At 36.0% G+C, this 72089-nt stretch overlaps 1 protein-coding gene across 1 annotated transcript; it reads left to right on the forward strand.

The window, feature by feature from the left end:
- Positions 1-9701: 9701 nt before the first annotated feature.
- ANXA1 (annexin A1) lies at positions 9702-32624 on the forward strand. The gene is made up of 13 exons (XM_007528750.3): positions 9702-9831; positions 17259-17338; positions 17433-17541; positions 18051-18145; positions 21015-21128; positions 22255-22345; positions 23718-23797; positions 23952-24008; positions 26183-26276; positions 27001-27096; positions 29364-29422; positions 31269-31391; positions 32275-32624. Exons 2-13 carry the CDS (start codon positions 17273-17275, stop codon positions 32329-32331), a joined length of 1041 nt encoding a protein of 346 aa, XP_007528812.1. The 5' UTR covers positions 9702-9831; positions 17259-17272; the 3' UTR covers positions 32332-32624.
- The last annotated feature ends 39465 nt before the right edge of the window (positions 32625-72089 follow it).

Here is a 72089-nt window from a genome sequence, read left to right on the forward strand (position 1 = left end):
GGTGTGGGAGGCCAACCCTTCAGTTCCATTACCCTGGTTGGATCTTTTCTAGCTCATAGAATTCCTTAGTTCCATTTTGGGTGGTATACTTCCTAACAGAGCCACAGAACCTAGATATAGACCAGGGCCCAAGAGATAGAGCACATGTGCACATGTATCTATAAGTTAAGGGAAAATATATACCATAAAGTAAAAGTGCACACTAGTTTGCAGTGACTCAGTAAGTACAGCAAGCAAGCAAGTAGGAAGACATAAGCAAAGACACCATAAAGTAATTAATCAAATAGTTTCTACTTAGGCCTAGATACTTCCTATTTCACTTCCCTCAATCACTCCAAGGCTAAACTTGTCAGGCAAAGTCAGGACTACAAAAGCTGGATAAGGGCAAGAGACCAGCATACATTAATGGTGGCTCTTTTGGTCATTACTAGGCCACCTCATCTCCCGGGGCCCTAGTCAGGGAATCCTGAGGTTCCCACATAAATATATGGGCCTAAAACTCTTAACAGATTCCTCTCTCTACCATGAATGGTCATCTCCATCAGTAATCACTCTTGTGGGCCTCTATAGGACCTTGCCCTCAATTTGGAACAACAGTGTTAGGAGCTGACTCACACTCTGAAGGGAAGCTGGGTCAACATAATCTGCCACTCAGGGAAGACGGGTCCTGCAATGAGTGCAATCTAGAATGTTTCTTGCTATGACCACGGAATGCAAGCTCAGACCTACAGAGCTGAAGAGGTTGCATAGGCTCCTGTGCAGAATATGGGCCCTGGATTGGATCAATGGGGTTTATAGTTAACTGCATGTATATACATTTCCCATACTGGGGAGCTGTTGTAAATTAACTTAAAAAGAGGTATGGGAGTTGGGGCTGCTTGTGGCACATATAGAAGAATTCACAGTGGGAGCTAGGAACTGGTTTAATCAATACAAGGTTTATTAAGGTGAAACAGGTAAAAGGCAAAATAAGCAATTATCATCAAGGGTTAAGCGTACACTAGCTCTATAAAGTCTGAATATGGTTATAAAAGTTTAGTCCTATCAGATAAACAATTATAAGCTTTGGTAAAGGTTGCTCATGGCTGTAGAGGGGTCTAAAAGTTTACCGGCTAGCAGAGTCACACGTGCTCAGTTCCCAGGAGAAGCAGACATGGCAGATGGATGCCTGGGGCACCTCCACTGAGAGGCATCTGACTAGGAGAAGAAGCCAAAGAGCCCCAGAGTTCCGGCTGCTGTCTTTTAAGTCTATTCAGCCTACCCACAATGCTTTGCACACCAGCAGTCTGGATTCACCTACAGTCCTCCATGTGCCTGCGCAGATCACTGCACTGTCAGCCTTCTGTCGCCAAAACTGATGTCACCACTGTGTCAGGGCATATAGCGTCACCAAAGGGAGCTACTGTCTTCCCTGATTCAGTTTTCTGGTCCTATTTCCAACTCTGACACCATCTCCCCAGACAATACCTTTAGCCCACCTGCATGTTAGCTGTCAGGCTCAGGAAAGAAATTAGTAAATTCATGGGTCCCTTGGAATATACCTAAAATGGACTCCCTAGCTTTTTCCAAAATGGAGACCCCAAATCTCATCTGCTCTATTCTTACCATTAGTGTTGGTATGCTTCTAAATTCTGCTTCTAAGACCCCTTCTGTTTCATCGCTTGACACTGTAGTCTATTATAATCACTGTTTTACCTGGGTTCCGCCCTGCCTGCAGGGTATTGGTTTAATCCCCACTGGTTAGACGGAAGCTTTCTATGTTTTGTTCGATCTCTTTTTTGCTCCCCCCCACCCCCAGTCATTTTCCTTTCCCTAGCCACTTCCAGTGAAGAGATGCATAAAAGGCAATGTATCTGATTAATAAACGAGATACTGCTTCCTAGCTCAGCCATGAGTCCCTGGTTGTCTGTCTCCCTCCTGTGAAGCTAGACTGGCAACTGGTGCCCCGAACTGGGACCAGCAAATGGCTCCCTGAACAGGGACTGGCAATTAGGATCCTGACTATTAAACAATTTGTTCTGCTTTAAATGCCAACTGACTAGATAATTATTAAGATTGATAGTATATTTAAAATTAATGATATAGTCAGGATCAAATTGGGAAAGATTACTTTGATACTACAAGTTGCTAAATTTATGTAAGAATTTCTACAGTTAAGTGCACATAGTACTAAGTGCAAGGAACTGAGCAAGGATCATGGTCCCAGCCCTTGGCACCCCAACTGCGAGGGGATACTTCACTAGAGGCAAAACATGTCTGCAGGTGTTTATCTTTCTTCCTCTCTCTCTCTCCCACCCCCCTCTCAATTTCTCTCTGTCCTATTCAATAAAAATGGAGAAACTGGCAACCAGGAGTAACGGATTCATTGTGCCAGCTCCACCCCCAGAGATAACCCTGGAGGGGGAGAAAAAAAAAGAAAGAAAAAAAAAAAAAGAATATCTACTGAGTTTCTAAAGGTCACCTTTACTTTCATTCTGATGGTTTCAGTTTCTGGTGGCCCATTTACAAACAGGGAAATGCATTAAGGATCTCAGTTCAACCATGGAACTTAATGCAGATTTCTTGGAAGTCTCATTAAATCAACTTTTCTGTAATGTGCTTACCTATAGAGAATTGAGCATATTAGGCAGACTAGAGGCACCAGAGAAACTCTAGTCCTTGTCTTCCTCCCAGGACTGAGAATTTGAAACACTTCTTTAAAAATCAGTTAATTTGTACATGTGTTTGTGTGTAAATTTATTTAAATTTATTTATTTATATATCCTGTCTGTGAGCTTTATGTAGATACCCTAGACCATATGAATTGTTCACAGAACTCAATAAGGACCAGAAAAGTAAACCATTGGAAAAATAGCCCACAGATTTGAAATGACATTCCAAGAAAGACCTATTAAAATTCATGTTTAAAGATGCACACAATCATTAGTTACTGGAGAGGGACAAAGTAAAACTCCAAGTTGCTGCTGAAAAGGTGGGCCAGTGAGTAGAGCATAGCATTTTTATGAGCGAAGGTCACCAAGGTTTGATTTATCCTTGGCATCACATTTGGAGGAATACTACTCTGATTTCTTGTTCTCTATCATAAATCTTAAAAATAAATAAACAATAAAAATTCCCAGGCTAATACTACTTGACAATATCACAATTGTTAAAAATGAAAGACAGCATCAAATACTAACAAAGATGAAGAATAAATTATCATTTGGAACTTGTTAGTGGTGTTAAGCAAGTCAACTTAAAAAAATTGCATGGTAGTCTTATCTAAGGTTCAGTGAGACTATAATGAAAGTGTGAGAATAGAGAAAGTAGGAGAAACTGTGCAGCACAGTTTATAACAGCCAAAAATTGGGAATATTCCAATATTTGAGGAAAGGAAAACAGACAAAGGAATTTTAATGCCACTAATTGAGGAGAATAAAAGAAAAAAAAATATGTGCATACTAAAATAAACAAGAATGTTCCTTAATGTTGTGTTTTTTATTTTTTAAATATTTATTTATTTATTCCCTTTTGTTGTCCTTGTTGTTTTATCGTTGTCATTATTGTTGTTGGATAGAACAGAGAGAAATGGAGAGAGGAGGGAAAGACAGAGAGGGGGAGAGAAAGACACCTGCAGACCTGCTTCGCTGCTTGTGAAGCGACTTTCCTGCAGGTGGGGAGTCAGGGGCTTGAACAGGGATCTTTACTCCAGTCCTTGCATTTTGTGCCACCTTCGCTTAACCTGCTGAGCTACTGCCCAACTCCCAGTTTTATTTTTTTCTTTTATCACTAGTTTTTTTGTTTGTTTGCTTGTTTTTTAGGACCTCAGGTTTTCATAAGTCCACTGCTACTGAAAGAGTCTTTTAGTTTCTTTTCAGTATTTTCTTTTTTGCTGAGAGAGAGAGAGAGAGAGAGAGAGAATGTGTGTCTTTTTTCTGAGAGAGAGAGAGATTTTTTTTCAGAGAGAGAGAAAGAGGTGACATGTGTTAATGTTCCTTTCTTTCTGGGGCTAACCTGTATCTAAGGTGAAACTCTTTTACACTCATGTCATATATTATTTTGAATGTAAACAGTTTAAAATATGTACCAGTTGTCAGGTTAGTGTGTGTGGGGGTGCCTCTTCCTGGGCACATATTCTCTGGGTTGGAGAGAAATTGACTGGAGCTAGCCTGGGCTGCTACTCACTCAGCGACAGGGGAGAGATGACTCATGAACTTGTGGCGGAGTGGCAATGCAATGCCTTTATTGATCAGAGAGCCAACACTTTTAAACAGTAGACCCAGAAGTGGCAAGTCAGAAACAGAAATGACTAGGAAGTGGGTGGAGAAAGGCAAAAGTGGGCTGGAAAGGTAGGAACTTCCTTAGCAACTGTTGCAAGGGTTTTAACTGGTAGGATTAATATTACCCTGCATGCAGGGAGGGTAATGGGTGGGGATCTCTCAGGCAGAACAGTGATTATGTAGATAGGCCATATTATCAGGAATGCAGGGTGCTTTGTTAGGCTCCTCACAATTACCCAACAACCAGTGACTTAATTCAAGCATTTCACTTAGATCAAGAGATATACACTGAGTAGTGCAATTTGCATTGCCCTGAGCACTTCCAGGCCTCAGGTCCCAGCATCATCACATAAGATCACCATGGAGGAAGCTCAGAGACTGATGCTCTGGTGTTTAGACATCTTTCTCTGTCTCACTTTGAGAATGAAATATTAAATTCAGGAGTCATGAAGTAGAGTGTATATGAAATTCCAGCTCTGTAATAATAATAATAACAATAATAATTCTTATCTGTTGTATCCTTTTTACACTTTGACAATATTTTTTGGTCACTTTATTTTCAAGCTATTTTTATATTTATAAAAATGGTCATTCATTCATACAATGTAACTTTTATTTATTCTTTTAGTGATGGGTAATTGGGTTGTTTTAAATTTTCAAAAATACAGTTAATATATACATTTTTATATATATTAATAAATTGGCATATTACTCTTTATGACATAATGACATTATTTAGACCATATCATAGGGAAGACACAATATTTTCTACCCTCTTTGGAATCATTCATGTTAGTGATCATCATTAGTCATTTTTAAAACTTTTAAACAAAGCATTTAGCAGGAATATATTTATATATTTATGCCATCCACTCCTCCACTTGTAAAACAATATATATTACAATAGAAACCAAGATTCACAAAGTAATATTTAATTTGTAATATGTGAAACTTGCTAGCTTCCTTTTGATGTGTTTTATTCTATTCTGTTGTTTAAACACTGCATACTGAATAGTAAGTTTGCTTCATAATTGACCAACTATTTTGACCAAAGGATTGAAACATATTGCTCAGGATGAATATGGAACTTCAAAAATTAAATCATCAATGTTAAGATCCAATCTAATGAGAAATTATTTTTAAGTTGCTTGCTTTATCTTTTAAAAATAAATATTTTTTAAATTTATTTAATAGAGAGAGAACTCAAGGAAGAAAGGAAAAATGGGAATAGAGACAGAGAAATACCTACAGTACTTTTACCACTCATAAGCTAGGACTTGAACCCAGGTCCTTGTGCACTGTAACATGTGCACTCAACCAGGGTTGCCACTGCCTGGCACCACTAATGAGAAATTCCATGTTCATTCTAAAATCTCCATGAAAAAGAAATTTAATCTCACTATCCTAATAATGATTTGCTTTTTTTGGGGAATAGAGAAACAGAAACTTTTTGTACTTTCTTAATTAATTCATATCACAAAAGTGAGGTAATTTGGGGAAAAAATGATAAGCCGTTACACCCTCAACTGATTATATTACTACACTGATGAATGGAGAAGATAAAATTCCTTCCTTTAACTTGTTACACACAGTTGATTTTACCCCATGAAAATGCACCTCTCTTGCCTTCTTTTCTCTTTTGACCATTTTACTAACTTGAGAGGGGTAAATCTGAGAGAAAAAAAAATCCCTATTTAGTGAAATGTTGAAAATAACTGAGTCCTAGCAACAATAGCAACTATTATCCTAGTAACAGCTTGTGTTTTCAAGATGTGGGATGAATAGATTCAGTCAAGATACCTAGCAATAAAGAAAAAAAAAACTATATATGCTTTAATCTGTGAATATATTGGAAGTAAAAAACTTAAAATACTATTTTCATTGTTCGTACATTTTAAATATGAAGAAGCCTGGGAAGATTTAGGGAATTCTGTATAATGCTATTTTGGGTTATTTTGAATGTGACTTTTTCTTTAGTTGAAAGCACAGTTTAAACAGAGGCTAGCATGAAGGGAGTAAAAACACTTTATTAAAATCAGATGTTTTGTTAGGGTCACACAAAAATACTTTTGCTTTGCTAAAATATAACATGTGTGAGAGACTTTTCATAGTTCAGTGAAATTCATTATTTTGGCTCCTTTTTCCTATTAGCCTACACTAAAAGTATAGAAATATGCTATGGTAATGTAACATTTAATGATTGACTTGAACCAACTTTTTTTCTTTGTTTCTCTCTCTTCATTTTGGTTCTTATTCTCTGTAAATGGAGCTAATGAGTCATATAGAAACACCAAAAGTGTGAGTCATTTTCCTGGAGTGGTGCATCAACTCAATTAACTCCTGAATATCCTTTAGCTACTGATGTAACATGCTATGGTTTCTTTTTAGTTCCTCACATTAGCTGAATATTATAATTTTTTCAACAGATTATTTGATGAATATTTCTGTCATTAGTGAGTGACTTTCTTTTTACATTGGAGATTTTAACTCGCCATTAGAATTACAAATATAATTAGTTTGGGAAAATGGTTCTGCTACTTCTTTTGTTTTTAATTCTGCCACAAGTATAATATCTACTAATGTTATCATAAGTTTACTAATGCATTGTAAATCCAATTATATAAAACAATTTCTCAAAGTTTATGCTGTAAAAAGAAAAATAAAGTAGATTGTATTTTCCTTTTTAGTAGTTCTTTTTAAATATTTATTTATTTATTACTTTTTGTTGCCCTTGTTGTTTTATTGATGTCATTATTGTTGGATTAGACAGAGAGAAATGGAGAGAAGAGGGAAGACAGAGAAAGGGGAGAGAAAGACAGACACCTGCAGACCTGCTTCACCACCTGTGAAGTGACTACCCGAAAGGTGGGGAGCCAGGGACTCGAACCAGCATCCTTAGGCTGGTCCTCTTGCTTTGCGCTATGTGAGCTCAACCCGCTGTGCTACAGCCCGGCTCCCCCTTTTAAGTATTTTCATAAATGGTTCATGGCATCTTTTTCATTCCTTAAGAGTGTTACAGTGAAGAAATGTTCCATTATTTCTGTTATCAAAGTTAATGATACAGTTACAAATTGAAAAAGAATAGTGGAGCAGTCTTCTTTTTCTCCTCTTTGTCTTTGTCTCTCCCCCTATATCTAAAAGAAGAAAATGGAGTCAAGCAGTAGCAAATCCAGTTGAGTATACAAATTATAATGCATAAGGATGCTTTTTCAGACTTCCAGTCCCCACCTGTAGGAGGGAAGTTTCATGAGCTGAGAAGCAGTACTTCCTGGTCTCTTTGTTTCTCTCCCTCTCTCCCTCCCCCCTCCCCTCTCAGTTTCTCTTGGTCTCTATCCAAAATAAATAAATAAACAGAAGAAGAAAATGGAGAACTTTTACTGAGTCTGAGAAATAACCTTGATTTAAAAAAAAATCATATTGATTTTTTAAGTTTTATTAATATATATATATGAATACTTGTAATATTTATAAGGAAGACAAGAACAAACCACTAAATTGCACATAAACTGAACCATAATTCAGTGAGTACACACATCTATAACTGAGTGCAAGCACATTAGATTGTATTTTATGAGTTTTCATGATGAATAAATACAGCAACTATAGAAATTATCAGGACATTTCCTTTGCTTGTATAAGGTAAGACTTGACTTATGATACCTGGTCCATGGTAGCTGGTGCTCCACTAATCCTTTCAGTGTACCATTCTGATTTATTGTTTGAATACTTCTGAAGTCAAGGATCTCATTGTATCAAAATTTTACATAATTGAATCAGTGCTAAGTAACTAATATAGATAGGGCTTCTTAGAGTGCCAATTTTTTTATTATTATTTTTTGAGTGAGAGAACTGTAATAGGAAGTAGGTGAGGAGTGTATCTAAGTCTAAGTAGACACTATTTCATTAGGAACTTGATTCTGACTCACTACAGACTATTGTGTAGTTTTGCTTGCAGGTATATATTTTGCCCTAATTTATGGATACATGCAAACATATGCTCTATCTTACAGGACCTGGGCTATATCTAGGTTTTGGGACTTTGTTAGGAAGTGAACATCCTGGAATGGAATTAGAGACTACTACGAAAGGAAAGGTCTCACCTGGGTGATGAAGGTGAAGGGTTGGCATTGCGTACCTGACATCTCTGTACACAGTCTGAAGGGAAGCATGCTGATATGGTACTTGTTGCATTGATTAGTTTGGGATCTGCAGATGCAATATCATTTGGTATGAATTGAAAGAAGCATGCAGGAAAGTGAGCCCCAACCCAGAAGTTCCAGGATTGGGGGAAATATTATAAAGAAAAGTGGGAGGTTCCTGCTGTCTTAGGGTTTAAGAAGACAATAGATAGTTATTGCTATAATCACATTGTTTGGCCAGTGGGTTAACTTTGACAAATCCCCTTGTTAGGATTTGCTGTATCATACACACCATCACCATATTTCATGTCCTTTGACATTATTTGTATATAGCTATACCACCGGTTGCTTTTGTTCTCCCTGGACTAAGCTTTTAAGAGAGTCAACATATCAAAGACACAACCTATGTATTAAAAGACTCAGTCTGTGCTTTAAAAAGTTTGATACTCAGTTTTCCCCCTCTCATATGGCTTAAATAGTACTTTATATGACTACAAATTAATAGGACTGTACATAAACACCATTCCCACCAACAAAAGACTGTGTCTCATCCCATTCCCCCCCACCCCCCCCAACACATGAAGCTGAACATCCACCCTCACCTCACAATGTCATAAAAATTTTCAAATTTGAAGCATTAACCTTGCTTAAAATGTTGAGATAGTCTGGAGTTTTATTTCCTTTATGTTTTTATTATTATTTATTCTAATGAACTATATGTATGCACATATATTTTTATTTTGAAGTCAAGAAAATATTGGTGAGATGTACAGAGAAAATAATTCTGCATTGACAAACATCAACATTTGTAAAATAATTTATTTCTCTTTTGCTACAAAACTCTAGGTGTTATGCCTGCTTAATGTTATGGCAGTTTTACAAGGTAGAAACAAGTTTAGGGAATTTAAAATACCCCCAAAGTCACGTGGTATGAAGTGATGGGACTAGAGAGAGGGAGGGAGAGAGAGAAAGGGAGAGAGGGGGGATAGAGAGAGAGAGAGAGAGAGAGAGAGAGAGAGAGGTTGTGTTTTGAAGTGTATGCATTTCTAACTTTATGATCTGTTTAAATGAAAAACATATGTAACCATAAGTGGTTTCAGGATTGCAGTGGATAACACTGCATACTTGAAAATCTAATGCAAACTACCATTTCTGACAAAAAAAAAAAAAAAAGGATGACATCACTTCTGTTTCTTTTCCTCTGTGCTATCAGCCCTCAGTTGGTTAAGTGAGTAGTAGTTTCGTAAAACTTGTTTCACTTTGGGATGAGGCAGAGGCTAGTGCTTCAAACAGAAAGCAGGCTATAACTAACATCTGGTTGCTAGGTGTGGCCTCTTTTCAAACTATAAAAGCAAAGCCTGAGACTTCACTTCCAGTGTGAAACCCTTAGAGAAGCTGCTCTTCTGAGTTCTTTGGAGGAAGGAAGAAAATCTGTAAGTCCGTCTCTCTCTCTCTCTTTCTTTTCTTTTCTTTTAAGTTAGTTTTGAAAACTTTCCCCAACATGAGGTTAAATGTTCCAGGTCTACAAGGTTTATGACTAGTTGCAGACAGTATGTTTTCATAAACCTTTCTGCAGAGTTACATGGAGGTTTTATAGCTGGGGAATTACAGATTACAATGTTTTATTTTTACTGAGCTAAGAAATACAGTTTTAAAAATAATGGAAGTTTGATTATTACTGGCTTATTGTATTGTTGTTGGGGGGGTGGGAGTGGAAGGGGGTAGGAGAAGAATATGTGTTCTCTCTGAAAGTTAGAATTTCACAGCTGTTTCCCTGAGGGGGGAATGATAATGGATGGGGTGGGGAGTTTGTGGCCAGTTCAGAACTACATGCCACAAAGTGGGTTTTAAGAAACTGGTTAAGAATAGACTGACACATGTAATTTACTTTATTCTTTTGTATGGAAGATTTAATAGATTCAGACCTCACAGTGGTAATAATGTCTGTCTGTAGTAATTGCCGTTTTGGAATTAATGTTATGTTCACTCATGAAGCATAAATAGATGAGAGAATCCGCTTATTAACTTCTCATTTTGAGGAGGGTGTGGTCACATTCTCATTCCCGAGTTCATGTGTCACAGACAGGTTTTTCCAGTGTCCTTTGAAAACCTAAGGGAAGAAAATTGTTCCTGGGTGGTGTCTAATCAAGTTACCCTTTTGGAATGTCATCCTAACCCGATAGGAATATTCTTATTAGCATCTTAACTTTTGAATAAGCTAATGAGCATAAAACTTACTAGGAAAGCACAAAGCCTGTCTAAAGTGAAATTGGTTCTTTCTCTTCCTTCTCTTTCTTTTCTTTCTTCCTTTTTTCTTTTCTTTTCTTTCTTTCTTTCTTTCTTTCTTTCTTTCTTTCTTTCTTTCTTTCTTTCTTTCCTTTCTTCTCCAGAATATTGTTCAGCTCTGGATAATAGTGAGACCAGGGATTGTACTGAGACCTCAGAGTCTCAGGCATGAAAGTCTGTCATGTCACATAAACCACTATGCAATCCCCCATATCTAAGTGGTTTCCACTGGTATCAGTATATTTGCAAAAGTGGAAGGTTTTTAAGACAATTTTGATCTGTATTGATTTAAGTAGAAGTAGACCACAAAGGCCTTTCAAGTATTTTTTGTTTGTTTATTTTGAATGTTAAAATTAAGTGCCTTGCTATCTATTTCTCTCTCTCTCTCTCTCTCTCTCTTACCAGAGCATTGCTCAGTTCTGGTTTATGGTGGTACAGAGGATTGAACCTGAGACCTTAGAGCCTCAGGCATGAAAGTCTGTTTGAATAACCATTATGCTATCTAATTACCCCTGCCCTGCTATCTAATTTTTAATACTTGCTAATTAAGGAAGGTATGCTTTTCTTGCTTTACTTATATTTAAAGTTCTGTATGTTTTTTAAATAAAATATGTAATTCTTCCTTTTGCCCACTGAAATGAATTGAGGAACTACAAGAAATGCATGCACACTGGAAAAAATGATTAAAAGTGGTAAAATTATGAAAAGACTTCTTACCCAGACATTTTTGTAACCACCCTAGCCTCAGGCCCTGCCACATTTGGAAGATATTCAATTGTTGACTTATGGTGACATTCTAGTAAATTATAACATTATTAGGGAGCCAGACAGAGTTTCATGCTTATTAAATACTTTCTCAATTAAAGGTCTACCTAGATTAAGTTCTATATATGTGTTAGTTTGCTGAGTTTGTTGCTTTTAATCATAGCTCAAATGGTGAACCTATTCATTTTCACAAGCTTCAACCGCTTGAAGTGGAATTTAGACTGGCACTTCTCAGTTATAACAGATACTAAGTAGTATTTATTTCAGTACTTCATTATAAAAAAACAACAAAAAGTAAACCTTGCTTACCAAAGTTAAATATTTTCCTGAGGTCAGTTAATTAAGGAAAATTAAGCTAGAATTTAATTAAGATACAACTTATTTATTCTTACATTTATATTCTTATTTGGAAGTAAAAATTATTTGTTAAATTAGATATCTTTCACGGCCAAGATGTGGCATAGCCAGTTGAGCATACATGTTACAGTGCACAAGGACCCAGGTTCAAGACCCTGGTCCTCACCTGCAGAGGGAAAGCTACCCAAATGGGGGAGCAATTCTACAGGTCTCTCCCTGCCCCCCTTACTTTCTATTTTTCCTTTCCCTCTCAATTTCTCTTTGCCTATACCCAATAAAGAAATAAAATATTAAAATTTAGATGTTTCCAAAGTAGTTGATAATGTTACACTATTCATTGACTCAGTAATATTCATTAACATACTAAAAATCAGAGACTGGAGGGATAGAGTGAGGAGGGTTAACATTGCCCTCATGACAAGCTACTGGTAGAGGATCAGTATATAAAAAAGGCAGGATGCTTTGGGAGAACCTAGAAGGTCACCTACCCAGTGGTAAACCAATGAAGGTAAGGCATGAGTATAATTTTTCACTTACATTCTACAGTTAAGCAAAAAAGAAAAAGAGCACAAAGGAGGAAAGAACATTTCAGGCTAAGAGAACAGACTACACAAAGGCCTATAGTCAAAAAATTCCTGGGAGTCTGGTAGCCCAGCAGGTTAAGTGCATGTGGCACGAAGAGCAAGGGCCAGCATAAGGATCCCGTTTGAGCCCCCGGCTCCCCACCTGCAGGGGAGTCGCTTCACAGGCGGTGAAGCAGGTCTGCAGGTGTCTGTCTTTCTCTCCCCCCTCTGTCTTCCCCTCCTCTCTCTATTTCTCTCTGTCCTATCTAACAATGACATCAAAACAACAATAATAATAACTACAACAACAATGCAAAACAACAAGGCAACAAAAGGGAAAATAAATATAAAAAAAATAATTAAAAAAATTCCTGAGACTTCTTTTGATAATAAGGTTCTTAAAAGCTATGTCTTTGTATTATCAGATTACCTTCTTTCACAACTGTATGTGTTGGAACTGCTTGCGAAATACTTACTTGCAAAAGCACATAAGTCACAGCATTGCAAATTGAACACCCTAAAGCTAAGGTAAAATATGGCATAGTTGCCATGAATTAGCTGTTAGTGAATTTGATTTTTAAGTGTGAGCCATTAGACATGACATTCTCATCATCTTTTTCAGTCATTAACTGAAAAGTATATGCAACATTTTGAAGTTAGAAGGCATGGATTTGCATATTCTTCAATGCTTACTTCTACTAGAAAAAACTGCCTCAAAATTATACTGTTTTCCCAGATTTAAAAAAAAAATGGCAACAATGAAGGAATCCAAAAGCAAGGGTTATTACTGCTACGGCCACTATAGAAATTTGATCCTTCTAGCATGGAGCCAGAAGGGTGTGTTCGACCATGAAAATTGGCCTCATCCAGCACAAATTCCCATAGAAGTCTTTTATGAAACTGAGAGTGATAGAAACAGTGATATAAAATATATATATATATAAAGTTTTTAGTTTGAAATAATTCTTAACCCTTAGAAGAGTTTCATGAATATTGCACAGTGTGAACCACATACTCTACCCAGAGCCCCTAACAGTTAATATTTCATTATATTTGCTTAATAGACCTTCTCTTCCTGTCCTCTCTCTGCAATTGTTTTTTGTAACAATGCAAAGATGATTTCATAAAGCTATAAATACATTCCTCCACAAATTAATAAACAAGGACAGAACAATGGAGCAACTAAAAAAATTCAAATTCTTAAATTCTCAAGTTGATGTAATTACTAATGTAAGAAATATCTAGACTACCTTAATCTTGCAGCTTAGCATCTAGCATCATGACATTCTCTCTTTGTTGATCTCATGCTTTTAATTCCTTTGTACTTTTAATTTTACTTCCAGGGTTATTGCTAGGGGCTCGGTGCCAGCACAGTTCCTGGCATTTTTTTTTTTTTCTATTTTATTGGATAGGCCAGAAAGAAATTGAGAGAGGAGGGGGACATAAAAAAGGAAGAGAGAAATACGCCAGCAGACCTGCTTCACTGGTGGGGAGCGGAGGACTGGAACCAGTATCCTTGTTCTGGTCCTTGCTCTTAGTACTATGTTTGCTTAACCAGGTCCACCACCCAGTCCCCTAATTCCTTGCTACATAAGATGCAAAGCAGTCTTTTAGCTCATATAAAATATAGAAAATTTCAGACTCTTGGAATCTGCACATTTATACAGAGATAACCTAAAATGGAGAGAAAGATAAGTATCCACAAGTCATTATAAAAACTGTGACATATTGTTGACTTCCCTATAGATCAACCTCTGTATAAATGACCAGTTTCTTCTTTAAATTGCACATGATAAATATTGTCATAACTTGTTCCATAATTTAGTCACATCTGGGTTAACTATATAGTGAATCAAGTTAAGTCAGTTGATTCTTAATTGCCTATGTATGCTCCAAAGTTTTCAACTAAGAAGAAAGATTGTAAAAAAAGGCCTTGTGAACTCATTGGGCCATTTACATTATTTTATTGACTAGATAATTGTATTTCCTAGGCCAGGTAATTCTTTGAATTACATCTTACCTTGGTATAATGCATGGCTGTCTACAAAATAAATGCACATGCACTGTTTATTTTACTTAAGAAAATTCTTCCTTCAGTTTGGTTAATAGGTTTTAACAAATAAAAAATGTGATGTTTAATTCTGAAAAGAATAGGCATTGAACAGCTAGAATAGCTTTGCAAGATCACTAGAGTAAAATATTTTTGCTGAAGTCTTTATAAAGAATGTTTCAACTGCCAAGGGATTCCTGCTATACACAGTTGACTTGGGGCATATAACTATCAGGTCATGACAATATCTATTTCCTTTAGAGCACTTTCTCATATCTTGCCAGAACCCTTATATCTTTAAGTTTTACTCTGTGAAAGTGGAGGCAATTTGACTGAATTGAGATGCTTCTTCTTTTTACTTCTAACTGTATATTTGAGACAGCTTGCTATTCAATCTGACTTTTCCATATCATGTGCTTCGATTATTCAGATTACTTGGGACTAAAATCTAGGGATATAAAGGATATATTTTAAAGTGGTCTTTTCTGTGGTTATTATCTTGTCAAGCAAATTATACAAACCTCAATTCTTTGTTGCTTATATTATGTAGTTAGTAGAGAAATTATTTCTCAAGACTTTTTAAAAGAAATAAATTTATTTATATAAGCCTTTTTAGATACCAGGAACTGGAACTGAGTTATAGTCAAGTTTTCATGGTTTATTTTAATGTCATGAGGCTTATTAAAAATGTACATTAGACAGTAACTTTAACTTCTTACTTGATCTTTTTAAGTTGAAAAGAAAAAATATTGAAATACACTTTTTTTTTCTTTACTAGAGCATCACACTGTGGCTTATGGTTTTGCTGGGGTTTGAACCCAGAACTTTCAATGCCTCAGGCATGAAAGTCTTTTTACATAACCATTATGCTATCTCTCTATCCCTGGAATATACTATTTTTATAGGTCCTGAAAACAAATGTTTGATAAGTCCTAGCATAACTTATTTTGAGAATTCTACTTTTTGAGATGACAAAAAGGGAAATTTCAAAAACCTTGCAAAAAGTTGCTCAAAGTTTCAGATGTCTCTCTTTCAGCAACTAGATAGTGAAACCCCATGTACCAACAAGAATTGCACTGGTTTATTTCAGTAAATGGGAACTAAAACCAAATGCAAGCTGGACATCATGACTTTACCTTAGAGAATAGTTTCAAATTTGTTAATTACTGGCAGGGTATGTAAATTAAGTTTACAATATATTTTTTTGTTCTTATAGGTTATGGAACAATAATTGAATTAATCTCCACATTAATTAAATGGAGATAGATTCTTATTTGGATATTATTTTTCTCATGTATTTAATCTTATTATTTGGAACTGCAGTCATTTTCCAGTGTGTATGGATTATAATACTTTGTCTGAACATGTGATTAAAAAAAAAAGAGAGATTGCAGGCTTTATTACTTATGAGTCACTTAACTTCATACCAAAAAATGTTAAACTGCAGAGGCTGTTCTTCCAATACCCTCCATAAGCAACTAGCAGGGTTATCTCCCAGAGCATAAACACCATGTGTAGAGAGAGGCCATTGAAGAAGGTCCTTAGTAACACTTCCCCCAATAATGTGTATGACTGATAAGAATGCATCAACTGTGATAATACTTCATATTTTCAAACCAGCCTGGTTCAGTAAGTAAAAAGGTTGCTTAAACTTGAAAGCAATTCAAGAAATTTCCTTTGAGAAGTCTGTCAAAAGGAGTCATGAATTTTGCAATTTCACCCTAATACTTCCTGTCAGAGCAGAAGACCTGTTGTAAAATAATACTTCTCCCTTTGGGGGGTGGGGTGGGGAGGGGGGCTAGGGGGTTTGGGAGGTGCAAAGGGGTGGGGGGTGGGGGGTGGGGAGTCTAGAAAAAGTACTTGGGACAAAAAAAATGATAGCATAAATAGAAAAAGAGTGTTGAGAACAGCAATTAATTCAGGTAGTGAAATCATTTACTAGCCAGGAAAGGAGACAGGAACTGGATCATTCACTGGGGAGGCATATCATCTGAGTATAAATTTATAGATGAGTTTTTAATATTGAATCCATCTTTGCAGACTGTCACAGATTATTTTATTTTTTTCTCTAGCCATTAGTTTTCTTCAAGCACTTATTAATCTGACACAGATTATCAAAGATCGCTAAATGATCTCTAGTCTTCCATTTTAACCATCTCTGTCATTTCCCATGATATAAGATGAACTGTCTTTCTGAAGTATATGTGGAATCATGCTGCTTTCACTTTAAAACTCCATTAACATTCTTCAAAGCTTCAGGGATATATTAAAACTTCTCTGCTGGGGGTCTGGTGGTAACTCAGCTGGTTAAGCTCACATGGCACAAAGAGCAATGACCGCAAGGACTGGCGTAAGTATCCTGGTTCAAACCCCCGGTTCCCCACCTGCAGGGAGTCACTTCACAGGCAGTGAAGCAGGTCTGCAGGTGTCTATCTTTCTCTCCCCCTCTCTGTCTTCCCCTCCTCTCTCCATTTCTCTCTGTCCTATTCAACAACAAAAATAATAACCACAACAAGGCTACAACAACAAGGGCAACAAAAGGGGAAATAAGGTGGCCTCCAGAAGCAGTGGATTCATGGTGCAGGCACTGAGGCCCAGCAATAACCCTGGAGGCAAAAAAAAAATCTCTGTTTGGAGGTTCTGTAAACAATTTTCTTTCTCCTTTATTATTTTTTTCTTCTTCCACATTGAGCAGGTGGATATTCATGGAGTATTTCACTTCCACTCTGTATATTATAGTGGATAATGTGCTCTATGTCTTCTGTATGTAAGGTAGTGGCCTGGTATATACGTGCATAGGTTTGTGTTTTATAAATGAATCTATTTTTTTTCTTTCCAGATACTGAATTAAAAATGTCAATGGTACAGGAATTCCTCAAACAAGCCTGGTTCATTGAAAATGAAGAGCAGGAATATGTGGTAAGTCAAGTGACGGTAAAATCACTTAGCTACATGTAGCAGGGGAGTTTAGTATGAATCAATGTACATTTATGTGTTTCTCTTTCATTCATAGAAAACTGTGAAGGGATCCAAGGGGGGCCCAGGGTCAGCCGTGAGCCCCTATCCCAGCTTCAACCCATCCTCAGATGTCGAGGCTTTGCATAATGCAATAATGACTAAAGGTGATTATCTCTTCCCCAAATAGTCCCCTTCTGGATATCCCAGAATGGCCATTCAATGGAAATGGAGTAAGCACATGTAAGGGAAATATTATTTCATTTTCTAAATCAAACTATTTGTTTGCCAAAAGAAAATATATAGTATTTCTATAGTTTAGAGGATATTCTGGTCAAAACAGTAGAGTTCCTATAGGTATGACAGCTACCTATACCAGCTAAACTCTAGGAGAAAGTCAATGTTGAAATCAGCACCATAGAATTTCAACTAGATCCAAACACTATAGCACTGAGAGCAAAAGATAGTTTCCGTTTTATCTCCTTCCATTAGTAATTTGGATTCCAATGTAAACCACCTTGCATGCAGAGTCACGTCTATATTCTAGGCTGGTATAATTTTGTTTGTGAGTTTGCTAGAAAATTCATTAGGAAAATCTTGATAATGAGATGCTTTCCATCGATTACTGATGATGATGAATGCTGTTTTTAAAAGGCTTATGGCCCTTTACTTCCAGGTGTAGATGAAGCAACCATCATTGACATCCTGACTAAGAGAAACAACGCACAACGTCAACAGATCAAAGCAGCTTATCTCCAAGAAAAAGGAAAGGTAGGTAATAGATGTAATTTAAGGAGGCTGGATGAGGTACACCTGGTAAAGTGCACATATTACACAACCATCTGGATCCAATCCAGTCAGCCCCACCTGCAGGGTGGAAACTTCATGAGTGATGGATCAATGCTGCAGGTATTTATCTTCTCTGTCTCTGTGTCTCTCCCACTGTGCAAATTCCTAATTCTTAGCCTCTAGCATTCCTCTCAAAGAAAAGGAAAAAAAAAAAGGCTACCTAGAGTGATGGAGTTCTGCTGGCATAAAGTCACAGGATTACCCTAGTGGCAAAATAAAATAAAGTAAAATAAAAATAATTTATTTGAGTGTAGTCACATATATGTTGGATTTTGAAGTCCAGCTGCCTAATATTCCACCTACTTACTATTGCCTTGTTACCAAAAGAAAGTTTAGTGTTCTCTGCTAGAAAGGTCAGTTAATGAAGAAACATAAGTTTGTGCAAGCAAAACAGCCATTGATCAGGTTACTTGCTTAACCTGAGACAATGGCAAATTTATGTCAAAAAAAATCTTAGAGATCAGGGTTCTTATGGGTAAAAAGTGGGGATACTGGGTGTGGGGAGAGGCTACAATTGCAGTATAATAGTCACAGTTACCCCAGATTTCTGCTTAGTGAAAGAAGGAGGTGAAAGACACTGGATGGTTTTACTCACATGTGGACTATACAGTTGGAACACATAATTGCCAAATAAGTAATATAATAAAATAAAAAATGTTGGCAAACAGTCTCTAAGACTTGTTATTTTTTATTAGTGATTTAATATTGACTTACAAGACTGTAAGATAATAGGAGTATAAATCCATACAGTTCCCACCACCAGAGTTCTGTGTCCCATCCCCTCCAAAGGATGCTTCCCAATTGTTTAACCCTCTGGAAGGATGGGCCACATTTCTTTTTAGGGTATAGAAGATGGGAGTTCTGACTTCTATAATTGCTTCTGTGCTGGATATAGACATTGACAGGTTAATCCATATTCCCAGAACTGTTTCTATATTTCCCTAGTGGGATAAGGTTCTGGAGGTTAGATTCCAGGAAACACTGATAAGGTCATATGCCCAGAGGAGTTTGAACAAGATCATGACAGCATCTGCAACTTGGTGGCTGAAAGACAGTAAAGTGGAAAGCAGGATAAAATGGTGAATAAAGAGGAACCACAAAGGTGTAATATAATAGATGAAATTAGGGACTTTAGGATAGAAGAAAGCTATGAAGTCTATTTTAGGAATGTTCTTAAAATCCTATGGCTTAATAATTTCCTTCAGCTTGACAGTTAACATGGAGGTGGACCATAAATATTGTCTAGAAAAATAGTGTCAGAGTCAATAGTAGAATTTGGAAGCAGAATTAAGGCAGGTGGAGCTTTTTTTTTTTTTTTTTCATGTCTGTGGGTACCTAAATATCTTCTGTAGAAAACTGTCTTTTCAGATTCTTTGTCCAACCACATGTAGAAAAATGAAACTACACCACCATTTAACATAATAGAACAATATTAACTCAAAATGAATAATCTCTAAGACTTACTGAGTGGGAACTATGGTAATTATTTTTAGGGAACCGGGTGGGGCCACAGAATGTAGATGGTGGGTGTGGTGTGAAACTCTACCCCTGTGATCTCATAATCTTGTAACCCACTAATTAAATCACTAGTTAAAAAAAAAGAAGAAAGAAGATGAAGGTAGAATGATAGAGCTCAAAGGCTCACTCACTCTTTTTAAAGAAACCTTCAAAACTTTTTGAGATAAAGTTCTATTAGACAAAGTTGTTGTTTTTTGTGTTTCAACTCTGTTTTTGCTCTGGTTTACATAGACTCTTAGCAAATTGTCAGTATTCTCAGGGCAATACCTGGATACCATATCAATATGCTTTATGCTTCTTCCTAAAACTTGAGTAATTATATAGATTATACGTCAGTCAGTGTCTAATTATAGTAATTATTGAAGCAGTGCAAATTCCAAGATTGGGAAAAAGAAAACGATGGATGCATTTATCTTAAAGTATTATTATCTTCTTTTCTGTTAACCTACAGCTTGATAAGTCTTAATCTTCATGAATTTTCCCCCAATGTAGATGAATGGGAAAGTAGATTTTCAAGAAATTATTAATGAATTCAGTACATTTTATTCAGATCACACTATATCTGAAAGATTAAGATACTATTCTAAATTCGTGTTATACTTGTGTAGTTGAAATAAGAGACACCATTTTAGAAGACTTTGAATTCATGAATCATCAGCAAGGGGACCTGGTGGTGGCACACTGATTAAGCATATACTTTACCTCCCACAAGGACCCAGGCACAAAGCCCTGGTCCCTACCTGCAAGTGAAAGCTTCATGATTGGTGATACAGTGCTATAAGTGTCTCTTTTTATTTTTCCCTATCTCCTCTCTCTTTCTCAATTTCTCTCTGTCCTATTGAGTGAGTAAAAGAAAGAAGAGAAAAAAATAAGAAAAAATAAAATGGCTACTCGGAACAGCCAGTGATAATCAGGGAGGCAATAAAAACAAAGAAATAACATAAACAAACAAAAAAAGTAATGGCAGGAAGGTTACCTAAAAGGGTATTGCATCTGGTTGAGCACACACACTGCAGTGTGTAAACGTCTAAGCTCAAGCCCTGGTCCTCACATGCAAAGCACAAGCTTCATGAACACTGAAACAGTATTGCAGGTATCTCTTTCCCTCTCCATCTCTCTAAAACGCATCTCCCTCAACTTTTCTCTACTTCTATTTAAAATACTTAAATCAATATATTTTAAATAAAGATTACCTAAAGGTCCTTTTACCCACAGTGCTTTGTAACCAAACATGTTGCAACTCAAAAGCCTTGATTTTGTCCCTGTGTTACAGCCTCTGGATGAAACTCTGAAGAAAGCTCTAACAGGCCACCTGGAGGAGGTTGTCTTGGCTCTACTGAAAACACCAGCTCGTTTTGATGCTGATGAGCTCTATGGTGCCATGAAGGTAACTGACTCACTTGATTTAAATAAATCGCCTTTGTTCAAGAAAATGTGTAGGTTAGGTTCACTTAAGTCTACTATTATATCCTCAGCATCTAGTACAGAGCCTTCCCATTAGAAACAGAAAGAAAGAAAGGAAGGAAAAAACGAAGGAAGGAAGGAAGGAAGGAAGGAAGGAAGGAAGGAAGGAAGGAAGGAAGGGAGGGAGGAAGAAAGAAAAAGAATTAATTGATTTTTAAAAAATATTTGTTTATTCCCTTTTGTTGCCTTTGTTGTTTTATTGTTGTAGTTATTATTGTTGTTGATGTCATCATTGTTAGATAGGACAGAGAGAAATGGAGAGAGGAGGGGAAGACAGAGAGGGGGAGAGAAAGATAGATACCTGCAAACCTGCTTCACTACCTGTGAAGCGACTCCCCTGCAGTTGGGGAGTTGGGGGTTGGAACCAAGATCCTTAGGCCGGTCCTTGTGCTTTGTGCCACCTGTGCTTAACCCACTGCGCTACAGCCCGACTCCCAGAATTAATTGATTTTAATGGTAACAAATGAGTTACCTGTCCTCCTCAGTATTTCACTTTAGGAGCCATATATCTCTTTATGTCACTACCCATAATACTGATTTAAATCACATTTTGGCTTTAGGACAATGCAACAGATAAAGATTATTATTAGACTCAAATATCACGGGAGTCAGGCGGTAGCGCAGTGGGTTAAGCACAGGTGACACAAAGTGTAAGGACCAGCTTAAGGATCCCGGTTCAAGCCCTCAACTCCTCACCTGCAGGGGCGTCACTTCACAGGTGGTGAAGCAGGTTTGCAGGTGTCTATCTTTCTCTCCCCCCTCTGTCTTTGCCTCCTCTCTTCATTTCTCTTTGTCCTATCCAATAATAATGACATCAGTAACAACAACAATAATAACTACAACAAAAAAACTACAGGGGCAAAAAAACAATAAATAAATAAATATTTAAAAAGAATCAAATATCATGACTATGTCCTAAATATTTAGGAATTTTACTGAATGTAAGTCTTAAACACATTTTGGTCCAGCATGTAAGTCTTAAACACATTTTGGTCCAGCTCTGGAATTTTTCTACATTACTTCTTCATTGTTGTTATTGTTCAATGTAGGGTCTTGGAACTAATGAGGATACCCTGAATGAAATTTTGGCATCAAGAACTAATAGAGAAATCAGAGAAATCAACAGAGTCTACAGGGAAGGTAAGCTATCTGTATATTTTAATATGGGCAGCAGTTCATTGTCCCTTATGCAAGTTTTAGAGTTACAAATCAACGTGTACTTTAAATTCATCACGGAGTGATCATCTAAGTCCTCACCATTTATTTTTCTTCCTTGTCCTGATATACCTTTTTTTTTGGAAAGGAAATCTCCTATGCATTTTCTTAAAATTGAATGCTAAACATCTATGGGGACTTTGGAAAGTTTGCTTATTAAAATATTTCTTCACTGTTTGAACTATGTATACTAAAGATTATTTAGCTGACTGTTATCAGATAGCATTCAAATCAATGGTTGCTAACAAGTTCCACCCCTACTCCCACCCCCCCCCCCCACCTCTGGCCTCATCAAGATTACACTTAATAGAAAGTGGTCTCCTACAGAATGAGAAAACCCAGAGAGAAACCTGGACTGGGGGTTGTGTATTGCCCTAATGCAAGGAATTCTGGGGAAGGGCGGGGTGGAGAGGGCATTGGGGTTTGGTGCATGACGGCGAAAAATTACCTCAATTGGGATTGAGATTGTTCTACAGACACCTATCTCAGGGACATGAGGCATTGTATTCACATATCAAGAACTGAATTATACATCAATAATCCCCTTTCCCCAATAAAAGTATGGGTCTGTTAGACTAAAGCCTCCATTTCCTGCAACAGAAAACTTAATTCAAAGTACAGCTCTCTCTCTCTCTCTCTCTATATATATATATATATATATATATATGTATATATATATATGTAAATATATATTTGATAAAATTATGTCATATAGGGCATATAGATGTGCAACAAAATTGCAGCAGAAGTGCATTCCCGAGGTGACAGAGACCCCACGTGTATTCCCAGGCACCTCCATTTGCCAGACTGATCTCTGTCTCTTCTATGTCTCCCTTGCTTATGAAAGTAAATACACCTTGAATAAATTAGCAAGATTATACTTTTTAAAAATAATTTTCAAGTTAGTAAATAATCTGTGCTCAACAAAGTATTATGGTTCATGCTTTAAATAGCTTTTATTTACCTAATTTGTTCAAATTCTCACCTGCTTTATTTCAGAATTAATTAATTATGCATATTTAAACAATTTATATTTATTAGAAAAACCTCCATGGCTCTGTATTCACAGTATTATATAATTTATTTTCACTACCTTATATTAAATGGATTTAATGATTCCAAAGTTTATATGTGTTTCTAATTTTATTTTGAAAAGTGATATTTGAAATGAAATTCCATAAATAACTGGACAATAGACATTGCCCAAAGTCAGCAATATGGAAATGTTAGGTATTATTAGATCACTGTCATGATTTTTCACTAGTTTAATGCAAAAGACACTATTCTTATTTCTCAGAATTGAAAAGAGACCTGGCTAAAGACATTACCTCAGACACATCTGGAGACTATAGGAAGACTCTGCTTTCCCTTGCAAAGGTAATGTTCACATGTCTCAGGGAATGCCTATAATGTTGTAAAGAGGAAGGTCTTAAATGTGAACTCCCTTTAGAAATTAGCAATTGGCTTTCTTTATCAAATAATTTTCTTTTAATGCTTAACTAAACTAATAAGGAAATTAACTTTTTTTCAGGGGGACCGATCTGAGGATCTTGGCGTAAATGAAGAATTGGCTGATACAGATGCCAGGGTAAGAAAGTTCTTACACAGACATTTAGAGTTGACTTTCCCAAATCAAATTCTTCTACTTTAGGTGAGGTTTTCACAACACTGTCCCCAGGTGAATCTAAGATAATCTGATAGGCCAGTGGCATCTAGCGTTCGTTCCCTGAATGATGTGCAAAGTCCTGCTCTTGAGCAGTAAAGAAAGAAAAAGTTGGTCATACATTTTCTATTGATTCCATTAACCATAAAGTCAGAGAGGACTGAATGAGAGTGATGAATTAATTTGTCATTCCAAGGAGAAAATTCTGACCCTATATTTTGCATTATATTTTACCAGTGAATGCTTGAATAGTTTACAGATGTGAGTTTATATTATAATTAGTTATAAAATAAATTATGACACATAAATATTTAAAGCATATTTTACATATAGTTTCAGTATAGTGGCAAGTTGTTTATTTATTTTTTTGTAATTCTTTTTTCATGTTTTTATTTATTTTATTAAGGACAGATAATTATTTATATTTTTTAATTTTTATTTATAAAAAGAAAACACTGACAAAAACCATAGGATAAGAGGGGTTCAACTCCACACAATTCCCACCACCAAATCTCTGTATTTCATCCCCTCCCCTAATAATTTTCCTATTCTTTATCCTTCTGGGAGTATGGAACCAGGGCCATTAAGGGGTGCAGAAGGTGGAAGGTCTGGCTTCTGTAATTGCTTCCCCACTGAACCTGGGTATTGACAGGTCGATCCATACTCCCGCCTGTCTGACAGAGAGAAATTGAGAGGGGTGGGGAAGATAGAGAGGAAAAGACAGAGAGACACCTGCATCTCTGCTTCACCACTCATGAAGCTTTTCCACTGCAGATGGGGACCAGGGGCTTGAACCTGGAACTTGATTAACTGTAATGTGTGCGCTTAAGTAGGTATGCCCCTGCCTGGCCCTGAGGATTGCTTATTTATCAATTTATTGCAACAGAACATAACATGTGGCATTTTCCTGAAAGTTTCTTTTAAAAAAACAACAAGTGACAAATAATATTTTAATATTCTTTCATGTTGGTATTCTCTACAAATTAATCTCAGGAAATATAAAACTTATTGGTCCATAATCACCACTTCTGTACTTTGACAGGATATTTTTTTTCCCTTAATAGGCACTCAATCTTTTGTGTTTACGTGTTGTATCAGTTTGCTAAAAAGCCAAAAACTAACTCTTGTCCACTAAAAATTTGGTTATTTTAATAGAAATTGCACAAACAAGGCTGGGTGTGACACACCTGGTAAAGCACATATGTTACAGTGTGCAAGGAGACACATTGAAGCCCCTAGTCTCCAATTGCATATGGAGGAAGCTTCACAAGTGGCGAAGCAGTGCTTCATTTCTCTCTCTCTCTTTCTCTGGCCCCTTCCCATTTCAGTCTTTATCCAATAAATAAAGTATTTTAAAAGGAAATTTAAAAAGAATCTTTATAAACATATCAATTGATACATATCAGCATTTGAATCATTGGTCATAATAAAAAGGATCCTATTGTAACATTTCAGGATTACTATATAGCCAGTCAGTTGTATGTTTAATGCCGCTGCATAGATTGATAAGATTCAGAATGATGGTGACTAGCATTTCAGAGCTAACAGAGTATATACTTTTCCATAATAGGTGGAGCATCTTTTTCATTTACAAAAGAAAAAAAAATCTGTAGTCTCATAAAGTCAAAATATTTATCCAAGATTAGATAACTGCTAAGTTTCCACATTACAAGATGTGGCAGAATCAGAGTAAAAAGCCAGATTTCAAAAACAAAATTTAAGATCTACGTTGTTGTTGAAATATTGACTTTGTAACACTGTTGCACAACCATTGAACTAATAAGCAGAAGAAAATATTTAGAGTCTCATAAAGTTGTTCTCACAAAACACACAATTGTAATGCAAAATTATGAGTAGATCTTAGTTGAACAAGCACACGTTCAAAAATATATACTGTTTCTGATAGTTGCAGGCACCTGAGAGACCGTGGAAGATATTTGATAATATAAGATCACTATTTTTTAAGAAACTACACCTTAGTACTGAGTACTCTAATTATATTAGATACAAAGTGGCTGCCCAGAAAATCATTAAAGAGGCCTAATAACCTCCTGAGGATATGAAGCCAAAAGGTAGAAATTATTTGTGTTTCTTGACAGGCCTTATATGAAGCGGGAGAGAAAAGAAGAGGAACAGATGTGAATGTGTTCAATACTATTCTTACCACCAGGAGCTATCCCCATCTTCGCAGAAGTAAGGAAAAAAAAATGTTTTTCTGGAGTATGCTTTTGTTTTGGACAAATAATGGATGTAGTGTTCCTGAGCTCTTAATTTTATTTGTGTATTTCTAACTTTCTATAGTTAGTTACCATTTTATTGTGTTTAAAACACTGTGATTTTCATTTGTGGAACACCTTAGCATCTTCACTAATGCTTTACTCCAATTTGGAGTGTGACTAAATTGTACACATATTATGGGTCCAACAAATTGTTACGAAGAAAACAATTGAATGTGCGAAAGAAACAGAACTAAGTGAGAGAGAGGGAAAGAGATGTTCCAGAAGTAAAGATTCAGAAGTTCTCACCTTTGAGCGTATGATTTATCTGTACATTTTCAAGACATAGGTTGAGTCATGATGATTCGTCATCTGATGTAAAGTTAAGAGAAATTTACTACATATTTTCTCATATAAGGAAAGCTTTTTTACTTAGCTCTGATGTATGATAGTAAGGGATATGGTTGTCAGTCATGTTCCATTTGTTAAAAAATGTGAGAACTTGCAGACCCTCCCCCCAGATACATTAGAGCATCAAGACAGTCATTCTAGTTATTTTTTCTGAGATATATAAAAATTATGTCTGTTTGAAGTTCATTATTATACACAATATTTTTTATCAGTTGCCCTAATTTTGTTAGTTTTCTAAGAAAATATGTTTTGCATATATGTACATGTCTCAGTTTAAACTTAATATTCAGTGTTTCAGAAGTATAGTAAGTACAGCGATCATGACATGAATAAAGTTCTGAAGCTGGAGATGAAAGGTGATGCCGAGAAATGCTTCCAAACAATTGGTATGTACTATTAGAGAATTTTTAACTTGAAACTGTATTGTTAAGGCTGTTCTGAACTTGAATAATCAACAGAAGAGTCACATATAGTTTAACTGTTTCAGTAGCAGACAATATGTTTAGATAAAAGCTGTAAGTATTTAGCTAAGTGTATATAGTGACCTTAACAAAAATAGGTATTGCTTTTTTTTTTTTTTAAAGATGAGCAGATGACAAATGCTTAGTGATTCTTACTTATGCCAACAGCATGGGTCTACCATAGAGAAAAAATAGAATGATCAGTAAGAAGTCAGCTTTAGATACAGATCAGTGAAAATTCAGATCTCAGTCTATTTTTGCCTGTTAATTAAAAATGTGGGGGGAAGTTGAGAAAACTTGATTCAGTAATTCTCTGCTACTTTTTTATAAAGATCTTCAGAGAGGGTGAAACACATTAACATTCTATCTATTCAGGATAATAAGTCAAGGCTGAGGGTCTGTTCTAAAATAGTGCTTTTCAGATATTAATATATATATATATATATATGTAAAACTTTTGGAATCCTGTTGGAATACAGATTCAGACTTGATAGATTTGATTGGGATCTAGACATTTGCTCATTTTATTTTATTTTATTTTATTTTACTTTATTTATTTTTGGTCATTTCTATGGCTTCACTGCTCTGGGCTGTCTTTTCTTTCTTTTTCTCTGATAGAGAAACAGCAGAAAAAAAAAAGAGTAACACCAGAGTTCTCATCAATACTGTTGGGGACAGGGTTGAACCTGGATGCACACAAGGCAAAGTAGTGCACTATCCAAGTGAGCTATTTTGCCACACCTGATATCTGCATTTATAACAACCTGCTAGTGGATGAAAATTCTCTTTGATCATGGAACATATTACAAATAGCGAGACAGAGAGTATTAATAGCTAGCAAAGTAGTTCATGGCTAACTTGGAAGTTGCCTTATATTAAAAGCCCATCCTATTATATTAAAATAAATATTTTTTAAATATTTTATTTATGGGAGCCAGGCAGTGGCACAGTGGGTTAAGTGCATATGGTGTGAAGTGCAAGGACCCACATAAGGATCCCGGTTTGAGTCCCCAGCTCCCCACCTGCAGGGGGTTCGCTTCGCAGGCAGTGCAGCAGGTCTGCAGGTGTCTATCATTTTATCCCCCCTGTCTTCCCCTCCTCTATTTCTCTCTGTCCTACCCAACAACAATAAAAACAATAATAATAACAATGATAAACAACAAGGACAACAAAAGGGGAAAATAAATAAATAAAAATAAATCTTTAACAAAAATATTATTAGTTGGTTAGAGACAGAAAGAAATTGAGAAGGAAGGGAGAGGCAGAGAATAGAGAAAGAGAGACACTTGCTTCACCACCTGTGAAGCTTCCTCCCATAAGTGGGGAACAGGGACTTGAACCTGGGTCCTTATACACTGAGACATGCATTCTAAACTAAATGCACCACTACCTGCCCCCCTCTAAAAAGTTCTTATTACAGCATAAAACATGCATTTATTTATATCTACTTGTTCATTAGTACACACTTTTAAAAATTATTTATTTATTTATTCATTCATTCATTCGTTCATTCATGATAGGCGAAGGGAAAGAATCAGACATCACTCTGGTACATGTGCTGCTGGGGATCAAACTCAGGACCTCATGGTTGAGAATTCAATGCTATATCCACTGTGCCACCTCCCTGACCACAATACACATTGGTTTGCAATAGGAATATAAAAAGAAGGCTTAAGATAGCAGAGTAACTGAAGTTACTATTGGGTTAAATAAGACTATAGGAACTAGGTGATATTTTCATGGGGGGAAGACTGTCAGAAATCAACATCTAGAATGTCACAGGTAGTGACCAAAGAACTTATTCACTGGGAGGAGAACGTGACATGTGTGAAACTGAGCACAGAGCTCTAGTATGATAGGAGAGGGACCATGGCACTGGGGTCCTCTCTGAATCTCATTCCTTTTCTTCAAGTAAATGAAAAAGTTGCCAAGGACCAAGAAATCTCATTGTACAAAAGGTCCTATTTACACACACACACACACACACACACACACACACACACACACACACACACACACACACGACAGTTATCACAAACAGATCCTGTTAAGCTTAGTATCTTCTTTTGAAGTGCTGGGTGAAAAATATATGTGGAAAATTGAGTCTTTATGGTAAAACTTTATGTCTTTTTCTCGTGTATGTGTCTTATTTGGGGGTAAACTATGCCTATTGACATGTGTCTCTATTGTAGTAAAGTGTGCCTCAAGCAAGCCAGCTTTCTTTGCTGAGAGACTTCATAATGCCATGAAGGTAACTTGCTCACTATATCCTTTGCTTAAATGAAATTGTGCTGTTTGTGGAGAGAAGAAGACAAAAATATCATTTTGTCTTTAAATCAGACTTGTTTTGATATTTCATCACTGAAATAATCATTCTTCCAGCCAATTAAAAAGGCAATATCCTCCCTTTTTTTTTTTATAAATGGCTTTTCTTTTTTACATTTTTTAAATTATTCTTTAAATTTTATTTATTATTGGATAGAGACAGATAAATTGAGAAGAGAGGGGGACAGTGGGGGAGAAAGACAGAGACACCTGCAGGTCTGTTTCACCATTTGTGTAGCTTTCTCCCTGCAGGAGGGGACTGGGTGCTTGAATTGGGGTCCTTGTGTGCCGTAGTGTGTGCACTTAGCCAGCTGTGCCACCACGTGGACCCTATACTTCCTTATTAAGCAAAATTCTGTTGTTTGTATTGTCCTTCTTGTAGATAAGTTATCAGGTGAGCTTTTCTTACTTTAGCAGTTTATTAAAACTGTAACCATAGAAACGCATGATTTGTTTATAATATGCAGAGGAAGGTCTATATACGTTCTATTTTATTTATTTATCTATTTTCCCTTTTGTTGCCCCTTTCTTATTGTTGCTGTAGTTATTATTGTTGTTGTTACTGATATCGTCATTGTTGGATGGGACAGAGAGAAATGGAGATAGGAGGGGAAGACAGAGGGGGAAAGAAAGATAGATACCTACAGACCTGCTTCACTGCCTGTGAAGTGATTTCCCCTGCAGGTGGGGATCTGGGGGCTCTAACCCAGACTCCTTGCACTTCGCGCCATGTGTGCTTAACCTGCTGTGCTACTGCTGGACCCCTTACATTCTCTTTAAAGTCTAATTTCAGTAATTCCCTATATGAGTTAAAATGTCATTCTAAGAATGCAGAATGCCATTCTAAAATTGCTAAAGTTCAAGGCATTCTTAAGATGCATTTGAGATACCATTTCAGTGACTTCACTTTAACTGTTTCTCTAAATGTATCATATAACCATTTATGCACTTGCACTGTGTACCATTATGATGTTGCACATGGTTTGTTGTATCTCCCTAGTTCAAAAGCCCTTCAACAGTTCTCATTATTCAATTAATAGCAAAGAGACAACACAAACTAACATTGCACTACTATGTAGTGAGCCATACAGTTTCTGACCGGAAGCCTACTGTATGTATGTATATATATATATATATATATATATATATATATATATATATATATATATGGAAGGGTAATGATGAACTTACCACTGTAAATACAAATACAAATAAAGACCCTGTGCCACAGACTGGAAGTTAGTGAACTTGTCAGTTGAACTGAGACTCAATATTGAATAGTAATTAGCCAGATGAAAGCACGGGTGGAAGAGATAGATGATGGGAAAAAGGCTGGTCCAGGAAGAGAAGGCAGCATGACTGTTTCAGGATAATTCACATTATGATGCTGTATAATGAAGAAGAAGTTGTAGAATTAAACAGGTCATTGTAAACCCCCCCTAAAAATATATGCTTAATCTTAAAAATCAATAGATTATTGAAGGGTTCTAAATAAATCCTATGATCAGATTTCCAGTCTAAACTTTTTTGTTCCATTTGTAACTGAATAGTCTAGAACAAAGATAATAGCAGAAGTAAAGTTAGGATTGTAGAAGTTCACATATTGCTGATGTAGCACTTGGATTCTTGCCAGATTTTTAACACTTGTTTGCCTTTTAATGTGGAGATAGTTTATATGTAAAGTATATGAATGAACAAAAGAGCTCACAGAATCTATATTCTGCTTGGTTAAGAGTAAGTTCTGACTATGAGAGACATGCATTTTTGCACAGGGTGCTGGAACTCGTCATAAGGATCTGATCCGAATCATGGTTTCCCGTTCTGAAATTGACATGAATGACATCAAAGCATATTACCAGAGAATGTATGGTATCTCTCTTGGCCAAGCTATCCTGGTATGTTATGATTTTTATAATGTTGCTCCTTCAAATGGCAATTCTGTTTGCAAATTTATTTTTCAAAGAGAAAGACAGGCTTACCCTATCTGTAAATATTATATGTTAGATTAAATTATTGTCTTAGGATACATAATGTACAATTACATTGTATTTTTACATGTAACTCTACTAGTGGTTATGACACTGTAAAATCATGCAATATTTTCAAGCAGCTCATGGTTATTTAATCTCACACAGATAAATTAATTTAATAAACATATTAAATACTATCATTTATTTTATAGTACATATTTTTCCAGGATTAGAAATGTTTTACGTTAATTTTTTCCTTGATTTTCCATTTGTGACCTATAAAATATGTGACTAATTTATCTCATTAAAGTATTCAAATAGATAGGCAAAGTGTTATGAAATGAAAAGATAAGTGCTTGTTTAAGTTAGTTGCTTAAATTTTATAGTGGAAACATACTAAGAAAATGTGAAAATTACAAATGTATAGCTTTCTGATAAGTGTTTCAAATACTCCTCCTTGAAACACCAAATTTTCTTGTGTTATTACCTATCCACCTTCTGTTATATTTCATTCATGTAAAATAGTGACACTAATATATAACACAATTAATTCATAAACTATAACAACTTGAACCTTGTAATCTATTGGTTTTATGTAAAGATTAACAAATAACACATATCTAGAGGCATATAAGCTAAATAATTAAACATAATATCTTTATCAAATATTCTGCATAATTTCTGTGCTGTGACGCAAATTCTACATCTGCTTATATGTTAATACAATAACCTTTCTACAATTAAATTACCTTACCATGGCTATAATTTAAGGTATCATTAAATATACTCTATTTTTTCGAACCAACAGGATGAAACCAAGGGAGACTACGAAAAAATCCTTGTGGCTCTCTGTGGAGCAAATTAAACATTCCTTTGATGATCTACAGCCTTTTGATCTGAAGACTTCTTCATCATGTCTTTCTATTCCATATCATAATGTTAAATAGGACTGTTTTCTCTAGCAGGATCACAGTCTAGCTAAATGTTTCCTTAAAAAAGTATTACTCACAAATTGTTTTTATATCACAACTCTGATTAACAGAGGTATTTTTTTAAATGTATGCCCTAAACTGTACACACAGCAAACAGGTTAGGTTAAGTTGCATTGCCAGAGAAACAATTGTCTGTAGCTTATAATAAAGTTATGCTTAAAGAATACTGCTGTGTTACTGGTTTTTCCATTGTTACTTTCTTCATATGTAATTCACTATAGTGGTTTAATTTGATATCCATGAAATGGAACCCTAAATAATAATAACTAAAGAAAAATACTTTATATATTAAGATATTTAGTGAATTCATTTATTAAATTTTATCATCTGTGTACATAATATTGAAAAAGTGAATCTATATAATAACAGATTTATAGAGACTAGTTGGTGGCACACCCAGTAGAAAACACATGTTGCTCTGTAAAATGACATAAGTTTAAGCCTCTGGCTCCACCTGCTGGGGGAAAGCTTTACAGTGAAGCCATGCTGCAGGTTCCTCTCTTGTCTCCTTCACTTTCAATTTCTCTGTCTCTGTAAAAAGAAAGGAGGAAAACAAGAATAGAAGGAAGGGAGGAAGGATGAAGGAAGGAAGAAAGAAAGTGAAAAAGGCAGATAAGTAGGGAGGAAGGGAACTGCTTGCAAACTTTCACCCAGCTGAGAACTGAAGCCTGTATTCTGTATAGACCCTGCTAGCTAATATAAAATAAATTCTGCTTGTTCTTTGAGCACTCAGAAGAATTCAGTTTTCTCATGCTATTAATTTCCAGAGGCAAGATTACAGAATAAAAGATGACATTAAGAGCCTATATTGTCACCAGAGGCATGCAATTTGTCTGGAGACACACTGTAGAATCTCTCCCAATCCTCAACAAAAATCTGTACACAGGGAAATTCAGCACCAAAACCAAAGTGCCACCTACTGGCTTAACAATAGAAACTATGCTAAATGCACAAGTGTAGAGGAAACCAAGCCACTGAAGACAGAAAAAGACCAGAAGTACAGAGGACTGGGGCAAATATCAGAGATAAAATTTAGAATATTCATTATGAAGAATCTAAACTTTATGTTCATAAAACTTATTCAAGAATTGAGAGGTCATTCCATCAAATAATACTAAAGTATAGAAGTAACAAACTCTAAACATAATTTGCTGAAAATCATTTTAAAAAGACATTCTAAACAGTTATAGGATGTTAAGGACTCTTTGAATGCAGTTATGGCTCCATTAGCAGGCCTATGAAGTAGATTCAGTCTTGAGGAGTGAATATCAGGTCTAGAAGATGCAAAAACCAACAAACACTGTGTATCCAGAGATGCTGATTAGGAAGGATTTAGGAAAAAATTAATCAGTTCTCCTTTAAATAACAAACCTCATCAGAAAAGTTGGATATGAAAACTATTGAGATTCCTTAGGGAAAGATAAGCAGAGACCATGTCCAGGGAAATCCGATTAAGAAAAAATTTTATCTCACACGTGTGAAAATGGACTCCATCAAAAAAAAAAAAAAAAAGAAAGAAGAAGAAGATAAGATAAGTTTGGAGAGGATGAAGAGAGAGGGCAGGAGAGGAACTCTACTACACTGCTGGTGGGAGTATAAACTGGTACAACTACTACAGAGAACAGTATGGAGAATACTTAAACAAATACAAATGAAAATTCCATATTACCTAGCAATTTCACTACTAGGCATAAACCCAACAGATGTAATAGCATTGATCTGAAGTAATATGTGCACCCCCTGTTTTTAGCAGATTTATTCACAGTAGCAAAAATCTGGAAACAAGGGAGTCGGGCTGTTGCGCAGTGGGTTAAGCGCAGGTGGCGCAAAGCACAAGGACCGGCATAAGGATCCCGGTTCGAACCCTGGCTCCCCACCTGCAGCAGAGTTGCTTCACAGGCAGTGAAGCAGGTCTGCAGGTGTCTATCTTTCTCTCCTCCTCTCTGTCTTCCCCTCCTCTCTCCATTTCTCTCTGTCCTATCCAACGACGACGACAACAACAATAACTACAACAATAAAACAACAAGGGCAACAAAAGGGAATAAATAAATAAAATAAATATTTAAAAAAATCTGGAAACAACCAATATGCCCTTCAACAGATGACTGAATAAAAATATTATGGGACATATACTCAAATGTATCATGCAGCAGTAGACAGATGATATTGTATCCTTTGGGAAAAAGATGGATGGAATTGGAGAAGACTATGCTTAGTGAAGCAAGGAAGGAGGTGAAGGACAACTACATGTGGTTTCATTCATATGTGGAATCTAGACAAATGAATATACAAATGTGAAAAAGGAAAAGAAAAAGTCAGCATATTTTCAAGACTATGGGAGAACTATAGTGGTTATCTATGGGAGTGGGGATGGGGACACAGACCTAATTTACAGGGAAGGTGGTGGCAAGCTTAATTAAGTGCACATGTTCCAATACACAAGGAGCCAGATTTGAACCCCTGACCCCTACCTGTAGGTCAGGCAAGGTTGCAGGTGTCTCTCTGTCGCTCTTCCTCTCTATCTCCTCCTCTTCTATCAATTTCTGGATGTCTCTATCAAATAAATAATGATAACAACTAACTAATCATCTAAATAAATAAAAATTAAAAAATGTTCGTACCTGTGCAACATTCAAGGCACAGATATCTAGGAAGCTGAATGAACACCCGATTTCTTGAATTCAAATTAGCCTCCACCAAGAATATCATAGTGAAAACTAGAAAAAAGTAAGGACAAGGGAAAAATATTGCAGGCTTCTAGGGCAAAGAATAAATGTATACAGTGGTCCAGGAGGTGGCACAGTGGGTAAAGCATCGAACTCTCAAGCACGAGATCTTGACTTCTATCCCCGGCAGCACAAGTACCAGAATGACGTCTGGTTCTTTCTCTCTCTCTCCTCCTATATTTCTCAGTAATAAATAAAATGTTAAAAGGGAAATTTATACATAAATGCACCAGACTTTCATCAGATTTGTCATAACAAACCCTAGAGACAAGGAGGGAATAGGGTGATAAATTCAAATTATTAAAATATAAGAGTTGCCGTCCTCAAGTACCCTACCTTGTCAAATTCCCCTTAAAATATGGGAGAGATATAAAAGTTTTCTCAAACATATGGAAAGTAAAGTAATTTTCCATTGCCAATCCAACCATGAAAACTTTACTGAAAGTAATCATGCATGAGAAGCAGAAGCAAAGGAATTCAAATTCAAAGGTGAGGGATCAATAGTAGAACCAGGAACACAAACAGAAGCAAAAAGAAGAAACCCAAGTATTCAACATCAGATGAGTAGCTAAACAAGCTGTGATATATATATATATATACATATATATATGTATATATATACATATATATGTGTGTATATATATATATATATATACACACACACAATGGAAACTACTCAGCTATTAAAAATGGTGATTTCACGGTTTTCAACCCATCTTGAATGAAGCTTAAAGAAATCATGTTAAGTGAAATAAGTCAAAAACAGAAGGATGACTATGGGATTATCTCACTCAGATAGAAGCTGAAAAACAAGATCAGAAAGGAAAATACTAAGCAGAACTTGGACTGCAGTTGGTGTATTGAACCAAAATAAAAGACTTTGGGGGGAGTGGGGCTCAGGTCCTAGAATAGGTTGGGAGAGGACCTAGTGGGAATCATATTGTGTGGAAAACTGAGATATGTTATGCATGTACAAACTATTGCATTTACTTTCAACTGTAAAACATTAATCCCCCAATAAAGAAATTTTAAAAATAACAAAGAGAGAGGAAAGAGGTGGACAAAATGAACAATGATATGATAAATGTTGATGAATCAAGGCCAATTTACAATATAACCAAAGTAAATACATGATTATGAAAGATACCTACTGGATTGGTTTATTCATTTATTAAACATAGAGACTTGAAATACATGAACTTGCAAAAAAAAAACCCTATAATTTAAATACTTTTGTAGTCCTGTGGTTTTTAGTGTGTATGTTTCAAGGGGGAGGTTACAGATGGTGATGGTGTGGTATGGAACTATACCCCCGCATAGTTCTTGTGAATCATTTTTAAATCACTAAAATACAAATTACAGGAAAAAAAACATAAGAAAATAGAGATTCGGAGATTTCAGTAAGTTGTCCTCTGCCACACAGCAGACCCAGTTATGCCCAACTTTATTTTGTTATTTCCTTCCTTGGAATTTTGGCAAAAAAAGAACAGTGGAAAAAAATTCCTTTTTTGGTAGATTAAAATACCACAAATAAAATTAACGGATTAACAAAAATGAAAAGTTGAATTTAATGACATTTACATAATAGTAATCATGCATTCAGGTTTTTTCCTATAGGTCTTAGAAAATTTGTTTTTACTATCAATCACATTGATGTTTATTCCTAGATTAATTATATTTTGTTGCTGTTTTAAATTGACTATATGTCAAATTTTTCAAAGTACTATTCTCTAAAATATTTTTTTATTTATTATTGGATAAGACGGAGAGAATATGAGAATGGAGGAGGAAATAGAGAGGGAGAGAGACAGAGAGACACCTGCAGTATTGCTTCACCAGTCCTGAACCTTTCCCCCGGAAGGTGAGGACCAGGGGCTTGAATGTTGGGTCCTTACTCACTGTAATGTGTGTGCTGAACCAGATGTACCACAGCTGGTCCCTGCACAGATGTTTTCCACTTTATAATTCACCATATGAATTTTAGTTATCTACAGATGAATGTGTTTTTGTGGATCTATTTATTTTGCTTTTTTAAAAAAATTATCTTTATTTATTGGATAGAGACAACAAAAAACTGAGAGGGAAGTGGGAGATAGAGAGAGAGGAAGAGAGACAGACACCTACACACTGAAAAGACACTTGCTTTTTTCTTATATCATAAACAAAGTGCTTAAACTCTAATATGTAAGACCAGCATATTGCATAATTTACTTCCTACTTTTGTTAGGAGAGCTTAGTAGAATTAAACCTAGTAGTGTTAATAATGTCCTTGATAGTTAATGTCTTGAAACTAATATTATGCATACTTATGCAGGTTGCATAAATAAGATTATCCATTTATTAAATTTTTCATTTAAAAAGGATGTGATTACATCCTGATTCCTGTAGCCTCTTTATCCTAGACAGGCTGCATAGAGTCCTTTGAAAACCTAAAGTGAAAGGAGCTATTTCCTAGGTGGTGTCAGACAATGATCTCTTTTTAAAAATTTTTTTTACATTTATTGATTTATTTTCCCTTTTGTTGCCCGTTTTTTATTATTGTTGTAGTTATTATTGTTGTTGTTATTGATGTCATCATTGTTGGATAGGACAGAGAGAAATGGAGAGAGGAGGGGAAGACAGAGAGGGGGAGAGAAAGACACCTGTAGACCTGCTTCACCACCTGTGAAGCAACTCCCCTGCAGGTGGGGAGCCAGGGGCTCGAACCAGGATCCTTATGCGGGTCCTTGTGCTTCATGCCAGGTGTGCTTAACCTGCTGCGCTATCACCCGACTCCCCAATGATCTCTTCTGAATGTTATTATGGCCACATAAAAATCAACACGTACTAATATCTTGACAGATATATACAGTTGCCTCCAGGGTTATTGCTGGGGTTTGGTGCCTACACTACAAATCCACTGCTCCTGGTGTCCAGTTTTTCCCATTTTTGTTGCCCTTGTTGCCCGTGTTGCTGTTATTGCTGTTGTTGGATAGGATAGAGGGAAATTGAGAGAGAGTCAGTTAGAGAGGGGGAGAGAAAGACACCTAGAGGCCTGCTTCACTAATTGTGAAGTGACCCCCCCCCCCCTGCAGGTAGAAAGCTGAGGGCTCGAACTGGGATCTTTGCATGGGTCCTTGTGCTTAGCACCATGTGCACTTAACTCACTGTGCTATCACTTGGCCCCCTTGATATTTTTTAATGAACCTGTAGCCATGAAACTGCTTATGAAAGTATGAAGTGTATCTAAAATAGAAGTTAGTTTTGTTGTTAGTAGGACTTCACTACTCCAGATAGATGTTCTCAAAGAGGGAGAAAAGAGATAAAAATGAAAGAGGGGACAGGTGGTGGCACACCTTGCTAAGTGCACATGTTACAATGCACAGGACCAGGGTTCAAGACCCCAGGTCCCCACCTGAAGGTGGAAAGCTTTGCAAAAAGTAAAACAATGTTAGAGGTGTTTCTGTCTTTCTCCCTCTCTGTCACCCCTTCCCTCTCAATTTCTGGCTGTATCTATCCAATTAATATATGAATATAATTTAGAAAATAAAAAAGAAAGAGAGACCAAGTGAAGGCACCATAACACTGAAATTTCTCTCAGTGTGATGGGCTGGACTGGAACTTAGGTCATGTCCATGACAAAAAAAAAAACACTGTCCATGTATGTTATCTTCCCAGTGCTAAAATATACATTTTACTGGTGTTATATGTTTGCAAAAGTGAGAGATTTTGAATCAGTGTTCCTTCAAGAATTTATACTAGTCCATTTTAAATATTAAAATTAAGGTCCTAATAACATTTAATAATGTGTTTATTAAGAAATGAATTTATCTTATCTTTTTAGTATTTAAACGTTGTACAAATTATGATATTAATTTTCCCTACTGCTCACAGCAATATATTGAGTAAGGTTTGTTAAATGACAGATTGATTCACTGTATACAATTCAATGCAGTGGTTTGATTTTATATCAATGTATAGGAGACTGAGTCCTAAATAATAATAACTTAATGGAATAGATTTTGCATATTAAATAAAATATTTATCATTAGACTACAGATAATTGATAGAGTAAATCTGATGGGTTTAGGTGGTAATGCAACTGGTTGTGAATACAACTTGTGGTCCCCACTCACCGGTGGACAGCTTTTTACTGAATTCTCAAACAGGCAATCCTGAGATTAATTCCAGAATCACGTGTGTTCTAGTGACCTGACTCCCTCCCTCTCTCTCTCTTTCTTCCCTCCACCATCAATAGGGTTTACAGTTAACAGTACATATATAATTTTCCTTACTTGGGAGCTACTCTCTGCTCTGATCCAGCTCTCTGGTCCCATTTCCAACTCTGACACCATTTCCCCAGACAATACCTTTAGCCCACCTGCATGTTAGCTGTCAGGCTCAGACAAAATTTAGTCAAGTCATGGGCCCCTTGGAAAATAGCTAATATAGAATTCCTAGCTTTTTCCAAAATGGAGACCCCAAATCTTATCTACTTTATTCTTACCTTTAAGTTCCTGATTATTAAACAAATTGTTCTACTTTATATCTTAATGCTTTTCAGCCACCAAGGTGCAGATGTTAGCATGACGCCAGCCTGACTTCCCTGGGCACATGACCTCAGCAATGTATCCTAGAACCCCACCTCTCAGGCCCCTACGCCAAAAGGGAAAGATGGATATAGGCTGGGTTTATGGATCGACCTGCCAATGCCCAGGTCCAATGGAGAAGCAACTATAGAAGCCTGACCTCCTACGTTGTCATCCCATACAAAATTTTGGTCCTTAGTCCTAGAAGGATAAAGAATAAGGAAACTCCCAGTGGAGGGGAGGGTATAAGTAACTCTTTTAGTGGAAATTATATGGAATTGTAACATTCTTATCCCAAAATCTTGTCTATCATTATTAAGACACTAATAAAAATAGAAAAAGGGGATCCAGGTGGTGGCACATCAGGTTAAGCGCAATGGTACAAAGCTCAAGGACCAATGGCCTGGGTTCCCCACCTGCAGGGGGTCACTTCACAAGCAGTGAAGTAGGTCTGCAGGTATCTGTCTGTCCTTCTCTCTCCCTCTCTATCTCCCTGCCCTCTTTCAGTTTCCCTCTGTCCTGTTCAATAAAAAATATAAGTAAATAAATAAGTTCGCCAGAAACAGTGGATTTCTAGTGCTGGCACTAAACCCCATCAATAGCCATGGAGACACACACACACACACACACACACACACACACACACACACACACAGTATAGAAATTAAAATTAGAATACTTGAAGCATTTGTGGAATATCATTTGTTAGATAACTGAACTAATGCATTTATTATTAACATATCATTAAGAGTTATTAGAGATAGAGTAGAAAGATAGTGCAAAAGACTTTTGTGCCTGAAATTCCCGAAATAACCTTGAGCCAGAACTGAGTAGGGCTTTGATCACTCTATCCTATTAAATGTAATAATGATAATAATATATACATATATATACATACATGTGCATATATACATCCATACAACTAAAATCTGCCAGTAGATATTGCTAACTTGTAACTTCCTTTTGGTAAGTAAATGAGTTAATCTTCATTGTGATAATCAAGTTTTACTGTGTTATACTTTTCTTATATGTTATTTCATTGTTGAAAAACTGTAATATTAGTATACAACATAATCGATCCAGATAATAATACGATATGAGTTTGAATGTCATTGGTTTTATAAAAAGTTGGCATTTATCAGTTATAGGTTATATTAATTACATTAGGGAGATACTCTCTTCCCTGATCCAGCTTTCTGTCCTTTTCCAGCCATGACATCTCCTACCCAGACAATAACTTGGATCCACCTGCAGATTTCAGGCTCAGAGAAAAAAAAAAAAGCTAGTATAGCTACAGGCCCTTTGAAATATAACAAAAATATGCCTACTAGCTATCTACAAAATGGAGGACCCCCCCAACACTTCATCTGCACTATTCCAGCCTTTAGGTCCATGATTGTTGAACAATTTGTTTGGCTTTGTATGTTAACTCTCTTTTTAGCCACCAGGTTCCAGATGCTAACATGATGCCGACCAGACTTCCCTGGACTGACGACCCCACCAATGAGTCCTGGAGCTCCGCTTCCCCAGAGCCCCACCCTACTAGGGAAAGAGAGACAGGCTGGGAGTATGGATCCACCTGTCAAGGCCCATGTTCAGTGGGGAAGCAATTACAGAAGCCAGACCTTCCACCTTCTGCAACCCACAATGACCTTGGGTCCATATTCCCAGAGGGTTAAAGAGGAAGCTATCAGGAGAGGGGATGGAATATGGAGTTCTGGTGGTGGGAATTGTGTGGAGTTGTACCCCTCTTATCCTATGATTTTGTTAATGTCTCCTTTTCTAAATAAATTAAAAAGATATGATATCTTTATCAAATAGCACAAATAAGGTACTGAGATGCATATTTTATAAGTGTTAGTTTACTAATACAGTAACTCTCCTATAGTTATATATATACCTTGCTCTGGTTATTGTTTGAGGTATCCTTAAGTGCTTTTTATTTTCAGTCAACAGGACTAACCCAAGGGGAATAAACTAAACCTCCCTTTGTTAATATCGAACTTTTTTATTTGAAGCAATTTATCATGTCTATTCTTTCCAAATCATAATAGTAAATAGGGTTGTTTCTCAGCAGGATTTTTCAGTCTGAATAAATGCTTTCTGAAAAAAATGTTGCATATAAATCAATTGTATATCACAGCTTTGTTTAACAGAAATAAGCATCTTTATAAATTTACTCTGAAATTATGAACATTGTATATAGCTTGCTTTAGTTATATGACCTGAGAAAAGTTTCTGTAGCAGAAAATAAAGTTATATTAGAGTATTGCTGACATTGTTTTTATTTTCTTTTTAAAAATCAGTATTTATTGTGAGAAAGATAAAGATGGTGGAGGGGAGAGAGAAGAGAGAGAGGGAGAGGGAGAGGGAGAGGGAGGGGGAGGGGGAGGGAAGGGGGAGAGGGAGAGTCAGGATTGCCTGTTTGAGAATTCAAAGCTTGATCAACTTCGCCACCTCCTGGGCAACATGCCGATGTTTTTTCTCTTGTGACTTCTGTATTCAATTCAATGCAGTGGTTTGATTTTATATCAATGTATAGGAAACGGAGTCCTAAATAATAATAACTTAATGGGATAGATTTTACATATTAAATAAAATATTTACTGAATTATAAAAAAGACTCCTTAAATTTTATCATTGGACTACAGATAATTGATAGAGTAAATCTGATGGGTTTAGGTGGTAATGCACCTGGTTGTGCATACAACTTGTGGTCCTCACTCACCGGGGGACAGCTTCACAAGTGGGGAAGCAGTACTGCATGTACCTCTCCTTTCCTAGCTGTCTTTTACTCTTTTTAAAAACAAAAGCAACAACAAAAACAGGGTATATGGAGATCATTATGCAATGAGTTTCAGAGGTAACCTCTGGTGACAAACAAAACAGAAAAAGAAAAGGAAAGAAACCTGTAGAGTAATAATAACTTTGCTTTTTAGTAAGAACTGGATAGTCAATTATAACTCATGAATCAGTGTAAAATGAATTGATAACACTAATACAAATTCTCACAATATCATACATGGTATTTGTATTGTTTAATTGTCCAAGAAATTGCCACACTATCTCCAAAGTGACTCTACCATTTCACTTTGCCATATAAGTGACCAATTTCTCCACAAACCCCACAGATTTTGGAACTATCACTCTCTTGTACTTTGCCAATGTCTATTCTTCATTGATGGGTTTTGAGACTCTAATATATAATGTACAATACATATAAATTTTATTTGTATGTTTTATTTTTATGTCATGATATATATATATATATATATATATATATATATATATATATATATCATGTGCCAGTCCATTACTGAATGTAAGCTTTTAACAATATTTTATCTCAACTGATAGTTTGTCTTTCATCCTAAGAGTCTCATATCAAATAACATAATTTCACTTTTAATATCTATTTTTTGATATTAATTTACTTCACAGGACAAACAGATGTTGAAACACTGCTCTTTCCTGGCAGGAATTGATTCTGGGACCTTGGGAACTTTATGAACTCTTTATACTACCTATCTGGTCCGAGTGCTTCAAGATTTCATGAAACTTTATAAGGTCTGTTTTTTTTTTCTTTGCCTTTTTATTGCTCATACTTTTGGTATCATATATTCAGATTCTACCTCACCTGAGGTCCTAGAAAATTGGTGGTGGGAATAGTGTTTATGTACACTCCTAGTAAAATGTAGTCATATACATCACTAGTTAATTAATACGAGAGGGGGAAAATTAATTGTATGTCTCGAAGTTTTTCAAAACACAAACTGAATCTTTTCAATATATAGGATGTGTAATTGATATGCAGACTCTCTCAAAAGCCTAGACCAAGTAGATCAGAAGCAATCAATAGCACAGCTATATACAAGATACTGGGTACTGTACAGCAAACCCTAACAAAAGGACTTTTCAAAGTTAACCCAGTCACCAAATAATGTGATGATAACATTAACTATCGATTGTCTTTTTGAACCCTGAGACAGCGGGAACCTCACATCTCCACTATGGAGCCTCTACTTCCACCAGTTCTGGAACCATTGGATAGGGCCCACTTTCCCGTATACCTCTCCCAATCCATATCAAATAATATTGCATCTCCCGATCACAACCTAACCAACACAAGGATTGCCACCTCAACATGCTTCACTTCAGACTGTGTCCAGAGACTTCACGTGTGGAATGACAACCCTTCAACTTCATTACTCGGGTGAGACCTTTCCTTTCATAGTATACTCTAATTCCATCTCAGGTGGTTCACTTTCTAACAAAGTCCCCAAACCTAGATATACAACGGTTTTTGTGAGAGCATATGTTCACATGTATCCGTAAACAAGTGCAAAATATATGCCTGAAAGCAGAAGTGCACTCGAGTTTGCAGTGAGTACCCCCCTAACACTTCATCTCCTCTATTCCAAGCTTTGGGTCCATGATTGCTCAACAATTTGTTTGGGTTCGTATGTTAACTCTCTTTTCAGTCACCAGGTTCCAGATGTCATCAGGATGCCGGCCAGGCTTCCAGAGACTGAAGACCCCACCAATATGTCCTGGAGCTCAGCTTCCCCAGAGACACAGCCTACTAGGGAAAGAGAGAGGCAGACTGGGAGTATGGACCGACCAGTCAACGCCCATGTTCAGTGGGGAAGTAATTACAGAAGCCAGACCTTCTACCTTCTGCAACCCACAATGACCCTGGGTCCATGCTCCCAGAGGGATAGAGAATGGGAAAGCTATCAGGGGAGGAGGTGGGATATGGAGATTGGGTGGTGGGAATTGTGTGGAATTATACTCCTCCTACCCTATGGTTTTGTTAATTAATCCTTTCTTAAATAATAAAATAAAATAAATAAAAAAGTTTTGTATATATTTTTTGTTTTGCATTTTAAGATTGTGATTTGAGTTAATACATGTGTCTGAGACTTAAGTCAAAGCTTTTTTTTTTTTAACCTTCTCTTATTGAGCAATTATTTCTACACCACATTTCTAATTGCCTATCTATTCTCCATTGAATCACTTTTGCATTTTTGTTAAACATTTAGATCTTTTCCTCTGAGAACATCCTTACCATAAAATGTCGTATCTGTTGATCCAGTAAGTTGAGTATTGAAATTTCTTTTTTTTTTAATATTTATTTATTTACTTCTTTTTGTTGCCCTTCTTGTTTTATTATTGTTTTTGATTGTCGTTGTTGGATAGGAAAGAAATTGAGAGAAGCAAGGAAAACAGAGGGGGAGAGAAAGACACCTGCAGGCCTGCTTCACCGCCCTGTAGGAGGAGAGCTGGGGGTTTGAACTGGGATCCTTATGCCCGCCACGTGTGCTTAACCTGCTGCACTACCGCCCAACTCCCAGAGTATTGAAATTTCTATTAACAGCATTTTCTCTGACTGTAGCTGTCTCTACTCTGATCAGTGTCTTCACTTTCCTCTACATACACCTGTGCCATATATTCTATACAACTATCAAAATAGTCTTTAATGTAATGAAGGAATTTTATTTGTTTATTAGTAATTAAGTATCCATAAATTTAAAAGATACACTCATAAAATTCCACCTTAAGAAAATATGCATTGGAACAAGCTCCTCACTAAAATTCTACAGATGGCACATGAAAAAAACTCAGCATCGTGGGTCATTAGGGATTGAAAAATAATATCACAAGATGCCAATACACTCCTATGACAAAAGTCAGTCTCTGTTGCATGTAGAAAAACAATGGAAATTTTCACTTACCTTTCCTTGATATTAGAAATGATCAAATCGCTTTGCAAAATAGTTTGACAACTTCGCTTAAATCAATCTCTCTCTCTTTTTCTCTCCCTTTCTCATGTATACCAACAACTGTATTTACTGTAAAACATTAATCCTCCCCTCCAAAAAAAGAACCAACTACATATTGAAGTAAAGAGTATAGAAAACAAAATACCACATAGAATACAGTAAAAAAAAATTTTCTATTTATCAGAATGGAAATTATGTTTTGACTTTATGAATTAAATTTTAATGAATAATTCTTATTACTAGTTGCTATCAACCCCATAAGATGTTATTATACTCCATTCAATGTTACACTGTGCTGTGCTGTGATGTGATGTTATATCATATTGCATAATACAGACTGGTATAATATTGTAAACATAAAAGACTTCACATTTTACATACAAATAATGTTTTTCTATAAAATAAATGACTTTGATGGTTATAAATAAATAAATAAATAAATAAAACTTGATTTAAAATACCTATAGTATATAGCACACAGAAATTATTTAACTGTGTCCTACACCACCAGAGTGAATAATCCATGTTGTCTGAATAGGATTATGTTGTAGAGGAAAGTAAGTATATATGCACAGAACTGATGAGTTTAAATAAAGATATAATACAGTTACTAGATTTTATTGCAGATTTATTGGTCCAAATTGGGTAAGACCTGTGAATTGAATATCCATGTCTTTACCCCACTACCAAATTCATAGATTGAAGTCTTGAAGTCTTAACATTTATTCTGATGTCTATTTACTGATGTCTTAAAAATATCTATTTTTTTATGAAAAAGGGAGAGAAGGAATAGGAAAAGAACACTGCTCAGTTCTGGCATAAGAGCGTGCAGGGACTAAACTTGCATTCTCTGGCATGGGGTCTCAGGCATGTAGGTTCTGTGCTCAAACTGAAGGAGCTAATTTCTTGACCATGTGGGGAAAATGTGATGCTCATTCCTTTCTTTTTTCTTTTTCTTTTCTTTCTTTCTTTCTTCCTTCCTTCCTTTTTTTTTTTTTTTTTGCTTTTGCTTCTAGGGTTATTGCTGGGGCTCAGTGCCTCCACTGCTCCCGGAGGCTATTTTTTCCCATTTTATTGCTCTTGTTGTTATTGTTATTGTTGCCATTTATGTTGTTGAATATGACAGAGAGAAATCAAGAGAGAAGGGGAGCCAGAGAAAGAGACAGAAAGCTTTTCAACTTGATGTAGTCCCATTAATTTGTTTCTCCTTTAGTCTTCCTTGCAATTGAGTTTCTATCATCAAAGATGTCCTTTAGGTTTAGGTGGGAAAGTGTTCCACCAATGTTTTCCTCTAAGTATTTGATTGTTTCTGGTCTAACATCCAGGTCCTTTATCCATTTAGAGTTAATTTTTGCTTCTGGTGAGATAAAATGGTCCAGTTTCATTCTTCTTCATGTGAACATTTTCCCAGCACCATTTATTGAAGAGATCCTCCTTCTTCCATTTAATACTTTGGGCCCCTTTATCAAAGATTAGACATCCATAGGTATGGGGGTTTAGTTCTGAGCTTTCAATTCTGTTCCACTGGTCTGTGTGCCTATTTTTTTCCAGTACCAGACTGTTTTGGTGATGATGGCCTTATAATATAGTTTGAGATCTGAGAGTGTAATGCCTCCATTTCTTTTTATTTTCCTCAAGATACTTTTGGCAATTCTAGGTGTTTTCTGGTTCCAGATAAATAACTGTAGTTTTTGTTCTATTCTCTTAAAGAAGCTTGCCAGAACTTTGATGGGTATTGCATTAAATTTGTATATAGCTCAGGGTAGAATATTCATTGTTATTATATTAATTCTTCCAATCAATGAGCATGGAATGTCTTTCAATTTCTTGGTACGATTTTCTATTTTCTTGTGTAGTGACTCATATTATTTAGTATACAAGTCTTTCACATCTTTGGTCAAGTTTATTCCTAGGTGTTTTACTGATTTTGCTGCAAAAGTGAATGGGAGTGATTTCTGGATGTCTTCTTCTTCAGATTTAGTGTTTGCATAAAGAAATGCCACTGATTTTGTACATTGATTTTGTAGCCTGACACCTTGCTATATTGCCTAATAACTTCCAATAGTTTCCTGCTGGGTTCTTTAGGTTTCTATATGTATACTATGATATCATCTGCAAATAGTGAGAGCTTGACTTCTTCCTTCCAATCTTTATTCCTCTGATTTCTTTCTCTTGCCTGATTGCTATGTCAAGAACTTCCAATACTATGTTGATGAGTAATGGTGATAATGGACAGCCCTATCTAGTCCCCAAACTGAGGGGGAATGCTTTCAGCTTCTGTCTATTCAGTATGATGTTGGCTGTCAGTTTGCTATATATGGACTCCACTATCTTGAAAATTTCACGTTTTTTGTAGAGTTTTGAGTATGAATGAGGATTGGATTTTGTCAAAGGCTTTCTCTGCATCTATTGAGATAATCATGTGGTTTTTGGTTTTATTTTTATTCATATGGTGAATCATATTGATTGACTTATATATGTTGAACCAGCCTTGCATTCCTGGGATAAATCCGACTTGGTCTTGATGAACAATCTCTTTGGTATCCTTCTGTATCTGGATGGCCAGAATCTTGTTTAATATTTTGGCATCTATGTTCATCAGAGATATTGGTCTATACCTTTTCCCTTTTTGTTGTGTTCCTATCTGCTTTTGGTATCAGGGTGATGTTGGATTCATAGAATGTGGAAGGGACTGTTCCTCTTTCTTCGATCTTGTGGAAGTGCTCTAGAAGTATAGGTATTGGGGCCAGGAGGTGGCACACCTGGTTGAGCACATATGTTACAATGTGCAAGAAACGAGGTTTGATCCCCTGGTTCCCACCTGCAGGGGGAAAGCTTCACAAGTGGCGAAGTAGGGCTGCAAGTGTCTCTCTGTCTCTCCCCTCCTTGTCACCCCCTTCCCTCTCAATTTCTACCTGTCTCTATCCAATAAATAAATAAAAATAATAAATAAAATAAAACAATAAAAAAGGAAGTATATGTATTAACTGTTTCCTGAAGGTTTTGTAGAATTCATTTGTAAAGCCATCTGATCCAGGACTAGTCTTATGGGTTTTTCCCTGTATGTGACTTTTTCTTTTTCTCTTGCAGCCTTAGGATCCTTTCTTTATCCTTACTTCTTTTTATTGTAGCAATGATGTATCATTGTGGCTTCAGGTATGGGTTGATTCTGCTTGGGACTCTCGAGGCCTCTTGCATCTTAATGTCCTTTCTGTTGTTTAGGTCTAGGAAGTTTTCTTCTATAATTTCCTCTAGAATGTTTCCTTCCCCTTCCTCTCTTTCTTCCTCTGGTAGGCCAATTATACAAATGTTACATCTTTTGATATCATCCCATATGTATTTGTTGTTGTTTTCAGTATTTCTCAATCTCTTTTTGAGCTCTTTTACCTCCTTCTTAGTTTTCTCTAGCTCACCGTCTGGATAATTCTGTTTTCTGTTTTTGCTAGTCTGCTTTCCCTTCCCTCAGCTCTTTTTTTTCAGTTTAGTTATAGTGTTATCTTGTTCTGCTACTTGGACTTTTAGCTCAACTATTTCAGCTTTCATTTCTCTAATTACCTCAAGGAAGCTAGTATTTCCCTTGAGGGTCTCATCTGTTGTTTCCCTAATTCTGGTAGCCCTTTCTTCCGTAGTTGTCTTCATTTCTGTGATTATTAGTTTTACTATTGTTTGCATACTTTTCTTATCTATGGTTACTTCTGACTGATTTAGATTTTCTTCTGGCCTCCTGTCCTGATTCATTGTGGTAGCAGTTTTATTTGCTCTTTATTTACCATTTTTTTATTGATGTGGTTTTTCTTTTTCTGTTCTGTCATTCTTAAGTTGTGTTTTGAGTACAAGCCATACTATACTAAAGTCCTTTTACAAATGCATTCAGAAACCTCAGAAATTACAATAGCAAAACAGCACCACCAATCCAAGAAAAAACAGCAACCAAAACCAAAATAAAAAGAAAGAGAAAGAAAAAAGGGAGAGAAGATATAGACAATTATGCAAATCTACTATTCACTATAAATTCTAGGGTAGCAAGAAGAGAAAGTAAACACACAGAGAGTCCACTCCGAGTCATCTTTCTTCCACAGAATAATTCCCAAACTAGTATCAGTGAATTCAGAAAGCAAAAGAAGGAAGAAAAGAAAAAAAGTGAGCTGTGAAAGGAAAGCATTTTTTTGTTTGTTTGTTTGTTTTTGTTTTTAATTAGCTAGGAGGATAGAAAAAGGAATGTGGAGGGAAGAGGGAGAAAAATAAGTTTCTCTCACATGGATAGAAAACAATGACAGTTGATTTTTGTTCAACCTGAACAAGGAGGAGGGAAAAGGGACACATGCATATAATAATAGTAATAGTAATAATAATAATAATAATAATAATAATAATAATAATAATAAAATAGAGCAAAAACTCCTAACAATCCGTTTGCTGCTTGGACTGCTCCAGATTTGCTGCAGGTAGCCTGAGTAAAGACAGTCAATTATAAGAAGTATCTAAAAAAACCCAAAAACTTCCATGTAGACTTTCCCAGACAGGGCTGAGGCTCTAAATGTTCAGGTATTTTGTCACTCAAATAGAGCTCCAGCCACCTTAAAAAAAAAAAAAAGGAGGAGGAAAACAAAAACAAAAAGAAAAAGGCTTGGAATGAAAACTCCTGTTGAGCCAGGAATTTTGGTAAAGAAAATAGCTCAGGGTGAAGCCTGCTACAAGCAGCTGCCCAGCCCTTGGGGGCTGTTTCTGGGGTGGAGGGAGGGGTGAAGTCAGAAATAATCAAGCCAGAAAGATTTAACTTTGTTTGTCCTTTTGGCCTCTGTTTGCCAGTCCAAGAGTGGATTATAGGACTCTTTGGTGTCACTTTGTCCAACCCTTGTTCACCCTCCTACAGTTATCCTAGTATCCTACCCTAACCGAGAAAATCCCAAGTTGTAAACTGCTTCTGTTTGGAGCTCATGACAGCTGCTGTTTCCAAGTCACCATCTTGGCTCCATCTCATCATGATAAGTTTGTATATGGCTCTGGGGAGAATATTAATTCTTTGATATTAATTCTTCCAATCCATGAGCAAGCATGGGATGTCATTCCATTTCTTGGTATCATTTTCTATTTCTTTGAATAGTAACTCATAGTTTTCAGTATACAAGTAGTCTTTTACATCTTTGGTCAGGTTTATTCCTAGGTATTTTATTGATTTTGCTGCAACAGTGAGTGGGTGTGAATTCCTTTCTAGCCCTTTTTCCAGCCATGACATCATCTTCCCAGACAATAACATGGGTCCACCAGCAGCATATCAGATGTCAGGCTAAGGAAAAAAAACTAGTATAGTCATGGGCCCTTTGAAATATAACTAAAATAGGCCTACTATCTACAAAACAGAGACCCCCAAATCTTCAGCTGCAATATTCTAGCTTTTAGGTTCATGATTAGTAAACAATTTGCTTGGCTTTATATGTTAACTCTTCTTTCAGCCACCAGGTTCCAGATGTTCCTATGATGCCAACTAGACTTTCCTGGACAGACAACTGCACCAGTGTGTCCTGGAGCCCTACTTACACAAAGCCCTGTCCCACTAGGGAAACAGAGACAGGCTGAGAGTATGAGTTGGCCTGCCAATGCCCCCCCATGTTCAGTGGGGTAGCAATTACAAAAGCCAGACCTTCCACCTTCTGCACCCCATAATGAATCTTGGTTCTATACTCCCAGAGGGATAAAGAATAAGAAAGGTATCAGGGGAGGGTATGGGATAAGGAGTTCTGGTGGTGGAAATTGTGTGGAGTTGTACCCCTCTTATACTATGTTTTTGTCAGTATTTCCTTTTTATAAATAAAAATTTATTTTACCCCTTCTGAACAGTGTTTATTGTTTTTAAATCATGTTAGTCTCCATTTAAAAATATATTAATATTTTAATAATTTTAAGTTTTTCATACATCCTATTGATTTTTTCTTTCAATCAACATTATGCTTTCAAGATGTTTTGATGTTTATGAAAGCATTAGCTCATTGTTCCTCTAAAATATTTTTGTACATACCTCCATTATAGGGTAATTGTACATGATCCTTTTTCTATAGCTATATTCTCTGTGTACACAAGAAGATACATGTTTCCTACCTTGCTTTTGAATTTGCATTAGTGGCCATATCAGTTATTTTTGTAACTCATAAAGACAGCTTTCAGATAAAATATATTGATATCTTTACACAGTGCACTCTCCCAAACATATCACACATATTACAATAAAAGCCAAGCTCAGTAGTGGGGGTTAAAGCATTTTGTGGAAAGCTGAGAAATTTTACACATGTACAAATGACTGTATTTTACTGTTGACTATAAACCGTTAATCCTCCAATAAAGAAAAAAATCAAGCTCAGAAGGCCAGAGACTGGGTACCAGAAGGAGGACTCACATCACCTGAGGTAGACCTAGGCTGAGCTTCCAGCACCACATAGGAGGACCTGCATAAGACGTCTTCACAAGTGGAGGATCAGTGATCTGTGCTCTCTATGTCTGTTTCCCTGTCTCTTTTCCTATTTCCTAAAAGAGTAAAAGAAAGAAAGGAGTCCATCCAGAGCTATGAGGTCAAACAGACATAGAGATCCTACAGTAACCCTGCAGGCAGCAGTAAAAGTCCATTAAATAACCATCTATATAGTAAGCAAATCACTGATTGCTTCTATACTGTTACAGCTTATTCTGTTATATTCTTATCTTCACAATCAGAAATTATTTTTGTTTTACTTACAGGTTGTAACATGTTACTAAACTACCAAACAAGTCAAATCAAGTCAAACCAAGTCAAACCAACTCAAAAGAAACCAAGGAAAAGTAAACAAAACCAAATAAAAAATATAGCTATCTTTGCATTCCTGGGATAGACCTGCCTGATCATGTTGCATAATCTTCTTAATGTACCATTGTATGCTGCATGCAGTTGGCTAGAATTTTGTTGAATATCTTAGTATCTATGTTCATTGGGAATATTGGTCTGTAGTTTTACTTTGATTTATTTCTGTCTGCTTTTGCTATTAGAGTGACATTGGCTTCATAAAAGGTATTAAGGAGAATTCCTGTGGTTTCAGTATTTTAGAAGAATTTGAGGAGCATTGGTAGTAGCTCTTTTTTAAAGGTTTTATATGATTTGTTTGTAAAATATATATATATGTGCCTGGACTCTTATTGTGGGAAAATTTTGATTACTGTTTCAATTTCTTTGGCTTTAATTAGTCTATTTGTGTTTTGCATTTCCTCTTGGTTTAGTCTTGGCATGGTGTATGTTTATGAAATATATCAGTCTACTCCAAATTTTCTAGTTTTGTGGCATTTAGTTGTTCATAGAAGTTTCCTATGATGCTTTGGACCTCTGGGGTGTCAGTTGTGACCTCTTCCCTTTTATGCATTATTCAATTTATTTGGATCTTCTATCTTGTTTTTTAGTGAGTCTGGCCAGGGGTTTGTCACTTTGTTTGCCTTTTAAAGAACCGGTTCTTATCTTCATTGATCTTTTGTATGGTTCTTTTGTTTTTGCTGTTAATTTCTGTTCTAATTTTTGTTACTTCACTACTTCTGCTTGTTTTGTATTTCTTATATTCTTTTTGTAACTACTGTATGTGTGTAGTCAAATTGCTTATTTGAGTGAGTTCTTGTTGTTATTTTGTTTCCTTATGTTTGCCTGTATGCCTATGAATTCCCTCTGACTACTGCTTTAACCGTGTCTCAAATATTCTGATAATTTGTATCTATATTTTTATTTGTTACCAGGAACATATTAATTTCCCTTCAATATCCTCTTCCACCAATAATAATTGCTCTGCTACCGAGTTTCCATATTTGGATATTTTTCTGTAACATTTTGTTTGCTGCTGAATGTTAGTTCAACCCACTGTGATCTGAGAAGATGCCTTGGATGGTTTTGAATGTATTGGTGTCCTTGTGGCCTAGCATATAATCTATTCCTAAGAATAGCCCATGTGTATTTTAGAAGAATGTATATTGTATCTGGGGGTAGGGTAATGAAGAGCTCTGAATATATCTAGGAGGTCTAATCTATCCATGTCTTCATTTAATTTTTTCTGTTTTCTTATTGAATTTCTTCCTGGCTGATCTATCTGCTTGAAAGTGGAGAGCTGAAATTCCCAACTATCATTGTATTGATATGGATGCACTATTTCAGGTGTTTCAACAGCCGATTGATATACTTTGATGCCTTTTCATTTGGAGCATAGATACTGATTGATTGTGAGCTCCTCTTGGTAGACTGATCCCCTGATTCTTTTGTGGTGTCCTTCATTATCTTTTATTGTATTGATTATTTTGAAATTCACTGTGTCAGATATATGTATGTCTGTCTCTGCTTTTTTAATTTAATAAAAATCTCCTTAGAACTTCTTATAGAGTTGGTTTATTTGTAATAGATTAATTTTTAAAAAATATTTATTTATTTATTCCTTTTCTTTGCCCTTGTTGTTTTATTGTTGTAGTTATTATTGTTGCCGTTGTTGGTGGATAGGAAAGAGAGAAATGGAGAGAGGAGGGGAAGACAGAGAGGCTGGAGAGAAAGACAGACACCTGCAGACCTGCTTCACTGCCTGTGAAGCAACTCCCCTGCAGGTGGGGAGCCGGGGGCTCCAACCCTGATCCTTAAGGCAGGTCCTTGCACTTTGCGCCACCTATGCTTAACCTGCTGCGCTACAGCCCGACCCCCAATATATTATTATTATTTTTTGAGAATGTATTTATTCTCAAATTCACTTTGAATTAAAGTCTGGTGGGCTAGAGTATTCTTGGTTGGAAGTTTCTCTCATTTACCACTCTGTAGCTATCATGCCATTCTGTCCTGGCTTTTAGGGTTTCTGTTGAGAAATCTGCCGATAACCTAACATGTAAATTCTATTTCACTATGTTATTATGTGACTCACTCTCCTGCCCACTGATATAAAATAAGATCACTATGTAAAATAATATACAAAAGAATTTAACAAGGAAAAACAAGAGATATTTAGATTGCTTTCATATTTAGGGTGTAGTCAATAGGGAAGTGAAGAATAAATAAGATACTACACTAAAAGCAAAGAGATGAAATTCTGTCTTTTGAAACAAAATGGCTGGATATGAAGGTGATTGTGCTTACTGAAGTTAATAATGTGGTAAAGGACATTTACTGGATGTTTCACTCTTGCTTGAATATCGATGACTGAAACAAGTGAACTAGGAAAAAAAAATAATACATTGTCTCTTGGACTTTGTGTGAGAATTATTCCAGTTATGGAGAAGGCACGGAACTTTGGTAGAAGATTTGAAATTTAAAAGTTCTATATGTTGTGTAAAACTGGAACCACCTCTGAAATCTGGTAATTTTTTAAAGCTCTGTAGAATCACTAACAAAAAGAAAAAAAAAAAAGAAAAATATACAACATAAGTGAAACACAATAATCTTAAAAGCTTTTATTTCATATGTGTATACTTTTCAAGTGATTTTCAACCTGTTTAGCTGGCTTATTTTTTCCACTGGTATATTTAAAAAAAAACTTACTCTGTTATACTGTGTTATGATATAAACTCATTTTTAGGCAGGGTTTTGAGAAAATAGTGAGCTTAGAAGGCAATCCTGCTGAAGTAGTAGCCCTATTCAAAGTAATGATATAGATTAAAACATAATGAAAATGCCTTTTGATCAAAAATCTTGAGATAAGCAAAAGCTTGTTTAGTTTCTTTCACAGAGAGCAAGCATGATTGTTTGATAATCTCCTCTGATTTTATTCTGTGGCGTAAGAAAAAAATAGAATGTTCTTAATGATATTTGAAATTATAATCATACAAGACATTTTTAATTGCAAAGGTTATTGAATTAGTAGACTAACAGTTGTATAATATTTGGCACAATGGATAAATAATATATAAATTTTGATATGTTTATCATATACTTAATTAAGTCATTTTATTAATATAGTAGATAACTGATATTTGTTCCTGGTAATATAGAATTGACAACCTTGCAGATTCAGATTATAAACTGCTCAAAATTGAATATGTTGTATTTTAATGTTATTTTCCAGGAATTAAATACCATGTAAACTGAATAAGACACAATATAATCTGATATTACTGAGGAGTAATTGACTAACCAAACAGCTTTTATGTTTTTAATTTCCATATTTTTCATAGTCATTAGTTATCCAAGTTAACAAATTGTATGAATAGTTATCTATTTTTCAATAAAATCAGACATGTTGACCTCTCTATAAACATATGAGGGGAGTCGGGCTGTAGCGCAGCGGTTTAAGCGCAGGTGGTGCAAAGCACAAGGACCGGCATAAGGATCCCTGTCTGAACCCCAGCTCCCCACCTGCAGGGGAGTCGCTTCATAGGCGGTGAAGCAGGTCTGCAGGTGTCTATCTTTCTCTCCCCCTCTCTGTCTTCCCCTCCTCTCTCCGTTTCTCTCTGTCCTATCCAACAACGACAACAACAATAATAACTACAACAATAAAACAACAAGGGCAACAAAAGGGAATAAATAAATAAAATAAAATATTTTTAAAAAATAAAATAAAACATATGAGACAGCACAATCATATGATTTATATACTACAAAGGGATGGATAGAATCATGAATTTCTAGTAATCTTATCAATATTCATTGCAACATGTAAAGCTATATCTCAGCATAAATATATTGATATCTTAGTTTATATATGGATCATGACAGTTGAAAAAAATGTAGTGTCCAGTACAGAGTCTGGTAGATCTGGTAGTGAGATTTAATTATACATTCTAATATAATATAATTTAATTTGTTTCATTTTTTTGTCATTAGACTTCATAACTCTGAGTATTTCACACATAGAGGACACTAAACAGAGAAAGGGGGAGAGAGAGAGAGAGATGCAGAGAGAGAGAGAGAGAGTGAAAGAGGAAGGAAGTACAGCACCCAAACTTGCTTAATTTCAAAACTGGGCTGTATGCATGACAAGGCAGACACACTACATAGGTGAGTGCTCACTCATGAAGACCATCTTATGTAACTATTTAAACTACCTACATATTACACTGACAGCAATAGTAAGACAAACTGCTTTTGAAAAATCTGCAAAACAGATTGGCATTTTACGAGTAGTATTATGAAAATAACTACATACCAAGATTTCTTGGTAGAGAGAGATTTGATAGACTGACTTATAAAATAGTTTGATTTCATTCAAGTCTTTTTCAGAACGGGAAATTGTAACTCGAGTCAGTGTCTGAGAATGAGCTTTCTTCCACTGTACAAAATAAAGCATGGTAAACTTCTCTCATATTCACTCATGATTAATCTTTACAAAGCAGAATGTAAGTGTAAACGAGACTCTCTTTGTTAAATTATATATTCATACTTCTTGTTGAGAGAAATTGTGAATGAGCACTGCAGAAGTGGTCATAAGGGTTTACAGTTAACAATATTTATACCCCTTTCCCACATTTTGAAGCTACTCTTTTCTCTGATCCAGCTCTCTGTCCTTTTCCCAGCCATGACATCATCTCCCCAGACAATAATTAAATAATTAGGATTCACCTGTATATCAGATTTCAGGCTCAGGCAAAAAAAAAAAAAAAAAGTATAGCTACAGGTCCTTTAAAATGTCACTAAAATATGCCTACTAGCTATCTACAAAATGGAGGACCCCCCCCAACACTTCATCTGCACTATTCCAGCCTTTAGGTCCATGATTGGTCAACAATTTGTTTGGCTTTGTAAGTTAACTCTCTTTTCAGCCACCAGGTTCCAGATGCGAAAAGGATATGACCAGACTTCCCTGGACAAACAATCCCACCAATGTGCCTTGGATCTCAGCTTCTCCAGAGCCCTTCTCCACTAGAGAAAGAGAGAAACAGGCTGGGAGTATGAATCCACCTGTCAAGGCCCATGTTCAGCGGGGAAGCAATTACAGAAACCAGACCTTCCACCTTTTGCATCCCACAAAAACCTTGGGTCCATACTCCCAGAGGGTTAAAGAATAGGAAACTATCAGGGGAGGTGATGGTATACGGAGTTCTGGTGGTGGGAATTGTGTGAAGTTGTACTCCTCTTATCCTATGGTTTTGTCAATGTTTCCTTTTTATAAATAAAAAATTTTCAAAAAAGAAGTGGTCATAAATTGACATGAATTCAACCGCAAAATCAGCAGAATGCGAGATGCTAAAGCATATAATTAGACTTGATTATCTGAATTTTTCTATGTAATTTGTTTAGTTACAACTAAAAACACTTTGAATTTCCAAATATGTTGATCTAGTTAATTTACATAAAATCCTTTGTAGTCTTCAATTACTTTAAGGAAAAAAAAAGCAACCAATGTTTCTGGGCTCACAATGCCTTGCTGAGCCCACAGACTCCTCATTTACCATCCTGACTGGCTCATGCTGTCTCTACCTCCTGACTCAACTTCCCTCCCTCCACCTCTCTACCCAGGTCCCCTCTATCTCATTCTTATTCACTACCAGGTCTTAGATAAGATGACAGTAAAAACACACTAATTCCCAAGGTATGGGGCAAAGGCTCCTCTTTTTCTCTCTTCAACATGACATTCACTGTGGCCCTGCTGATCACCCCAACTAGATCACAGCAGGCTGGGCTCAGGGACTGTATTCTCACTGTACAATGGCTCAAAGGGCCTCGTTGCTATTAACTGAATCACTGGATCTCTCTGTCTGTAGACTCCCTTATTTTCAAATTGTAAGAGAATAAATACGACTTTTCCCAATGCAAACACACAGAGGGTTTCCTATACAATATGAAACATGCTAGGGGAACAGTTGAAGTGACTGAGATCATATCTCAAGTGCAACTGAATAACATCTTCAGCCTCGGAAAACTTAAAAATAATATTTAAAAATATCAGAATGACACTTGATGTGTGTGATGGAAGAAATAATAATTAAAATGCCAAACTTGGGTATGATTGTAAAATCCACAGTCCTGATTGAAAATAGGTCAATGAAATTGCACATCTCACTTGGGTTTGTATACATTTCCTGCTGCTGCATCAACTTAAATGCACATCACAAGTAGCCTGACGATTCCATACTGCGTCAGCATTAAATTAGTAACGAGTACTAGTTCACTTTATTCTCAACTATAAAAATATAACAAACTTAACAGAATTTCATTCTATAAAGGAAATGTATTGTCATTTGCAATGGGTCAATCATTGACTGTAATGATAAGATTTAAATACAAGGTTTTCACACAATGTGAGGTTCTCTGCTCTATCAAGAAATAATGCTTTATTTTTAGGCAAATTATATATAGAAAATGTTATCTTCAGGGCAAAGTGAAGTACCTCAGCAAAGAAGCCTGGTTTGCTTACTGCACAGTTTGCTGCAGGAGAGACACAGCTTAATTACCAAGGATAATAGACGTTTTAAGATGCATGTAGAGTTGTGTGGTGAATGCAGCTTCAAGCCCCCCAACCCCACCTGCAGGGAGGAAGTTCACTAGTGATGAAGCAGTCCAGCACATGTCTCTGTTCATCTATCTCCTCCTCCTCCTCCTCAATTTCTCTCTGATGCTATCAAACAAAATAAAGTTATTATTTTCTAAAGAAGATACATGTGTAAGGAACTGGAAGGAAATGTTGCCAGAAATTTAATATTTATTTAATTTCATTCATCCACATCAACTTTGAGATGATTAACTTAAAATGAATTTCCCCTTTGTCTCTCTTCCTTCCTTAATTTGATTATTATTATTTTTCGTAGTGGTGGGGATCAGAGTGTTCCATATGCTTGATTTTACTGTCCTTGGGCTAATTTTCATCTATATAGGAATAATGTTCAGGACTGGCTTTCCTTCACACAGAGACACTGAGAGACAGGGAGAACCTGATCTCTCCCCCAGCTGATCCTGGGATTGCACAGGCACGACAAGTGCGCTACTGCTCAACTTCCTTCCTATCCGTTTGTGTCACTTTGTCTAGATTGTGGCTTTTAATCCTGTCCCCTGAAAAATCCCCTATCAGCTACAGTCTTAAATTCATCCCAGAGCAATTTTAGTAACTCTGCTAGATTCATTATACATTTTTCTTTCTACTACAACCAGCCTGTATTAGGTGCATACAGATAAACAATTTGTACTTTTTCATTTGTAATACAATTAGTAAAATAAAGTAGCATAGGATTTGAATGTATATCAAATGCTGCTGGACTAGCTTCGCGGGCGGGAGACAGAGGACCAGGGACTCATGGCTGAGTGGTACGCAGATCAGTCTTTATTCATGCAGAACACAGCACAATCTAAGCCAAGCTAAGCTAAACTAAACTAAACTAGAAACTAAATATAATCACAATACTGTCCTTATATATACTTTCCAAGTAGGGTGTAAATAGGATGTGACGTAGAGAGGGTGGAGCAAAAAGAGATTGGTGAAAATCAGGGTGTGACAAGGCGAGAATTCTACCACTGAAACCACCAATGCCCTGGAGGGAGGGTGGTGCTTAGTTAACAGTGGTTTATGTAAATAGACCTCAGCTTTAAGTGGGATCAAACCAATGCCATGCAGGCATGCCCGTGCTTAGTTAACAGTGGCTATGTAAATAGAATACAGTGTTAAGCAGGGGGGATTAAACCAAATGAAACAGAAGGGGTTTTTAGAAGCAGAATTAGAAGCATACCAACAAATTGCTACATAAAATATGAGCAGCGTTGCCAACTAGTAATATTCTCTATCTTGATATTTAAAATATGAACTCTGAACCTAAATGATTGACACTCACTAGGAGATTACAATAAATCCAGGTTTCTGGGAAACATTCAGGTCTTCTAAATCTGCATTTCTACAACAATTTCTAGGACTAGAACATGCATCAATGTCTTTGAAGCACTCATTTAGAACTAATTTAGTTGAATTAGAACTTTTCAATCTCCAGTTGCCTTCTGAATGATATAGGTGAGATTTAAACCTTTTCTACTCTGAGGATCTTTTCAGAAAGTAGCAGATTTACAGACCCAAGCTCTCTGTACTTCACAGGCTTTTTCAAGCAATACACCTGGATAGAACTTTTTATTTACCTAATTTTATTTTATTATTTGTTTATTTATTTTTAATATTTATTTATTCCCTTTTGTTGCCCTTGTTTTATTGTTGTAGTTATTTTTGTTGATGTCGTTGTTACTGGATAGGACAGAGAGAAATGGAGAGAGGAGGGGAGTACAGAGAGGATGAGAGAAAGATAGACACTTGCAGACCTGCTTCACTTCCTGTGAAGCAACTCCCCGGCAGGTGGGGAGCCCTGGGGCTTGAACCGGGATCTTTATGCCCCTTGCACTTGGTGCCACATGCACTTAAACCACTGCACTACCGCCCGACTCCCTATTGACCTAATTTTAAATCAGACCATATTAATGATCATTAGACTTTTCTTTACAGTGGGCTCAGTTGTTCACAACAACTGGAGTATTATTCCCTGTTGTTTATTTTGAAGAGAGGAATGGCATTTAGTTTTATTTTTGGTAGGGCATTGTATACCTCTAGCTAAATGTTCATAATCACTCTCTTACATGTTGCATCTATCATAAGTAGATTAAGTATATATGTAGACATCTAATGTCAGACTTTCTTTTTACTTATCAAAGTGCATTGACATAACTTCAAGTTAGTAAATTCTGTCCTCTCCAGGACTACATACCAATAGCTTGGAACAGTTCTTCAATGTCACCTTTCATCACAAGTTGTAGAGCATCACTTATTTCATGTACACTGTAATGTCTGTACCACCGAAACATTAAATAATACATTAAAAAAAATATATATATATCCATCTGGAGAACATCCTTTTTAGCAAACATGCAAATTAGGAAAACAGATGGGAAACATTCCTTGGAAAATCAAAACCTGCACAACTACTTATGAACTGACTGTGTTTTGATACAAATTCTCCAAGGAAAAATAACCGACATGACTATATCTTTGTCCCCAAATACTCGAGGGACATATTTACAACTGCTCATTTTTGTTAAAAACAACATATGATTTTAACCATAATATTGCTTTGGAGCTAAATGTCAGAGCAAATAGATGGTCCTGTATGTTAAGTTTAATACTTGAAAAGAAGGATGAATACAGGACACCTTCATTCATTGGCAGGACCTAGGAAGCCAGACCTTCGACAGCTTTCAAGGAAGGGGAGGGGAGGAGGGGAGGGATACAGAAGTCTGGTGATGGGAATTGTGTGGAATTGTACACCTCTTATCCTATGGTCTTGTTGATATATATTTTTTAATTTTTTATCTTATAAATACATTTTTAAAAAAGAAACAAAGCAAAGGATGACACAGGGTGAACCCTCATTGGACTGTGATCTTCTGCAGGAGATCAAATAAGTCTGGATTTCAAAATCTCCTGGAGGTGGGGAAGGGAGTAGGATGTTTGGGATCCAGTACCTTAAGGATAAGGAAGAGAATGGTGTTTCAGTGAATACTAAGAAGAGGCAGCACACACCTTGGGGACATGTATAAATGAACTTTTGTGACAAGGACCATCTAAACCTATGCATTCTCAGTGAAGTAATAAAGATAACTAATTACCATAAGCACTATAGAACTTGTTCTTGTCCTTTGACTCCAGGATGTACAGAGCAGAAAATTATGCTGAAAGGGCAGAATTCATTTTTGGTTTTTGCTTCCAGAGCCTCTACATGCTTTTTGCTCCATATACCCTATTTTTTAAAAAAAAAAATTTCTTGCAATTATAATTTTCCTATTCTCAGTTTAGATTTTGTCAAATGCCTAGTTTTTTTATAAAGTAATAATAAAATTCACTTCACATACAAAAAATGGTAACCGTTTATACATCAAGTAAATATACAGACAGAAGTCACATGTTAAGAACAATACATCTATTTGGTACAAAAACAGGGAAGATTAAGACTCTTTTTATTTTCTTATTTTCTTAAAAAATGCATCTTCTGCAAACAAGCTCCAGAAAACAATTTTCCATCTTACCTTTGTGTAGATGGGAATAGTTTCTTGTAGTAAAAATGGTGATGAACACTTCCATATCTACGTTTCTTAGTTTTCTTTCTCCTGCTTCATATATGGCCTGTCAAGTATCCCCAAATAAACACTACTTTCTCTCTATTCACTTCATATGCTCAGAAGAATGTTAGATATCCTCAAAGATTTTCTTATTTATTTATTTATTAATTCATTTAAATTGTTCTCAGCTGTCTTCTTTGTAAAATCAAGGGGATTCTCATTCTCCTTTTCTTTATAAAAATTATGCAAGTAATTAATGACTCAGGGTACTTACAGCAAGTAAAATAGATTGTGATATCTGTTGTCAGAAATTCTACATTTAAATTCTGATACTGCTACAAAACCTGACCTTGCAGGATAGTGACTATTTAATCTTGGATAAATATATTGAACCAGATACAATATAGATTTCAGGTGTTTTTTTTTTAGTGAAGACGATATCTCCCTTATAGACCCAGACATGTTCTGCTCACTTTGAAATGCTAAGTACCATTATTCTCTCAGATCACACAGATGTATACCAACCTTTGCTATGTATAAGAACCCAAATGTAATAACTTGTCATATTTTGAAATCTCACAAACAACTCTTTTCTGTTGAGAATAAAGTCAACAATTTAAATGCTAACATTCATGATACTGGTATAAGTTCTATGAATATGACCAAAAGTACAATGGAAATAACTTATTTTTACCTTCAAAATAAAAGGATATGATATGTATGCACAAACAATTAAATTCTATCATGGAAATGACAATGAGCTATACAGTGCAGAAGTGGATATGAAAAATTAAGCTGTCTTTATGCCTCATAAAAATGACTTTGTAGGTAGTATCAGTTTAAGAGGAAGACAGTGTACTTGTCACATACTTGCTTTTTCCAGGGAAATTGCAATTCCTAATAGGGATCATTTTGGTATAAGTGGTCAGCAAATTAACTAAAACTACATGTGAAGTATACATAAACATATCTGAGAGTTATAATACATTTTATATTTATAGTATCATTACCTTATTATTTAGCAAGGTAAACTCACATTTGTAAACCATTTCATTTTGGCTTTTAACAAATTTGTTGTGTTAATATTAACTGTGCATTTTTATAAAGGTTAGAGACAGAGATAAAGAGAGACAGAAGGAGGAGAAAGATCAGTAGCTCTGCTCCACAGATAGTGAGCCTGTCCCCTGCAGGTGGGGACCTAGGTCATCACACTTGGTTAAAGTCTTAACTCTGTCAGGTGCTCCACCAGCTGGACTCCTGCTCCCACTATCCACCTTAATACAAAAGTGCATCTGTTTGTCTCTTTTTTAAACCAGATAAAATCGATATTCTAGGTTTTATCAGCTGAACAGTTCTTGGGGTTGGCAAATCTGTCTCCTTGCCATTTTCCAGTTGTCTCTGAATCTACAGAATGACATCTACCAAAAAAAAAAAAAAAAAAGAATAAATAAATAAATAAACATTTCTAGGACTGGCCAGAAAAGGAAGAAGTACAACATTCAAGGACTGTATATGAGGTGCCATTGTCCCCTTAGAGCATTTTAGAAATCTTTCTTGTGGGGCAGTGATCACCTCACCTAAGGTGGGAACTACTTGAAGTAAGAAAGTTCACTCTGAAATTATATTAAGCTCCTTGCACCACTTTCAGCCAAGCTCTCATCCACAACATCATCCTCAGGTCTGTCACCCTGTAAAAATCCCATTCTTTTTTAAGTGTCTTAGCATAAGCTCACATGGTTTACTTATTTCAATTCTAAACAGGAAGCAAAGATTTTTATTGTTGAAAGGAGAGTTGACTGCTTATTTCTAAAGAGATCAAATTTGAAGTTTTCTTCTTTAAAGCAAGAGACATATCCTGATGCATGTGAATTGTACCTTAGCAAGAGAAAGAACCTTCTGATAATCTCCAGATGTATTTTTGGTGATGTATTTAAACAGGTCTTTATTCAGTTCTTTGAAACAAGATTAGTACATCTTTATTAAAATATTGTTAGATGATGACAATGATACAGTAATAACACCTGACATCTTTATTTAGCATTTGCTAAGAACTGTGATATGTGTCCCTTGGGCACCCAAGCAGCATGAGTACTATCTATAGAGTGTGTACTCAAATAGCATTAGTACTGTCTGTATAGTGTGTATTCAAACAGCATGAGTACTGTCTGTACAGTGTATACTCAGTGTGAGTACTGTCTGTACAGTGTGCACTCAAACGGTGTGAGTACTATCTGTACAGTGTGTACTCAGACAGCGTGAGTACTGTCTGTACAGTGTGTACTCAGACAGCGTGAGTACTGTCTGTACAGTGTGTACTCAGACAGCGTGAGTACTGTCTGTACAGTGTGTACTCAAGCAGCGTGAGTACTGTCTGTACAGTGTGTATTCAAACAGCGTGAGATCAGGCAGACAAATAAAAATCATTGATTCTAACCTTCCAGTCCCCAGTGAAATAAAATTAAATAGCTCAGGTCTTCAAACCCCAGTGTTTGCAGAAATGTAGTGTTGTATAAATTAGCACCTCTAAGTCTGGGCTATTTTATTATTTTACATTCCTTTTACATCATAAAAAATAAAACACTATTTTCCCTACCCTTTAGTGTTAGTCCTTTAATTTTTAACTAATTTTATTACTATAGGTTAGTTGTTATAATACCCCCAAACTTATCCCACTTAACTTGGTACATGTCTAAGTTTAGTACTTGAATTATTTTAATAAAAAGCCTGTTGACACTCTGATTAATGTGTGACCTCCTTTCAAACAATATAAAAGAGGAGTCCTAACTTCCCTAGTGTGAACATTTCAGAGAAGAATCATTATACTTCTTTGGAAGCAGGTGGAAAATCAGGTAAGAATTCAATTTCTTACCTGGAATCTGTTTTTATTGTAAAGAAATAAGGAAAATTATTCAGTCTTGCAAAGCAAAGCTTTTCCTTTGAGACAAAACACTGAAATATAGTTCTGACTTTTTCTTGGTTAGCTAACAAGAGGACAATTCTGTATCGTCTTATTTTCATGGAGTATGTTTTAGTGTATAATAAGACCATGCCTGCTCTATATCATATGCAAATAAGGTGGTGCATGAGTGTGGTGGGATTGTGCTTTGTCAGTCAATGTTCCTATTCTCCTTACAGGCACTTCTTGAAAGATGGCACTAGCATCAGACATCATCAAGCAGGCTCAGTTTACTCAAAATGAAGACGAGCAGGTATACATTGTAAATGTTATTGTGGCAATAAAATAAATAAGTGACTTAGAAACTAAGTTATGAATGAGTGTGCATTAATTTCTCTCCCATTCACAGAAAGCAGTGCAAGAATACAAAATTGGTTCTGGGCCTGATGTGAAGACTCATCCTGATTTTGACCCTTTCACAGATGCTGAAACCTTGCATAAAGCAATAATGACTGAAGGTGATTATTTTTCCTCTCCTGGTCCCATCTGGGACCTTCAGGAATGGTTACTCCATGGAAATGGGAAATAAAAGATCTGTAATGGAAATAGACATTTTCATGATAGAGATTAAAAAAAATATTTTTAAGTAAAGTGAACATGTCCTTCCTTTCTCAGAATTTAAGAATTTTGTGTCAGTCATTACTTGCTTGTTAAGTGTTAGTGGAAAGGTTGTTTACATTAGCATCTCAGTTTCCATATAATTTCAACTAGATTCAAGCACCACCATTCTGAGACCTAGGAATACTTTTCCTTTTCTTTCCATTTCCTTTCTATGAAATACAATCCAAAGTGCTACCTTTGATGTTGAGTGTCACATCTACATCCCATGATGATACGATTTGTATTTCTTTGTTAAGGCCTTCACTGGGAGAATCTTGGTAAGGAATATGTCCTATCCAGTATTGATTATGAAGAAAAGTTTATTGTAAAGTTCTCACCTGTGCCTTTCCAGGTGTGGATGAAGCCACCATCACTGATGTTCTAACTATGAGAAGTAATGCCCAGCGTCAGCATATCTCCAGCAAACAGGAGTGGTGGGTTACAGTATTAAAACGGAACATTTCATTTCAATCACATGTTTGCATGTTGGAAAACATTTACATCCTTCCTTAGTTTATTTTGTTGTTTGTTTATTTATTTATTGGCCTCTAGGTTTATTGCTGTGGCTCCGCGCAACACTAGTGCTATGTCAATTGTTCTTCACGGTCATTTTTTTCCCCCATTTTATTGGATAGGATGGGGAGAAATTGAGAGAGGTAGGGAGACAGAAAAAGAGAGATAATGATAGATACTTCTGAAGCATCCCTTTCTTTGCACTTCACGTGGGGAGTGAAGCTTGAACCAGGACCCTTGCCCGGGTCCTTGTGATTACTACTGCGTCTGCTTAAGTGGCTGCACCACTACCTGGCCCCATTTTTGTAATATGACAGCTGTGTTTGAAATGGCAATATATTTTCCTTTTCTTGTGGTAGCAGCTGAATCAATTACAACAAAGTATATGGCATAACATTTTGGTCATTTGTTTAACATCTTTGTATTTGTGGTATTCTGTATTTCAGAGTCAAGCCTGTGACTTGAATGTCAATACCAGAATTATTATTGGTAGTAACATATATCTTCTATTTAAAAAGTGTCTCCCACCAAAATTCGAATTCATGTGTTTAAATTTAATTGTGATGCTCAGTTGGATAGTATGCTGATTGGTCATGTGTATGGGCCAGTGTAAAGCTTTGTCCCTACTTTACTGAAGGAAGCTCCAATACTGGGGTCTCCGTTCTATTTGCAGATATCTAAAAAAAAAAAAAGCAAAATGAATTTGATATTTTAATGAAAAACTTCTAGTTATTTTAACATCAGCAGGATACTAACACACAACAGTCTGATAGTGTTTATTTGAGCAGTACAAATAAAGATTAGAAAATTCATGAAGACATTATAATTCATATAGTATTCTTCCCTTTTCTGTTCATGCACATCCTCCGTGCTTTGAGCTTTATTATTCTGACTTGAAAATCATTTTGGATTATGTATTATAAAATACATCAGTAATTTTTATTCAGACACCTCTATACTTAAAAAGTAAAATAATACTCTAAATATATTTTGCATACAAATAAAAATCCTAAAGTTTAGGTAATAGTACATTCCTCCATAACTTTCATGTTGATTTCCCGAAGCCTTGACTCTCATCTCTTTTTTTAAGTTGATGTCACATTATTTATCTATTTTTTCATTTTAATTAGTGACTTAATAATTATTTAAAAGATTGTAATATAACAGAGGAACAACTCCATGTAGTTCACACCACCAGAGTTCTGTGTCCCATCCCTTCCACTGGAGAGCTCCCTATTTTTTATCCTCTGGGAGTATGGACCAAAGATCTTTATGAGGTGCATAAGGTGGGAGGTCTGGCTTCTGCAATTGTTTCTACGCTGGACCTGGACAGTTTATTCATACCCCCAGCCTGTTTCTATCATTCCCTGGTGGGGTAGGGCTCTGGAGATATTTTTAATTGTTATTATTGAATTAGCCATTGCTACTGAAGATCTTTTCTGCATGGTGATTGTACAGTATTCCAGGAGTAGTGTAAACAGAGCTGCTGTCACTGAACTCTCTTTCTAGGAGAACAGTGCTGTTGCGTAATTGACTCTCATTTTTTTTACACAGCCCCTGGATGAAGCTATGAAAACAGCTCTTAGGGGTCACTTTGAACAAGTAGTTTTGAGTCTACTGAAAACACCAGCTCGGTTTGATGCTGATGAGCTCCGTGCTGCCATGAAGGTAACTCATAGGATTTCAACAATCTCCTTCCCTTCAGAGAACATAAAAGCTATGTTCCCTTAAGTCTTTAGAGAGAGCATATATTACACAATATTGTGGGTATTTACACACTATTTAGGAAATTCACTAAACACCAACCTTCACTTATGTGAGAATGGAAAAGCTACTTATGAGCTTGAAGACAAATTTGTTTGTTTGTCCTCCTAAAGAACTGTATTTCTTTTAACATCTATTTAAGGGTTAGTGGTTTACAATACAGTTGCAGACACACCATAAAATTTCTCATTCCTGATGATAGATGTGTGTAAAACAGTTTCACCGTCAATGTAACTTATTTTTCACCATCATGCACCAGCATCCCAAAGCACCCACCACACCTTTCCTTTACCCGCTTTACACTGTCATTGGTTTTAGTGTAATATACCAGTCCCAGACCAAGATTCTTTCTGTATTTCCATTTTTCTACGTCTCTTGATTTTTATTTTTAACTTGAGATCATCCAGACATCATCTTTTTCTGTGTGACTTACTTAACATGAACTCTTCAAGTTCCATCCAAGTTGAGGCAAATGAAATAAATTCATCATTTTATATAACTGAGGAATATATTATATATTATTATACATTAACAATGAATAATTATTGATATAATTATACAATACATTAATAATTAGCAATATAATTATACATTGTATTAATAATTAACATATTAATTATTTTATATTAATAATATGTATTATTCCCATTCATGCAGGGTCTGGGCATGAGTGAAGACATTGTGAATGAAATTTTAACATCAAGAAGTAATTCTGAAATCAGAGAAATTAACAGAGTTTGTAAAGAAGGTATCTTGTATAAATGCCGTTTAATTGGGGTGATTTTGCACTAGAAATCATACATGCTTTAGTTATGCATATTAAATATGAATATGGAGGTGCACTATAATAACTTCAGAATTGAATTCCCACTTCTGACCTTCACTATGGAGTTGATCTCTTGTCTTCATTTATTTGCCCTCCTCCCCCTGAGGTATGGTAAATTTTGACATTCAAAAGGGCAAGATTCTTATCTAGAAGTGGAATATAGATACTAAGATAGGGTCTATGGATAGTTTGCCTGTGAGAATATGTCTTCCAAATTTAAGTTTGTCCACTGAGCACACACTGCAAGACAACACTCATGCTGACAGGATGCTCACAAGGGGCATCATTCACAGTCCTTCACAAATAGCAATTAAAGATGCCAGGTCAGGCTGGGAGTGTGGATTGACCTGTCAATGCCCATGTTCAGCAGGGAAGCAATTACAGAAGCCAGACCTTCAACCTTCTGAATCCTACAATGACCTTGGGGCCATACTCCCAGAGAGTTAAAGAATAGGAAAGCTATCAGGGGAGGGGATGGGATACAGAGTTCTGGTGGTGGGAATTGTATGAAGCTGTCCCCCTCTTATCCTATGGCTTAGTCAATGTTTCCCTTTTATAAATAAAAATTTTTAAAAGATGCCAAGTGTTGTTACTATATAATATTCACCATTTATCAATATTTTAATAAAGATTTGTTATTCTTATTTCACAGAATTGAACAGAGACCTGATTAAAGACATCAAAAGACACATCTGGAGATTATCAGAAGGCTGTGCTTTCTCTTGCAAAGGTACAGTTCACATGCTTCAGAAAAAGTCTCTTTCTTGGAAAACTTCAAGTCTGAACTCTATTTAGAAATAAGGAATTAAATATCCTTTCCCCACCCCCGCAAAAAATAAAAATAAAACATTGTCTTTCTGTTTGCATAACCACTATGCTATCTCCCCAATCAGTCTTTCTGTTTATATTGAAATAACTAACCATGTCATTGCATGCTCAAACACATATAAGACAATAAGATTTTTACAGGGTGACAGATCTGAGGATGATGTTGTGGATGAAATTTTGGCCGACAGTGATGCAAGGGTAAGTGCTTAGTACAGTTTCATAGTGAATGTTCCCATTAAAAAAAAAAAAGAAATGACTTTGCATGAAGTGATAATTTACTGCCTCCATATGTAAGCAATTCTAAGATTCTCTTAGAGGATAATGTCAGCTAATTTCCATTCCCTTAATAATGCACTTTTTTCCTCTTCTGACTAGTGCTAGAGAAAAAAAAAATACAGTCTAGACACTTTCATTAGATGCCATTCTGTAGATTCAGAGACAACTGGAAAACTATTAATAGAAATTGATTTGTCAATCTCCAATATTATTTAGTTCACAAAACTGTATATTTTATGTGTTTTAAGCAAAGGGAAAGCAGTTTTATACTGAGGTGGAAATTTCTTTTAACAAAGAACTTGTAAGCATGGTTATAGCTGGTGGAACACCTGATAGAGCCAAGTTGTTAGTAAGTGTGATGCCTAGGTAAGAGCCCCTGGTCTCCAGCATCAGTGAGGAGACTCATGAACTGTGAAGCAGTGCTACACATGTCTTTCTTCTCCATCTCTCTCTCCCTCCCTTTCTATTTCTTCCTTTCTCTTACCACTTTAAAAATAAAGAAAGAAAACAAGAAGTGTAAGGACACTAGCAGGCTATTGTTTAATTTTTATTTATAAAGGGAAATGTGAAAACATGTATAATAGGGAGGGAATGAGAGGGAGAAGAAGAGGGAGAGGGAGAGAGGGACAGGGAAACAGAGGGAGAGGGAGAGAGGGAGAGAGAGAGAGGGAAGGAGAGAGGGAGAGGAAGAGGGAAGGGGGGAGAGAGGGAGAGGGAGAGGGAGAGGGAGAGGGAGAGGGAGAGGGAGAGGGAGAGGAAGAGGGAGGGAGAGAGAGAGAGAGCCAAGCAGTGTGTGTGTGTGTGTGTGTGTGTGTGTGTGTGTGTGTGTGTGTGTGTGTGTGAGAGAGAGAGAGAGAGAGAGAGAGAGAGAGAGAGAGAGAGACTTGCTACTCCACCCCAGGACTTGAAGACAAAGGAAAGGAAGGAGGGTTTCTGAAAATGGCAATATGTATACTCTAGCTACTTTCAGTTGCAACATAAATAAGATGTTAATAGATAGTGAACACTGAAATGATTTATAGGGGTCACCATGTTATGAAATTTTATAATTTTCATAATTATAAAGTATAACATAAAGATTTTAAATATGCTTCATATATAGTTTCAGTAAATGTGCTGCTTACAACAAATATATTCTATATTAGAACTTTGTTATTTATTTGGAAAAAACAAACATCTGACAAATGTACTGTATTCCTATTAAACTGACACTACCTATAATACAAATTCTTTATAGTGAAACACTAAGGGAGGTTAATTGTCCATATACTCTTCTGGACAGTCACAGGACATTATCCTGCCCAGAATACCATTCAATCTTTAGTGCTTACATGTCATTTTGTTTGTTTAAAGAAAAAACAATGTTATGTTCATTGTAACTTTGGCCCTTTATGTAGTACTTGTGTAACTATATCAAGTGATTTATATTAGTATATCAATCAGTTCCTCTATTAGAAAGGATATGTCTGTGAGATTTCATAATTTGCCATTTTAAAAAGTGTCTGGTATCTTAAGCAGGTATATATATTTGTGTGATCTGAGGAATGTTGATATTTATCATTTCAAAGTGTTCGGGTCATGCCTGGGACTACAAAGAAGCAATTGTCTTCTCCATTAAACAGGAATAAGGCAATCTATAGTTTATCATGCTCAATATATCTATACAAAATTAGATAATTTGCAGAGTCATAATTGTAGCAGTATCAGAATTGAAATCTAGTATTTTTGACAAGAACATTCACTGTCTAATTTTGGTCTTAACACCATTAATTGATAATCACTTGGATAATAAAGAGAATTA

This window comes from Erinaceus europaeus, chromosome 10 (genome assembly GCF_950295315.1).
Source record: "Erinaceus europaeus chromosome 10, mEriEur2.1, whole genome shotgun sequence".
Taxonomy (NCBI): Eukaryota; Metazoa; Chordata; class Mammalia; order Eulipotyphla; family Erinaceidae; genus Erinaceus; species Erinaceus europaeus.

Bases quoted from the DNA above. Each gene is read 5' to 3' on its own strand.
- ANXA1 (XM_007528750.3), top strand. From the start codon at position 17,273: ATGTCAATGGTACAGGAATTCCTCAAACAAGCCTGGTTCATTGAAAAT. The intron at 18,146-21,014 runs GTAGGTAATAGA...CCTGTGTTACAG, and splicing joins ATCTCCAAGAAAAAGGAAAG to CCTCTGGATGAAACTCTGAA. The intron at 29,423-31,268 runs GTAACTTGCTCA...ATTTTTGCACAG, and splicing joins GACTTCATAATGCCATGAAG to GGTGCTGGAACTCGTCATAA.